This window comes from Pleurodeles waltl, chromosome 2_1 (assembly GCF_031143425.1).
Source record: "Pleurodeles waltl isolate 20211129_DDA chromosome 2_1, aPleWal1.hap1.20221129, whole genome shotgun sequence".
In the NCBI taxonomy this organism is placed as follows: domain Eukaryota; kingdom Metazoa; phylum Chordata; class Amphibia; order Caudata; family Salamandridae; genus Pleurodeles; species Pleurodeles waltl.
In genome coordinates, this window is record NC_090438.1 from 816,048,622 (window position 1) to 816,120,710 (window position 72,089).

The following is a 72,089-nucleotide window of genomic DNA, read 5'->3' on the forward strand; positions in this document are numbered from 1 at the left end:
AGGCCATTTAACATGAACGTCCATTTAGCTTGAAACAAAAACGTATGTTTACATTCACTCGTTCCCACAAAGATTGTGTCATAATATGATTTAGGTCTATATACACACAGCCTCCCTACGTGTATTGCATCTAAAGCTAGTTTCCCTTGTGTCTTTATCGCGGCAAAAGCATAGTTATTTACAGATGTCCTTTTGTGTAATTCCCTTTCTAATTTCTCCTTCCCCACCTTCCTCCTATCGTCAGTGTGATCTAAAAAACTCTTCTCTAGCGGTGAAAGCAAGCATGTAAGGTTTTCTCTGTGAGCGTAAGCTGTGTGAAAAGGTGACAACGGCTCAAAGAAACCCCTAACTAACTTTATATAATAATCTCTTGGTATTTTACTCAGGTACTCAATTATGGGGACATATGCAAATACAACATCATGATTGGAATAAAAGTAGTAAATATACTCCTGGCCATAAAATCTGGACATTAATAAACTACATTAAATTCCATACGTAAAAGGCATGCTATGATATGTCACTCCTTCTTTTGTAGTGTAGCCTGTCATGATCTATATAGAATCAGAAAGTTGAAGACACTTTATCAAATCAGATTTGCAGATATATATAAAGCTGAATGAGTTAATGTTCACACTGTTTTCTTTTAGCAGCTTAGTCTTTTATCGGTTTAGCAGCTTTTGTCTCAAGATCGGTTTCAAAGTCAATCAGGTTGTCAATGTCTTATTCAGTAATGTTCATGGAATTTGTACTTTTCAGGTACCAAAGTGTTGTTCTGCTTCCTCGTTCTCAAGACTGAGGGATAGGAATTTGTCTGACCAATCGTTAGTGGCTATGTATGCCCACTCCGCACCAGAATATCTTCTGCTCGGTATTCTTTTCCTGTTCAATTTTGCATCTCCTTTTGATTCTCTCTCGCTGGTGCCTTGTTCCTTGGCTGGGTCTTTCTCTTCACTTGGTGCTGTTATTGCGACAGACATTTCTTTTCTTTTCTCTTTCAACTTTGGCCCTTCACTTTCGTTTAATATTTCTTTAGTCCTTAATTTCACTGGCGATATGCTTTGTCTCCGTTTCGCACTGTTTTCACCTGATGGACCGGGAACCGGTTCTGGAAGAGTCTGAACAATTTCACTCTGTCCTGTTTTGTCTTCTCCCCCTAGGAGGTCAATCAGGTTTTATTTTTATTTTCCTGTATCGTCTTCTTCTTCTAGGAAAGCCCTCCTCTGATCAGGCTCTCCTGCTCCTTCACCTGTCGCAGGCTCTTTGTCACCTTCGGGATCTTCGTCACTTCCTGAGGCTTCCCCTCGGTCCTCCTCAAATGGATCAGCTGTTTCTTCCTCAAGAAATATTTCCCCTTCCTCTATTTCTGCTTGTTCGCCTCCAGGTTCTCTTTGTCCTGTCTCGGTGCCTGATACTCTCTTGTCAGTCCCAGGTGATTTCAGCGCTTCAACTTCCTCTTCTGTGGGGCACGTCACCCTTTTCGTGTGACTGGCGTGAATCCAGTTGGGAACTCCCGCACATTTCACAGCGGTGGTAGTTGTCAGAATCACTTGGAAAGGTCCTTTCCAACGGGGTTCCAGACACGACTTCCTCATGTGCTTCTTTACCACGACCCAGTCACCTGCTTTCAGGGCGTGTCCTGGACCTTGGATCAGTGGCAAGGTGGTTGCCTCCACCTGGTGAGAAAAAGAGCGGACCACATCAGCTAGACCTTTGCAGTAGTCCAATACCATATCATCGGTAATATTTACAAGTGCATTTGCAGGGACTGCTGGGAGTCTCATGGCTCTGCCCATGAGGATCTCATGCGGTGACAGTCCAGTTTTTCTATCAGGTGTGTTTCTCATTGACATTAACACCAAGGGCAAATGCGTCAGGCCATTTCAAGTTTGTTGATGCACATATTTTCGCCATCCTCGATTTCAATGTGCCATTCATTTGCTCCACTAGTCCTGATGCTTCAGGGCGGTAGCTACAATGCAGTTTTTGTTCAATGTTCAATGCTGCACACAGTAATTTGATTACTTCGTTATTGAAGTGACTTCCCCTATCTGATTCTAAAGAGATCGGGAATCTGAAACGTGGTATTAGTTCTCTCAGGAGTAGTTTTGCAACTGTAAGACTGTCATTTCTGCGTGTAGGGTATGCTTCGATCCAATGACTAAAAATACACACAATCACCAACACATACTTCAAGCCTGCAGGCGTAGGCATCTCAATGAAATCCATTTGCATCCTGCTGAATGGCCCACCTGCTCTTCCAATGTGGCTCAAATTTACTACTGTTCCCTTCCGTGCGTTCATTTGTTGGCAAATGACGCAACGATGGCAAACTGCTTCAGCAACTTGACGGAATTTCAGATTAAACCAATCAATTTTGAATAGTCTAATCATGGCATCCCTTCCAAGGTGGGCTTGTCCATGATATAATGTGGCCAATTGTGTTAAAAGACTGTCTGGTAGAACCAATCTCCCTTCACTTGAAACCCACAAATCATCTGGTTTTTTTATGCATTGTAGTTTGCTCCAGGAGAGTTTCTCATCCTTACTGACATTATTTTGTAGGAATTTCAATTCTTCAATTGTATCTACAACCTTTAGGGCAAAGGCTTCACTTGGTTCAAGTTCTGGCTCATTTATTAAGTTCCATTCCTCTCTGAGCAATATACAGTTCAATGTGCAAAACCTTGCGACCTGATCTGCATATCCATTTCCCAAAGAAACAAAGTCTTGTGATTTCGAGTGTGCACTGCATTTTACCACTGCTACTTCCCCTGGTAACTGGATGGCATGTAACAATTCTCTTATTCTTTCACCATTCTTCACTGGTGATCCTGAAGAGGTCATGAAACCTCTCTGTGACCACAATTGTCCAAAATCATGCACTATTCCAAATCCGTACTGGCTATCAGTGTAAATGGTGACTTTCATTAATGCGGAAAGTTGGCAGGCTCTAGTAAGGGCTACTAGTTCCGCTACCTGTGCAGAGTAAACTCCCTGAAGCCAAGATGGTTCCAGAACACATAGTGCATCTCTTAAACATGAACCATCAACAAAAATAACTTGATCGTTTTCTTCCAATCGGGTGTCTTTGATATCAGGTCTTGGTTTTGCACAAAATTCAGTCACCTGAAGACAGTCGTGCTCGATGTCTTCAGCGTTCTCAATTTCGACATTTTCACTGGGGAACAAGGTTGCTGGATTCAACGTAGTGCACCTTTTCAGCTGCACATTGGGAGATCCCAAAATTATTGTCTCGTACCTTGTAAGCCTAGCACCGGTCATGTGCTGTGTTCGGGAACGTGTCAAAAGTATCTCGACTGAGTGAGGGACCATGACTGTTAAAGGATGTCCCATCACTATTCCTTCACTCTGATTTAGGCTGATACCAACTGCTGCTACGGCACGCAAGCACCCTGGCAGTGCTGCTGCGACCGGATCCAAAGTTGCTGAAAAATATGCTACTGGTCTGTTTACGCCACCATGGGCTTGAGTCAGGACAGACAAGGAACATGCATCACGTTCATGACAAAACAATGTGAAAGACTTTGTGTAATCAGGCATACCTAAAGCTGGAGCTCTGCACATGCATTCTTTTAATTCAATAAAAGCATCCATCTCATCTCTTTTCAGCACTATTTCATCCAGCGCATCTTTCTGGGTCAGTTTCAATAAAGGTTTTGCTCGAGTTGAGAAATTGGGAATCCATTGGCGACAGTAGCTCACCATTCCCAAAAACTTTCTCACCTCTTTTCTCGTTTTGGGTGGACTCATTTGAAGTACACTTGTTATTCTTTCTTTCATGATTCTTCTCGACCCTTTTTCTATTTGGTGACCCAAATATTTCACTTTCTTCTGGCAGAATTGTAATTTCGAAGGGGACACTTTGGGGGTCATTCAGACCCCGGCGGGCGGCGGGAGCCGCCCGCCTGGCGGGAACTGCTGAATGACCGCACTGCGGTCAAAAGACCGCGGCGGCCATTCTGTGTTTCCCGCTGGGCTGGCGGGCGACCGCCAGAAGGCCGCCCCCCAGCCCAGCGGGAAACCCCTTCCCACGAGGAAGCCGGCTCCGAATGGAGCCGGCGGAGTGGGAAGGGTGCGACAGGTGCAGTAGCACCCGTCATGAATTTCAGTGTCTGCTATGCAGACACTGAAATTCAAAATGGGGCCCGCTTACGGGGGCCCCTGCAGTGCCCATGCCATTGGCATGGCCACTGCAGGGGCCCCCAGGGGCCCCACGACACCCCTCACCGCCATCCTGTTCCTGGCGGTCAGAACCGCCAGGAACAGGATGGCGGTGAGGGAGTCGGAATCCCCCATGGCGGCACAGCTTGAGATTCCTCAGGGCAGCGGAAAACCGGCGGGACACCGCCGGTTTTCCTGTTCTGACCGCGGCCAAACCGCCGCGGTCAGAATGCCCTGCGGGGCACCGCCAGCCTGTGGGCGGTGCTCCCGCCGACCCCGGCCCCGGCGGTCAATGACCGCCGGGGTCGGAATGACCCCCTTTGTGTCCATTTCTTCCCAAATGGTTCAACAGAGCAATAGTGTCAACCATACAGTCATTTTCTGTCTTGGATGCTATCAGTAAATCGTCAATATACTGTATCAAGGTTGATTCAAAGGGTAATTCCAACGATTCCAAATCTTTCTTCAGAATCTGATTGAAAATTGATGGTGACTCCGAAAACCCTTGGGGAATTCGACACCAACTGTAGACTCTGTCCAGGAATTTGAAACAAAAGAGAAATTGGCTGTCCTCATGAAGAGGCACAGAAAAGAACGCTTGTGACAAGTCGATGACTGAGAACCACTCTGCATCACATGGAATTTGAAACATTATCACAGCTGGATTTGGCACCACGGGACAGCATTTGACTATTATGTCATTTATTTTTCTCAAATCCTGAACAATTCTGACTTTTCCACTCGGTTTTATTAATCCCATGATTGGTGAATTACATGGACTACTTAGCACTTCTTTCAGTACTCCCTGTTTCACAAACTCATCAATGAGTTGGGCGACTTTCATGAGGGTGTCTTGCGACATGTGGTATTGTGGTGTCTGGGGAAAATTTACATTGGGTTTTACAGTCACTTTCACTGGTTCTACTCCTTTGACCAATCCTACCTCTTTCCCTGTCATATACCACACTTCCTTTTCAACTGTTTCCTGTAACTCAGCAGGAATATCTGCTTCAGTGAGCATAGGATAAAGAGTAATCAGGGGATACTCTTCATCAACAGTTTCCGTTTCGTCCTCTCCTAAACTGTCCTCTTCTTCCTCATCACTGTTTGTCAGAATTTTTATTCCCTCATTTGAGCACATAATCGAGCATCCCAATTTACACAATAAATCTCTCCCTAATAGGGATATCGGACTTGAGTCACACACCACAAATTTATGTGACCCTTGAAAGTTACAAATTCTGACTTGCACTGGATCTGTGATTGGGTTTGTCAGATACTGTCAACACCAGGACAGTGTGCGCTCTACGGGCATCTAGAATGCAAAAACCCAACACTCGCAAGATAAAGTAATTTATGCATTGTGATGATATGTTATTGTTTAACCTTTTGCATTGCAGAATTCCATCCAAAAGATTCATTTTTAAGGTGTTTATAAATACTGTACATTTACAATGTGTTGCTGCAGACATTCAGAGTGTGTTAGGGTGTGGTCCCTTTCCAGGGCCTTCTGGAGACTTTCCCTGCAACATGCCTGGGAGTGGTTCTGGGCTGGGCCAAGACTCTATAAAAGAGCGTCAGCCCAACTTCCAGTGCTCACTATTCAGAGGTCCCGGTGCAGAGCAGCAGCTTCTTCCTGAGCTCCTGTCCCGGCGGCCTATTTGGATTTTCCAGTCTTCTGCACTCATCTCTCATTGGTGATCACTGTTTCCAGGCGGTAAGACGGTGTTTGGACATTTCCCAACACCGTAATTGAGAATCTTCATATTCTTGCTTTTAATTCTTAAATGAATAACAGATTACTTGTGCGCTGCCATTTTTTGACATTTGTATGGTGGTTTGCAAATAGGGAGGACGCGCAATTTATTCCATAAAGATTTGACTTCGTTATTACATTATTGTTCATTGCGCGCTGATATTTCTTGACATTTACATGATGTTTTACGAGTTGGCAAGACGTGCAACTCGTTTCATGAGCATTTAACTTTGTTGTTCATTGCGCGCTACCTTTTCTTGACATTTACATGGTGGCATTCGAATCGGCGAAATGCGCGATTCACTTCTCGTGTGAAATTCATGCTGTTCATTGTGCGCTACCATTTTCTGGCATTTACATGGTGGCATTCGAATCGTTAACACGCGCGATTCTTTCCTTGAGTGTTTTTTCATGTTATTCATTGTGCACTACTATTTTTTGGCTTTTGTATGGTGGCATTTGAATCGGCAAGACGCAAAATTCTTTCCTCATGTATAAATAATGTAAGTTACTGTGTGCTACCATTCTAAGACATTTTTTTGGTAGCATTTCAAGTTGACACGTCGCGTGATTTATTCCTTGAATCTATGTTGTGTGATTTCATGGTGCACAAACCTTTATGGTGTTTAATACTCATATAAAAATCTGGAGTGTGCGCAATTTACTTCCCAATGTTTTTTCTGAGATGAACACAACACAATACCAGAGTTCTAGAGGTAATTCTGTGTGTTCCTGATATGTATTCCTAAAAGGAGATTCATATGGTTGTTAGAAAATGCTCAGAGTGTTTCCTGATTCTCATGCTAAAGAAAGTACTTGGATCTGAAAGTCCTATTTAACTTTTCCTGTTTCCTCCTCAGGTATTCGGTCATCTAAAGCCTAGTCAGTTTTAGGATTATTCTAGGGTTGTTCATGTTTTTCGGAAAAGACGAAGCTTAGAGTTGTAGCATGGTACTGATTTCATGAGATGTAATTTTGATGTTGTGTTTTAACCTTTTGCTTCCTACAGGTCTCCTTCCCAGCTTTTCCCGTCCTAATCCCCTTTTCCCCACTTGGACTCTCTTAGACTCTGTGATAAATCTAATCAGAGTATTGGAGCTGTCTTGTGGTGGAAGTGTTGGGAACGTGCACGGACCCCTAGGATCTGGTGACTCTGACAGATACCTATTTGCTACTCCCACTACTTGAACTGTTCTCCCTGAAAGTGGCAAATTTGGTACTTCAATGCTTCTGACTGTAGAGCATGTAGCTCCGGTGTCAACCAAGAACGAAACGCTGTGACCCATAACTCTTCCTTCCACATACAGACCCTTTTGGTCAACTTCCAAAGATGCTGCAAGCATACAATTTCCCTCCTCATCTGAACTTTCACTCTCCCACACATCGTTTATTCCATTCTCACTGTGTAACGGGAATTGGTGTACTGTGTTGTTTTGATTCATTCCTTGACCCGTGACCTGTTGAGGAAGCATTACTTGTTGCTGATTCATTGGTGCTAAGGGTATTTGCATTTGCTGATTAGGTGCCATAGGAAACTGCTGTTGCATTGGCTGCAACTGTGCCATCTGTACACGGTGCATTAGCACCTGCTGTGGTTGTATGGGTTGTAAACCCTGCATCTGATTCACATTATTTTGAAAATGTGGATTTGGACCTCTTATTTTCGGTCCTCTCATATTCTGAAATGAATTGGCATCATTGTTTTGCTGACCTACACCTTCCTGCACCGTCATTGGGCACTCCCGTTTCCAATGCCCGACGATTCCCCACGTGTGACATGGCATCACCTTCTTCATTGCCTGTATACCATTTGGAATCACAACAGTATTTAAATCAGGACCATTATTCACAAAACCTCCTCGGCCTCTGCCTCTCATCTGTGGCTGAAACATAGCATTTCCCTGCTGTTGCTGCTGCAGCAACTGTTGTTGAAAACCTTGCAAACTTGCAAACCTGTCTGAGCTGCTCTAAGCTGCATCCCCATCACCTTTTCCTTCAACTTTTTCTGCTTCGTCTCAATCTCATCACTGCAGTATTTTGCATAAATCAACACCTCATCGATCGACTTTGACTGCCAACAAATCAAATGCATTTTAATCATCTGGCTAACCTTGGGTCTCAACCCTTCCACAAATCTGAACACAAAATGGAGCATGTCCTTTGGCTCAATCGTTTCCGTGCCACTGTAATTTTTAAATGCTTTCAACAATCTCTCATAGTTAGCATGTATTGACTCTTTAACTTCTTGCGCCGTTCTGTCAATTCTCTGCCAATCCCCATTTTTCGATGCAACCTTTGTTTTCAAATGCTCAATCAACTTATGGTATAAACTCATTACCGTAGGTGATGGTGCACCTGTCTCCCTATCTCTTTCTGGTTCACTTGTTGGCCAACCTACAGCCCTTTTACAATCTTCCCACAGATCTGCCGGAACCACAATCTCGAATAAGGTATTCAGGTCTTCCCAAAGACATTTTGCGAGTTTCACCAATCTATCTGTTTGTTGATACCATTCGATCGGTTTCTCTCTTAATTTAGGGAAGTCACCCGTAAAGGATTGAATATCGCACCTGTGCCACGGTACATGTACAAGTTTTCCCCCTGCCGTTTCTCTCATTGGCAACATGGTTATCAGACCATCATTCTGTTGTGCTTTCTCATTCCGATCTGGGGTACTTTCTTTCTTTTTGTCCTTTTTCTTAACCCACCTGCTCTCCCATTTGTCTAAACATCTCCAGACCTGCGCGCTTTGCAGTATCTCTTTAAGGTGTGTTTTCATCCCTGCAGATCTCATGTGTTCAAAATCTTTTGTCTCAAAGTCTAACCTGTAACTTCTGCTCAAGTGTTTGGTCTTACCTATATCGATCTTGTTTCTGTCTGAAATTTCTTGTAACTTCTTATGTATGCTGCTTACTTCTCTTGTAATTCTAGGGCACATGTATCTCAGCTCTTCTTCTGTGTATGATTCTAACCTGTTAAAACCCATCGTTCCCTCTACTAGTTCGTCTGCTTCCATGCCCAATCTTATCTTATTCAAATATTCTTCTCCTTTCCCGCTGGGTGTACTCTGTGGAGAGTTCAGGCTGTTCAACCATTGTGTTAACTGTTGCGCGTTCAGTCCCATCAATGTAGCACTTACATCGACTGCTACTGATGGTTTCTGTAACATTTCTGTTTTTGAGGTTAGCGGCACTACTAGTGGTGGACCTGACCTTACCACAGTTGACGGAGCACAAGCTGGAATTGGGCTGAATTCCAACAAGGACCCAGATCTATTTAGCAGTGTTCCTACCGGAGTTGTTTCTGGAGTATTTTCTATGCATCTCCTTCCTGTCTCATTTTGTGTCATTACCCCTTGGTCGCATACATTCGGCTTTGCCTGTATATACAATGGCACTGGCGGACCTACAGTGATAGGCAAAGATATTGCATCCGGATTCTGTCTGCTCCCCGAATTCTGTGGCATGTTAATTCCCACATTATGGTTCATCATTGCTGGCATGTCTAACTGGTTTTCTGCTATATGAGTGTACCTTGGCACTTCTTGCATCTGTTTTTGAGGCATCAAAATTTGTGTTGATTCGGCTTGAATCAATGTCGGTGTTTGGTAATTCTGTCCTCCCTGCGCCATTAAATTAGATGTGATTTTCAAATTATGCTCATCATAATAGCGCCTTTGAACCTGTGGCTGGTAATCATTGACAGGTTTCAATTTAGGCACGTCAGGATATATTCTCTGAACTTGTGGTATTTGTGGTGTAAAAGGCATATCGGAACTGCTTTGCCTCTGTGATATTCTCAAATTCGGTGTTACATTACCCTGTATTGGTTCCGGAGGGGCAGTACTGGCAGTACTGGTGCTTGGGCCATTTTCACTTTCCACATATGGTGGCGGGCGGTCATTTAGCAATTGCATAATGAACTCCTCATCGTCTGACTCGTCTGACCTTTTCGAATTTCTGTTGTTTTCTCTATTTCTGGACTGACTCCTGTTTGTTTTATAGGTAGCTTTCCTTCCTTCCGTCTCTGCTTCGTCAGTAATTGCTGGAAACAATTTAATTCCCTGCAATACGTCTGATCTCCAAACCTTTAGAGTACTATCCCATCTAGCATCCGCTAGTGTCTTTTCTACTTTTCTAACTCTTTTTTCAAATTTCTTCTGTTGTTGCCTTCTAGCTATTAGCTCCCAAATTGCTAATGCTTCAAATTGTGCTGGTCTTGGAGGTACTTTCATGTCGTATAGTGCGAATCTTAGATTCTCCAAAACTCTTAGATTAAACGACCCATGGATAGGGAACGCTACACTTCCATGCTTTTCTGTTAATTTACACCATTGCTTTAACCAAAGACATGGTGCGTCACCCTTTTCTTCAATCACGATGTAAGCTGGTGTACCCTCAGGCGGTGTTTCTTCTCCTACATTTGCTTTAATATATACATCTCCCCTCAAGGCACTCTTAAATGCTTTGAAAAATTTCATCTTTCCGTCCTTTATTTTTTTTCTAAAGTATGTAATCAATAAGTGACTTTAATTCCCGGAATACTCTTCGCTTGCCTTTCCCAACCAATTGCGCTTCACGGACTGCGTCCAATCCGTGCGCAACCCTTCTCACCAACCAACCTATCCCAGCGCGGCACACCCACACACTGCGGCTGACAAAGTCCCACGGCTTGTCCTCTTTCATTCAACTTCACTCAAAACGAATTTCCGCAATATATCGCGAGCACTAACCAAAAGAAGAAAACAAATCTGTCGGTTTACTACAGGAAGGGTAATACGATCGCTTCAGAAACCTTAGGGACTTTTCACTAGCCTCGGCAGTTATTCCATCTTTCTCGGTTTCCCACTTTCGCAAGCAAAATTTGACCCGCAAATTTTACTCTCAACTGATCAATGAACTATTCTAGTGCACCTTAGAATTCGTCAGATCTCAAAGTCAAAAATTTTCTTTCATTCCTCAATATTCATACTGACTCGTTGACCACGCCCGATCAACCTATTAAACCGAACAGATTACAACGTCAATCAAGTGTCTCATACACTTTTCAACATACTCCGGAGTCTCTTGACATCGCAGGGCCCGTCTCAACATCAACAACCATGTGGACAATTTTTCCTGCACAAAGCGCTACACACATATGAAGTTCGACGACTTCCCTACTCTCACACTTTGGAGTAAGACTCCTCTAAAATTTTGATTGGGGTTCGTAACCCCCTAAAAACCTCACAAACTTCACAATTCTTCTGCGGCATAAGCTATGCAAGCGCAAAACCCTAACTTCATTCATACCGTCACTAGAAATGCCGAAAACATTCTCACACCTCCATTTCCTCCATTCGCAAGCTCAGAGATTCCGGGAAAGTAATTGGGGATTTAGGGCATCATCATCTCTCCAACTTGTTTTATCCAAGAAAATTCTAACTTGAATCCGCCTATTGTTCGGATGGGGTCCCAAAAGGCGAAACCATCAATCTCTGCTACCATCTACTGATAGCGCATCCAGTCTTTATAAATTACTTGTACTTGGACACGCTGGAGGTCGGTGAACCTTTTAGCAGAGTTGGGCTCTCCTCATCCAAGAATAGTCGGATCACTCAAATCAATAATCAATAACCGTTGTAATCAATACCCAATACTTAATCAATAGATCAAGCGACACATTAGAAATCAATAACAATCAGTATTTTGACACACCATGACCTTTCAGTCATGAATAACCACACCAGTTTATTAACAGTTAATGAGTTTATTTCCCTATATTAACAAAGCTAGCATGATATAAGTGAGTCTCCAAATCAAATGATATATGTATACGAACATTACTAGCTGTCCATATCAGCGGAAGAAACGCAATCTACGCAAAATCTGGATTATAAAGCACTCGGTTATGGCAATGCAAATCACTAATATAAGCAATTGAATTTGACTAATTTCATACATGGGTCAGCATAGCAAGATTTCAATTTAGCATGGTGCATCAAGTGAATATCTCAACTAACCTCTAATTAGCATTGGCATGTGGGGCTTCATGCAGAACGAATTTAGTCAACACAAATTTAGAAAACTTCTAGCTTGGGCCCTATCAAATAGCAGTTGGTACCTAGGATGGAAAACACAATGCATAATACAATTATCCTTTCATATTTACCAAATACAATCAGCATTCAAGAAAAGGCTTCGTCCTTCAGGTACCAGTTCGACCAGCATGGGGCAGATTTCAAGGGGGCGGGGGCAAGGTTAAGGGCAAGTTTCCTTGCAGCAACAAGGAGAATGGGGCAAAAGTTACTGCATGGACAGGACGGGGCAAAATTAAAGTTAAAGTCTCTAGGATGAGAATTCTCAAAGTCTCTTTCTCTGGAATAGAAAAAAGGGCATCAAGATGTCGTCTAAGGTGGCTTCTTGAAACAGGCTTCAAAATGGCATCAAAGAAAAATGGCTGACTTCTCTTTGTCCGGTGGGTTTAAGTAAGAAATATTCCAAATTCTTCAGGGTCTTCCATTGGAGGGTTCATAGGGTGGCTTCAATTTGACCAATGAATAGTGTCTTTGTCCTAGTACTCATTTATGCATAAGGTGTCCTTGGAGCCTTGGAACACAAGTTGCAACAAAGTTTTCCAATTATTTCAGTATCAGTGCTTTTATTGTCCGCACCTGCAGAAACTGACCTTGCTTAAAAGGGATGAAACCAGCCTAGCACGAAACCTTGAGATAAGTGTATTAGTCATCTCTACTGGAAAAATACAGCCTTAAAATGAAATAGTATGTCTTTGTTAATAAAAGTGAAAACCACGCAGTTAAAATTTGAGACCAGGCAACTAGGCCAAAGCCTCTGCTAAATTTAAGCTAAGCATATAACAGTTTAGACAAGAAAATCATAGAATACATTTGTAATTATGACGGACTACTACATTGTCAATTCTTCATGATTAATTAAGCCCGTTTATAATAATGGCGAACTACCCCGTGGGCACAATTTCCCACGTACATTATTTTCCTTTGCTAAAATCACACTACCTTATACGATTTTGGTTACATGATATATAAATATTTGGTAGTCCTTCTTTTTCTGCGTCATCAGACAAACCAAAGTATTGGTAATAACTCAACTTGATATAAATGCATTGCAGATAACCAATTAATGAGCATCAAGTACATGAAATTGTTAATAATTAAAAATTGTGCAGGTGAGAATGCTCCTTTATGATAAACAGGAATGTATCCCTCCCCTGCGCGAGCCGAGTGCATGAGAAACTGATATTCAGATTTTTGCTTGTCCTAATGCTAAGCTTGCATGTGTGCTGCGGTCATTGGTGAATCCCCATTCCAGAACCTGTTCTGTGACCTGCAGGGGTGCACTAGAAGTGTCATCTTTACTTTGGTAAAAGCACTATATGGATTATTGTGGATTAATCCACCTTCATTCTGCCCATGAGGGAGTGTGGTCTAGCAGCCACATTCATGGAAAAGTTCTGCTTTTCCTGCAACAGACCCTTGCACTGGCATACCCTGTGTGTATGGTGTAGATCACAGCAAGACTCTGTGTCATGTGAAAGTCTGATTGTTGGGTCAAACGGAAAGCATTTTGGATTGTCCCTGTTTTAACAAAGCACAAGATGGAGGATGGGAAAATGCTCCCCAAACAGTTGAAGTGTATTTACTGCAATCTTGAAGCTTTGGGCAGTGGGGGGGGAGGGACAACGTTACCCTTTTAAATTGTATCAGCAGCAAATTGGTGACTATTCTCTCCTGATCAGTGCTATTTAGTGGATGCTCAGAAAGAGAGGGGATGAGTCAGCAGATTATATTGTGAAGGGCAAGGAGGTTTTCAGGTACGGCCTGCCTTTCTTTCTTTCCAGGATTACTGCTTCAGGGAGACTGATGAGAATTGGGTACACTGTGTTCACACTGTTTGAAGCCAATATCATCACTTGAGAGAGCAATCACCTTGCAGAAATGCTGTTTGAGGAGTAGCCAGAAAATGCCATTTGAAAAGGAGCCACCTTGCACCAGTTTCAGACCCATTGATAGTGGATCAATATCCTCTGTTTGAAACATGAGTATAAAAGAAGGACCCAAACCACCCCACTTTGTTTCCGGTCCCTAGCTCTTCTTGATGAAGGAAAAGAGAGAGGGCTTCACAGATTACTTGAAGAGCTGTTGTGAAACCAGGACCGGTGTCTGAATGACATGCAATCTCCCAGAGGTGAGCAGACGTCACCTAAAGTCTGTGCAACTTGCTGTAAAACTATTAGCTCTGGCTAGAGCCTAGAAGCATGACTGGCTGCTCAGAAGAGGGAAGAACAGTGTCTAGCCCTCCACGAGGAGGGAATATACAGGAAAATAACCCTAGTCATGTTTCTGGCATGTTGGGAAGCCGGAAGAGGTGACTGACATCAGGGGCACAGCCATCACCAACCTCCATGCTTGGTTCTTGTGATGAAATACTGGAAGTAATTTGAAGTCAGACAACAGTGTACCACCCAGCACCCCTGCAGCATAACCACAGGGACTTGCAATGTTGCTGACTTGACCTGTGCCAGGATCAACCAGCATCACCATCATAGTGAAGGACCTGCCTGTTGGCCAGAAAAAAACTTGTACTGCCATTGCCTGCAATTGAAGAGACCCACTGCCAGGATCAATGTCATTGCCAAAGCAGAGGACCTCCCCCGTAGACTAAGGCTGTTTCCAGAAGTCTGATTGTGGAGACAGGCAACAATCCATGGTCATGCTCCGCTGACAAAGATGAGGATGTTGCAAAATTGACAAGTGCACTGTCCTGTGCCATACCAAGTCACCTCTCCACTGAATGGGAAACACGGGGTCTGAGATTGAAAGATTGAAAGACTTTGGTGGTCATTACAACCCTGGCGGTCGGTGTTAAAGCGGCGGTAAGACTGCCAACAGGCTGGCGGTAAAAAAATTGGAATTACGACCGTGGCGGAAACCGCCAACAAAGACAGCCCCTTTAACACGCCGACCGCCACGGCGGTACAAACAAACGGCGCGGCGGTCACCGCCAACTGACAGGCGGAAGACAAAGTACTGCCCACAGTATCACAATCTACCAATCTGCCACCTTTTCCGGGGCGGACAAAAACACGACGGAAACAGGACTTCGAAGGGAAAACGCTCACCTCTACACACCCCACGAGGAATCCGGACGCCATGGAACCAGAGCTGCAGATCCTGCCAGCCCTTATCTTCTTGCTCCTCTACCAGGAGCACGAACGCCGGCGGCGAAGACAACGGTGAGTGCTGCACCTACAACACAGGGGAGAGGGGAGGGAAAAAACAGGGACACACACACGCAACACGCAACCCTCCCACCCTCACCCACTACAACACACACACCAATACAGCATGTTACATTACAGTTACACCCCCCAACCCCTCCGGAAGAATGCAAAGACAAAAGGAAATGAGTGTAACCACTGTAATATATTAAAATCAAGTAAGCAAAAATATATATATACACTATAAACAAAATATACACCAAGCGTAGTGGTCCAGGTAGTGCTCCAATGAAGTCTGTGGAACACTGGGCCCACACGGTATGGGCGAGGCCCACACAAGATCCCCGACCATGACGGAGAGAACACTGCAGGGGCATCAGAGAGCAATAAAACAGGCACCTCAGGGGGAGGGAAACGGGGGGCACCTCAGCCGGTTGAGTGCACGACGCCAAATCCATGCGAGGGCCACATGCCCACTGTTCCATCCTGGGGAGTGCAAAGCCACAGTCTCTCAAGTCTCTCCAGTGGGTGGGTTGCCCACTGTTCCATCCTGGGGAGTGCAAAGCTACAGTCTCTCAAGTCTATACAGTGGGTGGGTTGCCCACTGTTCCATCCTGGGGAGTGCAAAGCCACAGTCTCTCAAGTGGATAACAGTCTCCACTGGTTCTGGAGGGGGCATGGTGCCCAGAGTGCTTAATCCTGCTAAGGACAGAGGTAGTGGATGACAGTCTCCACTGGTTCTGGAGGGGGCATGGTGCCCAGAGTGCTTCATCCTGCTAAGGACAGAGGTAGTGGATGACAGTCTCCACTGGTTCTGGGGGTGGCATGGTGCCCAGAGTGCTTCATCCTGCTAAGGACAGAGGTTCGTGGATGACAGTCTCCACTGGTTCTGGAGGGGGCCTTGTGCCCAGAGTGCTTCATCCTGCTAAGGACAGAGGTAGTGGATGACAGTCTCCACTGGTTCTGGAGGGGGCATGGTGCCCAGAGTGCTTCATCCTGCTAAGGACAGAGGTAGTGGATGACAGTCTCCACTGGTTCTGGGGGTGGCATGGTGCCCAGAGTGCTTCATCCTGCTAAGGACAGAGGTTCGTGGATGACAGTCTCCACTGGTTCTGGAGGGGGCCTTGTGCCCAGAGTGCTTCATCCTGCTAAGGACAGAGGTAGTGGATGACAGTCTCCACTGGTTCTGGAGGGGGCTCTCTGCCCAGAGTGCTTCATCCTGCTTGTGACGGACTCAGTAGCATCAGTGCCCTTGGTGCTCATGGGCCAGCGGTGCTTGTTTCGGCGGTGCCCTGTTCAGCGGTGCTTGTAGCGGCGGTGCCCTGTTCAGCGGTGCTTGTAGCGGCAGTGCCCTGTTCAGCGGTGCTTGTGGCGGCGGTGCCCTGTTCAGCGGTGCTTGTGGCGGCCGTTCCCTGTTCAGCGGTGCCCTGTTCAGCGGTGCTTGAGGCGGCGGGCTCCTTTGCAGTGACTCCGCTGCGGTGGTCCTCTCTAGCTCAGCGGGGCTTGTGCTGGCGGTCCTCTCTAGCCCAGCGGGGCTTGTGCTGGCGGTCCTCTCTAGCCCAGCGAGGCTTCTGCTGGCGGGCCTCTCTAGCCCAGCGGGGCTTGTGCTGGCGGTACTCTCTAGCCCAGCGGGGCTTGTGCTAGCGGTACTCTCTAGCCCAGCGGGGCTTGTGCTGGCGGTCCTCTCTAGCTCAGCGGGGCTTGTGTTGGCGGTCCTCTCTAGCCCAGCGGGGCTTGTGCTGGCGGTCCTCTCTAGCCCAGCGGGGCTTGTGCTGACGGTGGCCTTATGGGCAGCGGGGATGATGGCGGTGGCCTCTTGGGCAGCAGGGCAGGTGTTGGCGGTGGCCTCCTGGACAGCGGGGATGATGGCGGTGGCCTCCTGGGCAGCGGGGATGATGGCGATGGCCTCCTGGGCAGCAGGTCAGGTGCTGGCGGTGGCCTCTTGGGCAGCAGGGCAGGTGCTGGCGGTGGCCTCCTGGGCAGCGGGGATGAAGGCGGTGGCCTCTTGGGCAGCAGGGCAGGTGTTGGCGGTGGCCTCCTGGGCAGCGGGGATGATGGCGGTGGCCTCCTGGGCAGCGGGGATGATGGCGGTGTCCTCTTGGGCAGCAAGGCAGGTGCTGGCGGTGGCCCTCTGGCCAGCAGGGCAGGTGCTGACGGTGGCCTCCTGGGCAGCGGGGATGATGGCAGTTTTCTCCGCCGTGCTGCTCTTCCCAGACTTGCCGGGTTTCTTGTGGCCCTTCCCCACCCCCAGGGTCCGGACATCCTTGGTGACGGCACACCAAATATCTTTTTTCTGGTGGCCGCTGACCTACATGAATTGTACAGCTTGTGCTAGCGGTACTCTCTAGCCCAGCGGGGCTTGTGCTGGCGGTCCTCTCTAGCTCAGCGGGGCTTGTGTTGGCGGTCCTCTCTAGCCCAGCGGGGCTTGTGCTGGCGGTCCTCTCTAGCCCAGCGGGGCTTGTGCTGACGGTGGCCTTATGGGCAGCGGGGATGATGGCGGTGGCCTCTTGGGCAGCAGGCAGGTGTTGGCGGTGGCCTCCTGGACAGCGGGGATGATGGCGGTGGCCTCCTGGGCAGCGGGGATGATGGCGATGGCCTCCTGGGCAGCAGGTCAGGTGCTGGCGGTGGCCTCTTGGGCAGCAGGGCAGGTGCTGGCGGTGGCCTCCTGGGCAGCGGGGATGAAGGCGGTGGCCTCTTGGGCAGCAGGGCAGGTGTTGGCGGTGGCCTCCTGGGCAGCGGGGATGATGGCGGTGGCCTCCTGGGCAGCGGGGATGATGGCGGTGTCCTCTTGGGCAGCAAGGCAGGTGCTGGCGGTGGCCCTCTGGCCAGCAGGGCAGGTGCTGACGGTGGCCTCCTGGGCAGCGGGGATGATGGCAGTTTTCTCCGCCGTGCTGCTCTTCCCAGACTTGCCGGGTTTCTTGTGGCCCTTCCCCACCCCCAGGGTCCGGACATCCTTGGTGACGGCACACCAAATATCTTTTTTCTGGTGGGCGCTGACCTACATGAATTGTACAGGGGGAAGATACATTTTAGTACCAACTGCACCGTCACAGACATTGGCCCCCAACCCTACCCTTGCCATGTGGCACATGCATTCATTGTCGTTTCATGCACGCCTCAATCTCCCCCCCCCATCTTTCATCCACCCCACTCCACACAGGCATAGCCCATACAGCATGCTCCCAGTGCCCGTAGAGTAGCGTGTACTGGGGGAGGACCCCATCCACGAGTTTCTCCAACTCCTCCGATGTGAAGGCAGGGGCTCTTTCCCCAGACACTCGAGCCATTGTCTCTTCCAGACCGAGGTCACAGCAGCACTTGCAGTGTAGGTCCTCTCCTGTAAAAGATCAGGTATTGAGTGATTGAACAGATAGAAAATGGCGGTCACGTCCACGGCGGTGCGTACCGTCACCGCCGGCGTACATCGTCATTGGCTCCTGGGACCCATAGGATCCAATGTTAACCAATGCAGAATTGCGCTGCGGTCTTCGACTACCTACCGCGACGGTGTACAACGCCAGCGCAGTTACCTCACATCCCATTGTCCCACTTTAGAGGTCAGGCAGCTGCCATTTCAGGGGCCCACATGGATAAATTTTTAACTGCGTCACACATACCTAGGCCTAGACTCAACACACATACAAGCCACTTTTCGGATTAGGATTTGTGTTCTGTGTAAGCTGTGGGTACGTACCTCTGAGTTGATTCAATCTGTGCTCGCTGTTGTCCTTCATCACCTACAGGCTTGACCGTGCCACAATCCATGAACTGTGTACCCAGCTGGAGCCAGACCTGATGTCAGCTATCCGCCATCCCACTGGAACCCCCCCTCAAGTGTAGGTGCTGTCAGTACTCCATTTCCTTGCAAGTGGGTAATTTCAAACAACAGTGGCTATAGCATCAGGGATGTTCCAGCCTATGTTTTCCAACGTGTTGTCCAGAGTGTTGTCTGCCCTGCTGAAACACATGCGGAGCTACATCGTTTTCCCTCAGGTGGAGGATTTGCCGACAGTGAAAGGTGATTTCTATACCCTGGGACATATCCCCAACATCATAGGTGCCATTGATGGGACACATGTGGCTTTGGTACCCCCCCGCAGGAGTGAACAGGTGTACAGAAACCGGAAGAGTTATCATTCTATGAATGTGCAGATGGTGTGTTTGGCAGACCAGTACATCTCCCATGTGAATGCCACGCCTACATCCTGCAGAATAGCAGCATCCCTTATATGATGGGTCAACTCCAGAGGCACCGTGTGTAGCTATTAGGTGAGCATCTGGAAGCAAGACAGTGGGAATGGTTGTCTGGGTCTGGGGATATCCCTACAGGTTAGTGTGTGTCTAACAGTTGTCCATCGTCATTTGCAGGTGACTCTGGTTAACCCAACCTGTCATGGGTACTGACCCCAGTGAGGAATCCCAGGACAAGGGCAGAGGAACGCTACAATGAGGCCCATGGGCGAACTCGGCGGATTATAGAACGAACCTTCGGCCTCCTGAAGGCCAGGTTCGGGTGCCTCCATATGACAGGTGGATCCCAATTCTACTCACCAAAGAAGGTGTGCCAGATCATCATGGCCTGCTGTATGCTTCACAACTTAGTTTTGCGATTACAGGTGCCTTTTCTGCAGGAGGATGGTCCAGATGGTGGTGTTGATGCCGCTGTGGAGCCTGTGGACAGTGAAGACGAGGAAGCAGAAGAAGAGGACATGGACAACAGGAACTTGGTGATCCTGCAATATTTCCAGTGAGACACAGGTAAGAGTACAGACCTGCCTACTACATGTACTTTAACACTACCACCTCTCTACTGTCTGTCGTTTTCACCCAGTGTATGGTCACTGAGTTGTCACTTTCCCTTACGATTTCACAGATGTGGGTCCCACTGTGTGACATCTGCTTTGTTTACTCATGGACTAGAGCTGTGTGACATAGGTATGTTGACATTACAATAGAAAAAGCATTTTGTCACTGTAATTGCTAATACACAATTTCGAAATCACAGACTGACTCCAGATTGTTTTGTGCTTCAAGGGTGTTTATTTAAGTGCTAAATATTGGAGGGTGTTGTAAAATGGTGAGGGGTGATGGTGGAGGAATGTCCATGGCATCTATTAGTCTCACAGGTGCATTGCCCAAATGGGCATAGGAAGTGGAGCTGGGGCAGTTTGAGGATGGACAGGGTGACAAAGTGGGACAGAAAGATGACATTCAGGGTGGTCTCATTTCTTGGCAGGGGTCTTGGCATCGTTCTCTGTCTTTGTCCTGGATCTCAGGGACCGTTTGCGGGGTGGTGGTAGGCTCCCATGATGGAGGAGAGGGTCTAGTGGAGAGTGGGTTTCCTTGGCCTGTCCTCCCCCTGTCGCACAGCAGCCCTCCCAGTTCCCTTGTGTTCCTGGGCCTCCGTCCCCTGGACCGTGTGCCCACTACCACTGCCCCCAGGTCCCTGTTGTTGTTGGGGTGGTGGGTTAGCCTGGGTTCCATGTAGAGGTGGACACACTGCTGATTGACGTGTCCTGGGACAGAGGTATGGGCCCGCTGGGTGGGTGCTGTGCTGGTGTTTCCAGAGGGAGGAAGCTCTGTAGTGGCCTGTGACTGTGTGAGGGGAACCGACTGTCCAGAGGTCCCCGATGGGCCGGGCAGGTTATCTAGATCCAGTTGGACAGAGGTGCTGTCATCACTGTGGGCCTCTTCTGTTGGTGGTGTGGACGTGTGTGGACCCTCCTGTCCGGTGACATTGGGTGGGGGTCCTGCAGGGGTATAAAAGGATGTTTATTACATCTGTGTGTGGCATGGTGTGAAATGGGTGGGTGACCGTGTACCCCAGTGCTTGCATTCCTGTTTGGGACCTTGTGTGATGATGGTTTAGGGGGTGCATGGGTATGTGCAGTGGCCATGCTTTGGTGATGGGTGTCCATGCTTTGGTGTTGCATGCAGGGCTTGGTGTTGGGATGTGTGGTTTATGATATTGGGACATTTGTGAGGAGTTGGAGTGATGGGGGTGAGGGTGAGTGTGGGGGTATGTGAGGGCATGCAGGTAGGGTGGGGGATGAAATAGTGAAATAGTGAAGATTTGACTTACCAGAGTCCATTCCTCCATCTACTCCTGCGAGGCCCTCAGGATGCAGAATCGCCAAGACCTGCTCCTCCCATGTTGTTAGTTGTGGGGGAGGAGGTGGGGGTCCACCGCCAGTCCGCTGAACCGCAAGGTGGTGTCTTGAGACCACAGAACGCACTTTCCCCCGTAGGTCGTTCCACCTCTTCCTGATGTCATCCTGATTTCTTGGGTGCTGTCCCACTGCATTGACCCTGTCCACTATTCTTCGCCATAGCTCCATCTTCCTAGCTATGGAGGTGTGCTGCACCTGTGATCCGAATAGCTATGGCTCTCCCCGGATGATTTCCTCCACCATGACCCTGAGCTCCTTCTCAGAGAACCTGGGGTGTCTTTGCCGTGCCATGGGGTGGTGTGGGTGATATGTGGGGTGGTGTGTGTGGTGATAAGTGTGCTGATATGTAGTGGTGTGTTGTGTGAGGTGCGTGGAAGTCATGTGGGTGATGGTATTGTGTGCCTGTGGATGCTTGGTAGTAGTTTGTAGTGTCTCTTTCTGGCCTTCTTGTGGTATTTTTGTCGTAGGGATTTGTGGGTGATGTGGGGGTGTGTTTTATATTGAGTGTGTGGGAGTGGTGTGTGTATGTGTATCAGGTGTGTATATTTTGAATTGTCCAATGTGGCTGTGTTTTGTATATGTGTGTGTATTTTGAGTGCGGCGGTGTGTACCGCCAATGGAATACCGTGGTTGAAAGAACGCCGCGCGGATTAGTGTGTCGTGATAGTATGGGCCTATTTCTGTTGGCGTGACAGTGGAGGATTTGTTTTCGCCAGTTTATCACTGACCTTTGGTGTGGCGGACTTGTGTGGTTGTCTGAATTTTGGCGGATTACGTGCTGTGGGTCCTAATAGCTGTGGAGGATTTCCGCAGCTGCGGCGGTGTGTTGGCGGTCTTCTGCTCGGCGGTAAGCGATTTTTACCGCCAATGTTGTAAGGACCCCCTTTGTCTTGATTGTACAATAACAAGCCTGCTATTGGGAAGTTAGAGTTTGCCAGTGTGAACTCTTTGGCTAAGGAACTGACTGAAACAGTCTAAAGGTTACCCGATATGGTAATTGCATTAAGTGAACTCGCACCTGTGATTAATAATTTCCTATGACCATTTATCTCTGCTAAGTCAACAAAGAAATCAGGGACACTCTAAGAACTGGGAGCAGTCACAGTCGGTTGTGTGGAGCTCGACTAAATACCATCAGTCGGATCATATAACTGCCACTGAACCACTATCAACATGTGCAGTATCTCATTTTGCTGTGACGTTGAAGTACTTTCATTTTACTTAGACAGGCACTGAGCTGGACAGTGAATTACTGTGCTCGAGGCAAATTCCTCCTTCTATCATGGTTATCGACAGTAGCCCCTTTCTGCCCTGTGGCCCCGTGAATGGAGTCTGACAGTGATTGATGTGATGGTGATACCTCTGGATGTATGAATTAAGAATGATAAAGAATAAATATCAAGAACTGATATCAAGTATTCAGTAATGCCAAGAAAAAAATATGAGGAAACATTCAGAAAGAATTTTCTTAGGGTTTTTACGGTACTGGTGCAGCATTGTGCAATTGTGGTAAGTCAACAAATACAGGGGGTCATTCCAACCCTGGCGGTCATAGGCCGGGGACCAACAGGCTGGCGGTGCATCCAGGCCAATTCTGACCGCGGCGGTAAAAAATGACGTCCAGCCGCTTTTGCGTCATTTTTTAGCGCCTGGTCAGGGCAGGCGTTAAGGGACCTGTGGGCTCGGAAGGAGCCCAGAGGTGCCCTCCCATGCCCCCAGGGACACCCCCTGCCACCCTTGCCCACCCCAGGAGGACACCCAAGGATGGAGGGACCCATCCCAGGGAACTTAAGGTAAGTTCAGGTAAGTAATTTATTTTTAATTTTTTTGTGGCATATGGGGGCCTGATTTGTGCCCCCTACATGCCACTATGCCCAATGACCATACCCAGGGGACAGAAGTCCCCTGGGCATGGCCATTGGGCAAGGGGGCATGACTCCTGTCTTTGCTAAGACAGGAGTCATGTCAATGGAGGGTGGGAGTCAAAAAAAATGGCGTAACTCGGGTTGAGGCAGATTTTTTGCCTCAGACCGACTTGCCCCATTTTTTTACGCCCAGGCTCCATTTTCCCCTACGCCGGCGCTGCCTGATGTGGGTCATTTTTTTTACGCACACCAGTCAGCTCCGCCGGCTAACGTCATTCCGTTAGCCGGCGTTAACATTTTTGACGCACAACTGCGTTGGCGCAGTTGTGCGTCAAAAAGTATAAATATGGCACTAAGTCTTTGCGTTACATGCTGAACTATGCAATTATTTCAACCTTAGAATCTCGGAACTTGTAGTCCTGTTTTATATAGGAATAAACAAGATTATAAAACCCAGGAAAAAAAACTGGAGTGGAGTAACAATTCACACATGGACCTGGGAAGATTGGCAGGGGTGTAGGCGTGGTTCCCAAAATTGCTTACCTCATTTCAGCAACTTTTTTAAGATGCATTTCGTAATATACATGCTATGTTACTGTAATGAGATATCCATACAACTGTGTTGTTTACAATTGCGATGTTATATGATTTTCATGTTCAAGACAATAAATTAAATTAAAGAAAGCATTAGCAAAGCCAAGAACACTCACCTTTTTAATGAGCACATTAACATGCCGCTTATAAAAGCTTCAATTACCACTCCTCTTGTAGTATTTTAACTAGGTAGTGATGTGATGTTAATTATGTCCTAATGGGACACCGGACCCGTTGTCATCTCTGGTATGTCATATGTGGCAGCTGCACATTCTGGAATGTGAAGAGAACGGCACTGGCAGCTGACATCAGAAGATGTAGGTGATAGTAGTACATTGAGCCTTTGTTACAAGTGTGCTGGAGATTTATGGAATAAATACAAGAACATACATCTAGTGTGTGGAGTCCTCATTACAGAACTGGCAACGAGCTTCAACACACTGAACCTGCTAACGCAGATGTCTTAATTAGACATTTTTAATGAATGTTTATGTATTCTGAATAATGACATGTAGAAAAATGAATAACGTAGAAAGTAATGTGCACGTTTGAAATTGTGACCTCGGAGAATGGTCACCAGTTTTCACGAAATGTACTACATTTTGATTAATCCATATGAAATATTGAAAATGTATTAGATGAATGTAGCAATATGTCATTTAAGGGTTATGAATTGTGCTCTTGCTTGCTAATTGTAGGCCTTAACTTAGTGAGTGTCTTGGCCTAGTTTCGCCAGGCCTCATGCAGAAGCTGTATTTCATAGTGTTTAATGCAAAATGCTGACAGAGTGAAATAACTGTGAAATGCTCATTGTTTTAATAAAATGCTTGGCAGAGGCTTTCTATGAGAACCGACAGAGAGGCGATGAGGTCTCTCGTAAAGTAACTAAGGGGCATATTTATACTCCTTTTGCGCCGAATTTGCGTCGTTTTTTTTTACGCAAATTCGACACAAAACTAACTCCATATTTATACTTTGGCGTTAGACGCGTCTAGCGCCAAAGTTCATGGAGTCAGCGTCATTTTTTGGCGTGAACACCTTCCTTGCGTTAATGAGATGCAAGGTAGGCGTTCCCGTCTTAAAAAATGACTCCCAGACATGTGCGTGGTATTTATACTCCCGGGCAAAAATGACGCCCGGGAGGGGCAAAAAACCCCGCATTTGCGCCTCTTTTTAACGCCTGGGTCAGGGCAGGCGTTAAGGGACTTGTGGGCTCAGAATGATCTCAGAGGTGCCCTCCCCTGCCCCCAGGGACACCCCCTGCCACCCTTGCCCACCCCAGGAGGACACCCAAGGATGGAGGGACCCATCCCAGGGAAGAAAAGGTAAGTTGTGGTAAGTATTTTCTTAAATTTTTTTGGGGGCATAGGGGGGCCTGATTTGTGCCCCCCTACATGCCACTATGCCCAATGACCATGCCCAGGGGACAGAAGTCACCTGGGCATGGCCATTGGGCAAGGGGGCATGACTCCTGTCTTTGCTAAGACAAGAGTCATGTTAATGGCGTCTGGGCGCCCAAAAAAAATGGCGCAAATCGGGTTAAGACAATTTTTTTGCCTCAGCCTGACTTGCCCCATTTTGGGACGCCCAAACGCCATTTTTCCCTACGCCGGCGCTGCCTGGTGTACGTCGTTTTTTTTCACGCACACCTGGCAGCGCCGGTCGGCTAACGCCGGCTAACGCCATTCTATAAATACGGCGCCCGCATTGCGCTTCAGACTGGCGTTAGCCGGCGCTAATTTTTTGGGCGCAAAACTGCGTTAGCGCAGTTTTGCGTCAAAAAGTATAAATATGGCCCTAAATGTGTGGAAAGTGTGCAAAGGGTTCTTTCCAAGGACACAAACAATGAAGACACTGACTGGAGACGACGATGAAACAAAATTGATACCTGGCGAGCCGGATGATGGGAACATCGTAAAGCTGACCAATCAACAACATGGGAACTGTCAAATATTAGAATTCATAGATTTGGTAAAGGGAAATTATTGGGTAGGGTAATAACGTACGATTAATTGACCAATTGGAAATTTTAGGATGGTTTGGGGAACTTTGATATAACAACGTGACAGAGAAGATCTGATTCAGATTTTGAGGAGATTCTAGTCAGACTTATTCAGATTTGCTGCGATATTGAGAAGAAGAGATTTGAGATTCTGTCATTGGGCTCATATTCTCTGACTGAAAGCCTGATGAATTGCTGATCGACTGATGACCTGAGGACGAAGACTGATTCTGCTTGCTAACCCATACTGTGGATAGGTAGATATGACAATGACTGAATTGCATTTTTATGCCTTTTCTTTCTAGGTACTAACTGCGCTGACTTAGTACTTTCTTTAGGTAGATGTTTTCCAAATTTGTGTTCTAAATTGTTTTGCATGAAGCTCCACATGCTGATGCTAATTGGAGTTAGTTGAGGATACATACATGACGACTGAAAAAATATAGGGACAAATGGCTTGTTGGACTATCTTGCTGAACTTAATGGATGTCATCATTTTACTGAATTGGTTTTTATTAATGTCTTATGTTGATGCATTAGAATGTCTTATAATTCAAGCTTTGATTAGGTCATGTTTTCTGTGACTTGCTGATTAATAAGTGCTATTAGAATTGTTTTGAATAAGAATTGATGATTAAAAATTCATGACTTAGTATTGTTAACGAATAGGAAATAAACTTACTAAACTTATAATCAAGGTGTGGTTATTCATGACTGAAAGGTCATGGTGAGTGAAAATTACTGACTCCATTGATTATTGAATTGACTAATGGTTATTGACTATTGTGTATTGATTTCTGATTCTGTGTCAAAAGTATGGTAAGAACACCCTATACGAATCAAAAGGTTCATCGACCTACACACGTCCCCTTGTAAGTTTACTTATTAAGGACCGAAGCACCGACAGTTATGGTAGCAGACTGATGGTTAGTTTATACGAATCAAAAGGTTCATCGGCCTATGCGCGTCCCCTTGTAAGTTTACTTATTAACGACCGACACACCAACAGTTATGGTAGCAGACTTATGGTTAGTTTCAATAGGGGTTCAATGTAGAGTGAAAGGTATTGACAGTTGTGTTAGGAGACTGATGGACGGGTGTTCCTAGTTATGGTAATAGTTTGAAGATTGATCCGTTTGAGAATTTAGTATTATTGAATTTGGAATTTTGTTTTTCAAAATGGCATTTGTAGAGAGAATTATGTTCCCTTAAGCCCAGAAATGACTTTCCCAGATCCTGGATCCTGCTAGTAGTATTGGGTATGTTCCTGGCGTTCTAGTGATAGAGTGAGAGAGATAGGTTGCACTTGCACAGCTTATGCAAATCGCAGGTGAATTGTGTGGTATGTGAGGGAATTTAGGGAGCCTGCCTACTCCAGATGAGGTTTTAGTAGGAGTGTGCGTTCTCCGCAGTATGAGAGTAGGGAAGTCATTGAACTTCAAATGAGTGTGGCGATTTGTGCTAAAAAAAAATTGTCCACATGGTTGTTGATATGCGGACACTGCGTCGTCTAAGACTCCGGAGTATATTGAAAAGTGTATGAGACACTTGGTTATATGTTGTAATCTGTCTGGTTTAGTAGGTTGATCGGGCATGATCAACAAGTCGGTGTGTATGTTAAGTGGGCGAGAACCAAATTTAGACTGAGATTTGGCAAGTCCTATGTGCACCAGGACAGACTCATTGATCAGTTGAGAGTAAAATGTGTGGGTCAAATTTTGCTTGCGAATCTGGGAGACAAAGAAAGAGGAATAGCTGCATGAGCATACGGGGCCATCGGTGAAAATTCGTAAGGTTTCTGAAGCGATTGTGTTACCTTCCTGTAGTAAACCAGCAGATTTGTATTTGGTTATTGGATTTTGGTTAGTGCTCGCAATCACTTGCATTAGTTTTATGTGAATTGGAGTTTAGGAGGACGAGCGGCAAGAGTTTGTCAGCTGCATTGTGTGTGAGTGTGACATCACTGGAGCGGCGCTGGGATTGGTCGGTTAGAGAGAAGGGTATCGCACGGATTGGCAGCCATCCGTGAGTGGCAATTGGTTGAGAATGAGGGGAAAAGGCATCTTGGGAGTAAAAGTAATTCCCTGATTTGATTTTGAATCCACAAAAGTAGAAAAGCTGAAATGTTTCAAGGCATTTAAGAGTGCCCTAAAGGGAGATACATACATTAAAGCGAGCATAGGAGAGCCTACACCTCCAGAGAATACTCTGGCTTACATTGTAATGGAGGAGCGAGGTGTCGCGCCATGCCTTTGGTTGAAGCAGTGTTGCAAGTTGACAGAGAAAAATTGAAGCTTAGCATTTCCTGAGAATGGGACGTTTAATTTGAGAATTTTGGAGCAATTGCTGATGGTGCTATGTGAATCAAAGCCCCTTCCGAGACTAGCACAGTTTGAGGCATTAGCAGTTTGGGAAATGGTAGCTAGACAGCAACAGCAAATGAAATTCGAGAGGAGAGTGAGAAATGTAGATAAGTCACTAGCAGAGGCAAGATAGGATTGGGAGCAGAAGAAATGGAGAGCAGTGACATTGCAGGATGTTAAGTTATTTCCAGCGATTTCGCAGTAAGATGAGACAGAAGGAAAGAAATCGACAAGAAAGTCAAATAAGGGTTCGTCTGAAAGTAAGGAAGCAAGAAAGCCTTCCATAGTGGAGGAGGACTCTCATACTGAGGACCTTGTTATACAGATACGGAGAGACAGACCACCACCGTATGCTGTGCATGATGGTGGTCCAAGTACTAGTGCTGATCCAACAGCCCCAGCACAGACAATGGGGCAGTGAGTCCGGTACAGGTTAATGCTAGGCAGACACAGGGTGTGGTGCAAGGACCTAATGTGTTGACTACTCCAGTAGTTCAGGCACAAATGCATCTGCCACCCATATAGAGAATCTTTCCAGATGTGCCTGTCTTGGCGACGACTTCGAACTTAGTGGTATCTACGGAGCAAGTGGTTCCAAGACCACAGTTGGTTCAGACTGAGCCGACTCCGATTTTGTTGCCCCAGGTACAGACACAGGGGATGCCAAAGTTTACGTCAATGACAAGGACACAGTCAGATCTGACACCAATTATGAATTAGAGCATGGGAGTTACTCTCCCACAATGTTTTGGGGCTAGAGCAGCCCCAGATGCAATATCGCTGCCGATTACTGTTGGGCCAGCGGTACCATCATTACCGCAGAAGAAACCAGACGTGAGTGGGCAAGGGGAGATGTCCCAGAGTCTAGTGAGGAGGGGACCAATTGAACAAGTGCAGGTAGTCTCTTCTATGGGTCAAACCTTTGATGGGTCAAGATCATTGTTAGATCTCGGTCCACTTGTCGCAATTCCAGATACTGTAAATGGACCTAGTGCAGGTCAGAGCCTGAAATTATTGACAGGCATCAAGTGCAGTGGTACAGCAGGTGCCACCGATGAACACAAGTAACATTTTGTTACAAGGATTGACAGCTCAGCAGCTGACCGAATGGTTGGACAAACTGAATAATCTGCGGAATGTTTCCAAAGGTGAAGAGCAGTTCAATTGTGTCAGACTAAGCATGGAAGCGAATGAACTAGTTGAGGGGACAGTGGGGGTGAGTAGATTAGAGTCAAACACAGAGGCAGAGTTGAGATACTTATGCCCAAGAATTACAAGAGAAGGGATCAAGGTACATCAGAGATTAGCAGACTTGGCAGAGAACCATGACATAGAAATTGAGAAAACGAAGCATCTGAGGAGAAGCTACAGATTGGATTTTGAGGCAAAGGATTTTGAACACATGAGGTCAGCCGGAATGAAGGGACACCTCAGGGAATAACTGCAGAGTGCTCAGGTTTAGGGAGCATTAGAAAAGTGGGAAGGCAGATGGGCAAAGAAGAAGGATAAAAGGAAACAAGACTCTTTAGAGGTGACTGAGAATGTACAAAAGGGAAGGGATCCATAAAGATTTTACCGATGATAGAGTTTCCCGGGGGACAGCTTGTTCATGTCCCTTGGCATAGGAGTGATATTCTGTCATTCACAAATGATTATCCAAATTTGAGGGAAAATCTGGTAGAGTGGTATCAGCAGACAGACAGATTTGTGAAGCTCTCAAAATGTTTGTGGGAAGATTTGAATACATTACTGGAGATAGTGGTTCCAGCAGACTTGTGGGTCGAGTGTAAAAGAGCCGTAGACTGGCCGACAAGTGAGCCAGAGAGGGGATAAGAATACGGGTGCACCATCACCTGAGATAATGAGACACTACTATAAGATGATTGAGTTCCTGAAGGCGAGGATTTCGCCCAAAAACACTGAATGGCAGAGAACTGACAGGACAGTGCAGGAGGTGAAGGAATCGATACATGCTTACTATGAGAGGTTGTTGAAGGCGTTCAAGGAGTACAGTGGCAAGGAAGTAATTGAGCCTAAAGACATGCTGCATTTCATGTTTAGGTTTGTGGAGAGTCTGAGACCCAAGATAGGTCAGATGATTAAGGGTCATTTGATTTGTTGACAAGCGAAGCCGATTGATGAGGTGTTGCAGTATGCAAAATACTGTAGTGACAAGATTGAGTTGAAGAAGAAAAAGCTGAAAGAGGAGGCGATGGTAATGGAGATTAAGGCAGCTCAAACCAGAGTACAGGGAACTTTTGTACAACAGATGCCACAGCAGCAGGGAAATGTCATGTTCCCGCCTCAAATGAGAGGTAGAGGTCGCGGAGGCAACATGACTTGTTGTCAGGATTTGAACACTGTAGTGGTGCAGGGTGATGTGCAGGGAATGAAGAAGTTATTGCCGTGTCACATCTGCGGGGCTGTGGGACACTGGAAGCAGGAGTGTCCGACAATAGTGCAGGAGGGTGCTGTTCAGCAAAATAATGACATCAATGCAATTCAGACTATGTGGGGACCAAGATTGAGGGGTCCTAATCCAAATTTCCAGAATAATGTCAATCAAATGCAGAATTTTCAGCCTAAGCAACAGGTGCAATTTCCCCGTGCACAAGTGTCACCATGGTACCTAGACAGCAAATGCAGATACCTCAAGCCCCGATGGAGCAGCAACAGATGATGCTTACTCAACAGGTCACAGGTCAAAGACAAGACAGAAGTAGTAATGCAGTACACCAATTCCCATTACACAGTGAGAATTAAATAATTGGTGACTGGGTGAATGATAGTTCGGATGAGGAGCCATGTGTGCTTGCAGCTTCCTTAGAAGTGGACTAGAGAGGACCCTATGTGAGAGGGAAGGTGATGGGTCACAAAGTCTCATTTTTGGTAGACACGGGAGCTACACGCTCTACAGTGAGAAGTGCAGAAGTTCCAAATTTGCCCCTTTCAGGCTGAACAGATCAGGTTGTAAGAGTAGTGAATCAGTATTTGACAGACCCAATTACAAATCCAGTGCAAGTTGAGACTGGCAATTTCCAGGGACTGCATAAGTTTGTCGTTTGTGACTCGAGTCCAGTATCCCTCCTGCAAAGGGACTTGTGTAAAACAAAGTGTCTGGCTACTTGTTCAACCGATGGAATTGAGATCCAGACAAATAGCAATGATGAGGAAGATCCAGCCCCAGAACCCGAGTGTGAGACTACCAATGAAGAGTATCCCTTGATTCAATTTTTCCCAATGTTCACAGTAAAAGAACTGCATTCTGATTTGCAGGTAACAGTTCAAGAAAATGTTTGGGATCTGACGGGGAAAGAAGTGGGTTTAATCAAAGGTGTGAAACCGATTAAGGTCACATTAAACCTGAATGCGGAGTTTCCAGAGCTTTCCCAGTATAATATCACACAAGATGTACCAATGAAGGTGGCTCAGATAATTGCAGATTTTGTGAAGTAGGGAGTTCTGAAGGAGGTGTTAAGCAGCCCATGTAATTCACCGATAATGGGGTTGAAGAAGCCATGTGGGAAAGTCCAAATTGTTCAGGATTTGAGAAAAATAAATGACATAGTGGTCAAGTGTTGTCCTGTAGTGCCCAACCCAGCTGTGATAATGTTCCAGATTCCATGCGACGCAGAATGGTTCACAGTGGTTGATTTGTCACAAGCATTCTTTTCTGTGCCTCTTCATGAGGATAGTCAATTTCTCTTCAGTTTTAAATTCCTAGATCGTGTCTACTACTGGTGTAGACTTCATCAAGGGTACACAGAGTCACCATCTTTGTTTAAGCAGATCTTGAAAAAGAATTTGGAGTCATTAGAATTACCTTTCCAATCAACTCTAGTGCAGTATATTGATGATTTGTTAATTGCATCCAGGACAAGGGACGAGTGTAAGTATGACTTGATTCCCCTATTGAATCATTTGGGAACGTTTGGTCACAAAGTGTCACCATTGAAGTTGCAGTACTGTCAGAAGGTAGTGAAGTACTTGGGTCACCAGATTGAAAAAGGATCGAGGAAAATATCCAGAGAAAAGATCATAATGATACTGCAGATGAATCCCCCAACTTCAAAGAGAAATGTTAGAATGTTTCTGGGAATGGTGGGTTATTGTTGCCAATGGATCCTGAATTTTGCGGGAATCTCAAAACCATTGCAGAAGTTGACTCATAAGGATGTCACAGACCCCATAGTGTTTGATGAAGATCAGATGAAAGCGTTCAATTAATTGAGAGAGAGTTTGTGCAGAGCTTCAGCATTGGGTATGCCTGACTATACAAAGCCATTCACATTGTTTTGTCATGAGCGTGATGCATGTTCATTGTCTGTCTTGACACAGGTCCATAGGGGTGCTCATCGCCCAGTAGCATATTTTTCAGCTACCTTGGACCCAGGTGTAGCAATCTTACCAGGTTGTTTGCGAGCTGTTGCCGCAGTTGGTCAGAGTCTTTCACAGTGTGAAGGAGTAGTGATGGGATATCCCCTGGCTGTAATGGTCCCTCACTCGATTGAGATTTTACTGGCAAGGACGAAAACCCAATACTTGTCTGGTGCTAGACTGACAAGATATGAGACAAGCATTTTGGGTGCTCCAAACATGACACTGGAAAGATGTACAGTGCTGAATCCAGCAACCTTTCTTCCAAGTGATACTACTGAAATTGAGAAAGAGGAAGATGTTGAACATGATTGTCTCGAAGTAACTGAGTTGTGCACGAAACCGAGACCTGATATTAGAGATACCCGATTGCAAGAAAATGACCAAATTGTTTTTGTCGATGATTCTTGTCTTAGAGACAGTACTGGGACACTGAGAGCAGGATATGCTGTGTTCACAATTACAGGTACCTTAGAAGCTTCCTGGCTTCAAGGAGTGTATTCTGCTCAGGTAGCAGAATTGGTCGCTCTTACTAGGGCGTGCCATGCTTCTGCTCGATTGAGAGTTACTATCTATACGGAAAGCCAATACGGCTTCGGAGAAGTTCATGATTTTGGTCAATTGTGGTCACAGAGAGGTTTCTTGACCTCTACTGGGTCACCGGTGAGAAATGGTGAAAGAATAAAAGAGTTATTATATGCAGTTCAACTGCCTGAGGAAATTGCCGTGGTGAAATGCAGTGCACATCTAACGTTACAGGACTATGGCGGTCATTCTGACCGCGGCGGGCAGTGGTCGCCATGCGGTTACCGCCGAATGACCGCCCCGCGGTCAAAAGACCGTGGCGGCCATTCCAACTTTCCCGCTGGCCCGGCGGGAAAGCCCCTGCAACGAGGAAGCCGGCTCTGAATGGAGCCGGCGGAGTTGCAGGGGTGCGACGGGTGCAGTGGCACCCGTCGCGATTTTCACTGTCTGCAAAGCAGACAGTGAAAATCTGTATGGGGCCCTGTTAGGGGGCCCCTGCACTGCCCTTGCCAGTGGCATGGGCAGTGCAGGGGCCCCCAGGGGCCCCACGACACCCGTTCCTGCCATCCTGGTTCTGGCGGTGACAACCGCCAGAAACAGGCTGGCGGGAAGGGGGTCGGAATCCCCATGGCGGCGCTGCAAGCAGCGCCACCATGGAGGATTTCCTGGGCCAAGGGAAAACCGGCGGGAAACCGCTGGTTCCCCTTTTCTGACCGCGGCTTTACCGCCGCGGTCAGAATAGCCCAGGAAGCACCGCCAGCCTGTTGGCGGTGCTTCCGTGGTCCCCGGCCCTGGCGGTCATGGACCGCCAGGGTCGGAATGACCCCCTATGTGTCCTTTGGAAATGGATATGCGGATAAAGTCACAAGGTTTTGCGCATTGAACTTGGTCACTCTTACTAGGGCGTGCCATGTTTCTGCTCGATTGAGAGTTACTATCTATACGGATAGTCAATACAGATTCGGAGAAGTTCATGATTTTGGTCAATTGTGGTTACAGAGACGTTTCTTGACCTCTACTGGGTCACCAGTGAGAAATGGTGAAAGAATAAAATAGTTGTTATATGCAATTCAACTCCCTATGGAAATTGCCGTGGTGAAATGCAGTGCACATCTAAAGTCACAGGACTATGGGCCTCATTATGACCCTGGCGGGCGGCGGAGGCCGCCCGCCAGGATCCCGCCCTCCAAATTACTGCGCCGCGGTCAAAAGACCGCGGCGGGTATTACGAGTTTTCCCCTGGGCTGGCGGGCGGTTCCAGTTAAACCGCCCGCCAGCCCAGGGGAAAACGACCTTCCCACGAGGATGCCGGCTCGTAATCGAGCCGGCGGAGTGGGAAGGTGCGACGGGTGCTACTGCACCCGTCGCGTATTTCACTGTCTGCAAGGCAGACAGTGAAATACATTTTGGGGCCCTCTTACGGGGGCCCCTGCCGTGCCCATGCCATTGGCATGGGCACGGCAGGGGCCCCCAGGGGCCCCGCGACCCCCCCTACCGCCATCCTGTTCATGGCGGCTTTCCCGCCATGAACTGGATGGCGGTAGGGGGGGTCAGAATCCTCATGGCTGCGGAGCGCGCTCCGCAGCCATGGAGGATTCCAATGAGCAGCGGAAAGTCAGCGGGAGACCGCTGACTTTCCGCTTCTGACCGCGGCTGAACCGCCGCGGTCAGAATGCTCATTGGAGCACCGCCAGCCTGTCGGCGGTGCTCCCGTGGTCGGTGGCCGCCAGGGTCAGAATGACCCTCTATGTGTCCTTGGGAAATAGATATGCGGATCAAGTCGCAAGGTTTTGCCCATTGAACTGTATATCATTAAAAAACAAGTGGGAATTGATGTCCAAAGAAGACGCTACATGTACGAGCTTTGCATTAAAAGTGATCGATACATTAGAAGAGTTAAAAACTTTGCAGAGTAATGTCGACAAAGAAGAGAAAAGGTCATGGATCAAAATGAAATGTGTTCAAAGACAAGATGAGCTATGGGTATCTGAAGAGGGTCAGATTGTTTTGCCAAATAGATTGTTGTCCCAGATGGCAAGATACTATCATGGTCAGGCACACATTGGAAGGGACGCAATGGTTTGTCTGTTTAAAATTGACTGGTTTAATCCCAAGTTTAGACAAGCAGCTGAAGCAGTATGGCATCGATGTGTCATTTATCATCAATTAAATGCAGGGGAAGGGACTGTGGTGAATTTGAGTCACACCACATTGGAAGAGCAGGAGGTCCATTCAGCAGAATGCAATTGGATTTCATTGAGATGCCTGCATGTGGAGGTCTGAAATATGTGTTGGTGATTGTGTGCATATTTAGTCACTGGATTGAAGCGTACCCTACAAGGAGAAATGTTAGCCTCACAGTAGCGAAATTGTTGCTCAGGGAACTGATACCCCGTTTCGGATTTCCAATCTCTTTAGAATCAGATAGGGGAACACACTTCAATAACAAAGTAATTAAACTGTTGTGTGCCGCACTAAACATTGAGCAGAAGTTTCATTGTAGTTACCGCCCTGAAGCATCAGGACTAGTGGAACGGATGAATGGTACCTTGAAGTCACGAATTGCATAAATGTGTGCAACCACAAATCTGAAATGGCCAGATGCATTGCCTTTGGTATTAATGTCTGACAAACACACCTGCCAGGAAGACAGGATTGTCACCTCATGAGATTTTCATGGGCAGAGCAATGAGGTTGTCAGCAGTTCCAGCCAATGCGCTTTTCAACATAACAGATGATATGGTGTTGGACTACTACAAGGGTCTGTATAATGTGGTTTGCTCTTTCTCTCAGCAGGTGGAGGCCATCGCCCTGCCACCAATCCACGATTCAGGGCACAACCCGAGGGCCGGTGACTGTGTTGTTGTCCGCAAGCATGTAAGCAAGACGTGTTTGGAGCATCGTTGGCGGGGACCATAACAGGTGATCTTAACGAATATGACAGCTGTGAAGTGTGCAGGGATTCTGAATTGGATTCACGTGAGTCACACAAAGAAAGTGGCATGTCCACTAGATCATGAAGAAGCGCTGTTGAGAGTACCAACAACTGTGAGACAAATTACAGCACCAGAACTGGAAAACAACCAAGAAAGAACTGAAGCTGGACCTGAGCTTGTTGAGGACGGTTCTATCACCCCTGTGAGAGACGGAAGTAAAGACCTCCAGGATGGTGCTGAGGAACCTATCACAACTGAACCAGCAGGAGAGTCAAGTACTGAGAGGGCTCTCCCAGAAGCAGACGGTTCTGAGAGACAAGCAGAGCAAGTGCCAGACCAAGAAGGGGAGGGAGTTGAGCAGGATCAAAGTCAAAGTGATCTGACTCTTCCTGAACCTGTTTCATGTCCATCAAGAGAAAACAACACAGAAAAAGAAAAGACTTTGAGTCCAATCCTGAAGAGAATACAAACAGAAGGTACATGAAAAGTAGATAAGTGGCTGAATTGGTAAGTGGAGAAAAGGAAAGAAGTGATTGTCGATCAAACAATAGAGGAAGAGGTAGACACTACGAGAAAATAAGAACTGAGTGAAGGAGAGCTGAGTGGTAATCGAAAGTTGAAAAGAAAGAGAATAGCAAGTTGAAGATATGCAGGTCCTGAATGGGCATATGCAACTACAAACGAATTGCAGCACGAGTTTATGTCTTTTTGTTTTGCTGAGTCAGTATTTTGAAGAGACCTGAAAAAAATTGATGAACTGAACTGTTGAAACAATCTGAGAAACATTTTTGAAAAAGAGACTGATGAAATACCCGGATAAGACATTAATAACTGATTTGACATTTGAAACTGATTTTGACAAAGCTGCTAATCGATTTTGACAAGGAGAAGGGTTCCTGGAAGTGAAACTGAACTGCTAAAAGAAGAATTGTTTATTTTTTATTTTGCTGCACTTTTCTAAAGTTACTTTTGCTTTCTGATTCTTTACAGATCATGGCTGATGTAGATAAACAAATTAGGGATGTTAGGCGCTGTAAATATATGAGCAATGGTTTGGCAATTATGTGTGGGATATTGTTTATAGTGTTGGTTTGGGGTATGTCTGTTCTTGACGCAAAAGGAGCCAACCATACTTCTGCTTTTGAGACTACTACATTAGCGGCTTTATAAATATTTAAGTTAGATGAGAAGTATTTGCATGACTTTTCTAATGTTCAAGGAGAACATTCTTCTGATGTTTTCTATTGTTTATTGAGTGAGTATGTTGAGACGATGGATGCAAAGGATTGTCTTGTGTGTACGCAGATTCCTTTATCAGTTGAGGAAGGAGTCACTTACCATAGTCTTCCCCTAACATATGGGATAAGTTGTAGTCTGTTACTAGCAAGATTCTATAATCAAGAGTACATCCAATATTTTTACTTCAATCACAATGTTGTGTTTTCGTTCCTATTATTAGGTATTTGAGTAGAGTAGCTTAGAATAATAACATATAATTAGTTAGAGGATTCTTTGAACCTACACTAACGTTTGGGACTGCTTATGCTCATAAGAATAATCTCACATGCTTGCTTCCACCTTTAGAGAAAAGCCTCTTAGATCACACTGATGACAGGGGAAAGGCACTTAAGGAAAGATTAGAAAAAGGATTAGAGAAAAGAACTTATCAACATGAGTATGCTTACACTGCAATTAAAACGCAAAGAAAATTAGCTTTAGATGCATTACACGTAGGGAAGCTTTGTATATATAGGCCTAAATCACACACTGACACTTTATTTGTGGATACGAGTGAATGTAGGCATGTGTTTTAGTTTTAGAGTAAATGGACATTTATGTTGAATGGGCAGGACCCAGCAATTCCAGGGATCTACTATATTTGTGGACTTAATGCTTATTACCGTCTTACAAGAGGATGGTATGGGACATGTTATTTGGGGATAGTGTTCCCAAAGATTTACCTGATGGAGGATTTGAAAAAAGTTTCCAAAATTGACAGAATTACATTGTAAAACACAGAGGAGGAAAATCTCTTCTGTAATAGTTGGAGAAATATATGGTGCAGTGATTCCATCAGTGGGAGTCATCCTAAATTCAATTAAGATTTGAAAGTTGTCTACTATCGTGGATAACATGCTGACAATTTTTTCAGGGGCTATACTCCTGATAGATACTGAATTGGCTGCGTATAGAGCTATGACTCTTCAAAATCACTTTGCTTTAGAAATTCTTTCAATGAAAAATGGCAGAGTCTGTAAAATGATTAACTCTAGACATTGTTGTTCTTATATACCCGATAACAGTAGAGAGATCAGAGACTTACTTACTAATCTGACCAACGCTAGTAGTGATTTGAAGGAGTTGAAAGAACCAGGTGTTTGGAAAAAGGTTGGTAAGGGGTTTGCTTCAGTGGGAAATCGGCTTAGTAGTATTCGGAATGGGGTACTATTGAAAATCATACAGGGAATATTAATTGTCATAGTTTGCTTATTAGGAATATGGGGATTATGTAAAATATGCAAAAGAATTAAATTAAAATGGTCTAAAAATAATCAGAGGAGGGAAGACAAAAATAGGGAAAGAATCTATAGGGAAAATTCAAGGGGAAGATAAAATGTTGAAGAGATAGAATTGTAAAAATTGTGTGTGGTAAATTTGGTGTGATAACATATTTAGTCATCAGAGGAGAGATTGCTAACACAGATGTCTTAATTAGAATTTTTTAATTAATGTTTATGTATTCTGAATAATGACTTATGTAGAAAAATGAATAACGTAGAAAAATAATGTGCACGTTTGAAATTGTGACCTCAGAGATAGGCCACCAGTGTTCACGAAATGTACTAATTTTTGATGAATCCATATGAAATATTGAAAATGAATTAGATTAATATAGTAATATGTCATATTAAGGGGTATGAATTGTGCTCTTGCTTATTAATTGTAGGCCTTAACTTAGCAAGTGTATTGGCCTAGTTTTGCCAGGCATCATGCAGAAGCTGTATTTCTTAGTGTTTAATACAAAATGCTGACAGAGTGAACTAACTGTGACGTGCTCATTGTTTTAGTGCTTAGCAGAGGCTTTTTATGAAAACCGATGGACAGGAGATGAGGTCTCTTGTAAAGTAACCAAGGGCCAGATGTACCATCACGGCCCATTGCGATTCTGTAATAGCGGTTTTTAAGAAATCGCTATTACCGACTCGCAAAGGGCCATGAATCACATTTGCGAATCGGTAATAGGGATTTCTTAAAAATCGCAAAAGCTATTGACAAATCGCAAATTGCGATACCGGCCCCATTCGCAGCTATGGGCCTGTTGGCCCATAGCTGCAAATTTTTTGCATTTCCAAAATTGTGATTTCTGAACCAGAAATCGCAATTTTGGCAATGCAAAAGGCCAGGGTGCTTGGGGCCTAAGGCCCCCTCTCCTGCACCCCAAAAACTTTTTTTTTAACATGTAAGGTACACACATGCCAAAAGGGCATGTGTGCTTTACATGTTAAATTTAAAAATGCAGTTTAACTGCATTTTTAAAGTTTGCACCAGGTAACCACCTGGTTGCAAAGCATGGTATTTTGCAAGTGCAAAATGCCATTTTTGGAAAAATCGCAATTTGCGATTTTTTCCAGCATAGCCTTGCGACCTGGAAATTGCAAGTTGCAATTGCAACTCGCAATTTCCACGTCGCAACGCAAGAAATTGCAATTTTAGCGATTTCTTACTTGTGGTCTGCGAATGCATTTCATGCATCGCAGACCACTGTTTTGCACTCGCAAACGGATGAATTTACTGATTCGCACCGTTTGCGAGTGCAAAACTTTTTAATACATCTGGCCCCAAATGTGTGGAAAGTGTGCAAAGGGTTCTTTCCCAGGACACAAACAATGAAGACACTGACTGGAGACAAAAACTCAACAAAATTGATACCTGACGAGCCGGATGATGAGAACATCGTAAAGCTGACCAGTCAATGACATGTGAACTGTCAAATATTAGAATTCATAGATTTCGTAAGGGGAAATTATTGGGTAGGGTAATAACGTACGATTAATTGACCAATTAGAAATTATAGGATGGTTTGAGGAACTTTGATATAGCAACGTGACAGAGGAGATCAGATTCAGATTTTGAGGAGATTATAGTCAGACTTATTCAGATTTGCTGCGATATTGAGAAGCGATTCGAGATTCTGTCTTTGGGCTTATACTCTCTGATTGAGAGCCTGATGCATTGCTGATCGACTGATGACCTGAGGACGAAGACTGATTCTGCTTGCTAACCCATACCGTGGATAGGTAGATATGACAATGACTGAACTGGATTTTTATGCCTTTTCTTTCTAGGAACCAACTGCACTGACTTAGTACTTTCTTTAGGTAGATGTTTTCCAAATTTGTGTTCTAAATTGTTTTTGCATGAAGCCCTACATGCTGATGCTAATTGGAGTTAGTTGAGGATACATACATGACTACTGACAGAATATAGGGACAAATGGTTTGACAGACTATCTTGCTGAACTTAATGGATGTCATAATTTTACGCAATTGGGTTTTATTAATGTCTTATGTTGATGCATTAGAATGTCTTTTGATTTAAGCTTTGATTAGGTCACGTCTTCTGCGACTTGCTGATTAACAAGTGTTTTAGAATTGTTTTGATTAAGAATTGATGATTAAAAATTCATGACTTAGTATAGAGGAAATAAACTTACTAAACTTATAATCAAGGTGGGGTTATTCATGACTGAAAGGTCATGGCGAGTGAAAATTACTGACTCCATTGATTGTTGAGTTGACTAATGGTTATTGACTATTGTGTATTGATTTCTGATCCCCTTGTAAATTCACCTATTATGGACCGATGTGCCAACAAACCTATCAAGGTGCAAAACCAGAGGGATATTGCTGATATTCATATCACAAACGAGAAAGCTGATGTTACTGACACGGAGTAAAGCTAAAGGTACGTGTTGAATGTACCTTTCCAATGTTGTGTGGATAAAACTTTTGCGGTTTCATGCAGAACAGTTTCAAAGATTCGAAGGACTAACGGACCTCTCACTTGCTTAAACGGTTACTACAATGCCACTGGAGCGCACTGACCTGTAGACACATCGTCTTTGGAACGCCTTACTAGCAGCGTGTGTGACGTAAGCTTTACATCACAGAATGCCTCCATCTTGCCTTCTGTTTTACAAAGGTATAGAATGCTATCAATGACCTCAGTTCAGCTGATACGCCAAAATAATTATAAAAGTTTAACGTGTGTTGTCACTGCTCCATATAACAATTAAATAATAAAGCGAGGAATTAGCATCAATTTCAGGAGCGGCACCAGTGCTAACCTCAGAATCTCTGCAAATCGCACTTCGTTGTTTAGGGCATGAATTATGCACCACTTCTGGTTTCTGGTGCAACAAAAAACATTCTGCAAGTACGATCTCGGTGAGTGTAGTAAATGTTATGCACAATTTAAGGGGTGAATATTTCCTGGAAATATTGCATAGTGATGCTGCTGGGGTATAGAACTGTGCATATTGATTTTCTATGTACAAATTGAATTCCAGTATTGTACATACAATGCCCATACTCCACGTCTGTCTATACCACTACATATAGAAGCATTTATTTTAAAGTATGGCAATAGGAAATGTGTGGAATCTTTCACCCCTCGGCCTTTTCTACGAACTCGGGAGAACCAATCTTCAAATGGGAAGAACGGCGAGAATATTTTACCAACTATATTTCAACGTTTGATGATGATGAGGATTTCACTGCAGAAAATAAATTAAAATTACTATTAAATTGCTTAGGGCCAGGAGGTTTAAAGGTGTTTTATAGAATAAGCAAAAAACCAAGACCGGCCGGTCAAGGAGATTTTATTCTAATGCTCTTGAAGATATAAACAGTTATTATAAACAAACAGTATGTGTTGCAGTTGATAGATATACATTTTTTTCACAGAAAACAGGGGAAGGATGAATCAATAGAGGACTTTATATCAGCTTTAAAAAACGTAGCCCTCATGTGTTCCTTTGAAAATCTTCACAAACTCATCAGAGATCACCCACCTCTGTTGCAGATTCAGTACCTTAGGCCATTCCTAGAGGTCCTGTGAGTCAAACAAACCCCCACCCCACCTCAGCAGCCATCACTGCATGTATTGTGCTGCATGCCCTCTAAGAGCTGACATGATAAAGATTGGAGCTTTGTATATGTAAATTGTGAATGATTTTCCTTTCTCTACAAGAGTGGATACATTTAAGAGGGAGAAATAGAGGGAAACAGAGGAAGGGAATCAGTTGACAAAAGTGGAGAAAGGAAGAAGAAGGAAAACATCATAACTGTTTTAAACAGCCCTATTAACACACTTCACTTTAAACTTTTTTCAGAGCAGGCTGTTACACACAGATCGGTACAACTCATAAAGTGCAGTATGTACGCTTTGTAAGTGTTGTTTACATAGTGCAAGTCTGCTGCTGGACTGGCCTTCCAGCACCAAAACAGCGTTTTTAAGTTTGCAGACCCCACAATGACAATTAATGTGTAACCGACATGGAGCACATATTTTCTGTTCCAGGAGAGATGCCCCACCTGTCGATCTGTGAATGTGCCCAATTTTCAAGCTGCAGCACAGCTACTTGGCCCCAGAATGGAATATTATACACAGACTTGTCAGTGTACCTCATACCTGACCTGTGGGCTGGTCAACAGCTCTGTCAGTGTAGCTGTTAATGATATCACAGTATTAGCACTAGCTTTTGCAATGGTCCTCTTACCTTCAGCAACTTTGGATGCTGCAGTGTTGAGGTGCAATGCTCCACAGCTCTGCAGTTGCAAGTGCACCACCATATTTTCTTCAATTGTACTTAGAGTCATGACCTGGAATGCCTAAGGAGGCTCACAGCCCAGCACAATAATGTGTTAATAACAGAAAATCAGAAGCATTTAAACCCCTTCGCTGCCAGGCCTTTCCACCTCAGGTGCCAAGCTTTATTTTGGCTATTTGGGGCAGTTAGTGTTTAGGCCCTCATAACTTTTTGTCCATATCAGCTACCCAAGCCAGAATTGCGTCCCTTTTTTCCAACATCCCAGGGATGCTAGCGGTACCCAGAGTTTGTGTGTTCCCCTGGAGGAGGCCAAGAAATTAGCCAAAATACAGCAAAAATTGTTTTGTTTTTTTTTAAATGGGAAAAAAGGGCTGCAGAAGAAAGCTTGTGGTTTTTCCCCTGAAAATGGCATCAGCAAAGGGTTTGTGGTGCTAAAATCACAATCTTCTCAGATTTCAGGAACAAGCAAACTTGAATCTGAAAACTACATTTTCAACACAATTTTGGCATTTTACTGGGACACACCCAATTTTTACTATTTGTTGTGCTTTAAGCATTTTACCAGTTAGTGTCAAAAATAGGTATGAAATCAATGCTGGGTCCTGGACAGATAAACATTTCTGAAAAGTAGACAAAACTTTGAATTCAGAAAGGGGTCATCTGTGTAGAAAAACACTTTTTCCTCACATTTCAAGGACAGAAAGTTCTGGAACCTGAGAGAAGCCACAAATTTTCTTCCACCCAACATTTCCCAAAGTCCCCTGATAAAAATAGTGCCTCCCTTGTCTGGGTAGGCCTAGTGCCCACAACAGGAAATGCCCCAAAATACAACAAGGACACATCACATTTTCCCAAAGAGAACTGACCTGTTTTTTGCAAAGTTCCTAGCTGTGGATTTTGGCCTCTAGCTTATCCGACACCTAGGAAACCTAGCAAACGTGGACATTTCTGAAAACTAGACATGTAGGGGAACCCAGGATGGGGTAACTTTATGGCACTCTCCCCAGGTTCTGTTACCCAGAATCCTTATCAAACCTCAAAATTTAGCAAAAAAATCACTTTTCCCTCACATTTCGGTCATAGAAAGTTCTGGAATCTGAGGGGAGCCACAAATTTCTCTCTACACAGCATTCCCCCACATCTTCCGATAAAAATGGCATCTCACTTGTGTGGATAGGTTCAGAGCCCGCGACAGGAAATGCCCCAAAATAGTACGTGGACACATCAAAATTATCAAATACAAAACTATCTGTTTTTGCAGGGGGTGGCACCTGCGTTTTTGGTGCCGGGCTCAGCAGCCATCTAGGGAAACCTACCAAGCACAGACTTTTCTGAAAACTAGACACCCGAGGCAGTCCAGGGAGGCCTGACGTGCGTAGTTCCCCCAGTGTTTTCTTACCCAGAATCCTCAGCAAAACTCAAATTTTGCTAAAAAATCAAATTGTTCCCATATTTCTGTGTGGGATCACCGCACCAGCACAAATTTCCTACCACCCAAAGTTCCCCTCAGTCTTCCGATAAAAATGATACCTCACTTGTGTAGGTGGTCCAAGTGCCTGTGACAGGGAAGTGCCAAAAACATGTCGTAATTGAGGTGGAACCAAAGCGGGTTCAAAAGGGCAGTTTTGAAAAAAATATTTTTAGGTTGACAAGTCGGGTAACATTTTTGTCAGTATAGATGCAACAATGCTGTGTGGTAGGAATTTTGAGGATTCCTGCAGATTCCAGGAGGTTCCATCACAAAAATGTGGACAAAATTTGTGATTTCATGCAAAGTTGGAGGTTTGCAGGGCATTGTGGGCAAGAAAATGGAGTGGGGTGCATGTGAAGCACACCACCTTGGACTCACCCAGATGTTTAATTTTCAGATGTGTCTAGGTCTCGTAGATTTTTCTACATGGCAGCGTCCAAAAGTTAGAAAAGTGCAGCCCTTACCATTCCAAGTGGGTCGATTTTAAGATTTAGATAAGCTCTCATGGCCCAAATGTAAAACCAAAACCCAAAATAATCACATGTCCTCTTGCTTGCCACTAGGATAAGATCTTTTAGTGTTCGGGGGAGAGCTGAAAGAATGTTACACCCTTCAGTTGGGGTTGGGGCATAACCATGCCCATACTAGTTGGTAGCCACTTCCCCACTATTTTTTTTTTTTTTTTTAATTCCCTGGCATATAGTAGGCTTTCTGCGGTGTGGATGGGGGTTATTTCCCCATCTACCTACCGGTTGGCACAACAAAGTTGTCCCCATTTATTTGGGGTGGGGTTATGGCCATACCGCCACCCTTTTAAAAAAAATAATAATTCTTCCCTGGTGTCTGGTGGGCTTTCTGCCCCCCTTGGGGGCAGGTGGGCCTTACAAAAATAGGCCAACCTGCCCTCAATAGCCAACCGCAATGTGCCCCCATGGGGAGCAACCCTTGCCCAAGGGGCTGCCCCCCTTAAACGAAACACACACACCAATCCCTGGTGCTTAAGTGGTTTCTGTCCCCAAAGGGGGCAGAAATGGCCTAAAAAGAGTTTTCCCTCACAGGGGAGCGACCCTGCGACCCTTGCTCAAGGGGTCGCTCCCCTTCATTGTTTACTATAAAAAAAAAACTCCCTGGCATTTAGTGGCTTCTAGGCCTGATCGTCCTTATTAAAATAGGCCGATCTGCCCCCAGGAGGGGCAGAAAAGGCCTTTAAAAAAATGCCCCCCTTGGGGAGTTGCCCTTGCCCAAGGAGCCACTGCTCTCATGCCAATTTCACTAAAAATCAAAGAGGCATATTTATACTCTGTTTGCGACAAATTTGCGTCATTTCTTTTTTCGCAAATCCGTCACAAACTTAACTCCATAATTATACTTTGGCGCTAGACTCGTTTAGCTTAAAATTTATGGAGTTTGAGTCATTTGTTTACCGTGGAAACCTACCTTGCGTTAATGAGATGCTGTTATGCCATTAATTGTGTTTGACCACTGACTTTGTGTTTCACCACTGCGCATATTAGTTGTTCAATGTTCATCATTAGCACATTACATGTTGTATTCTATTGGCTTTAATGTGGCATTAGACATGATTCAGTTTAGCTGCCTATTGGCTTTAACATGGCATTAGACATTACATTCTGTATTCAGTTTAGCTGCCTATTGGCTTTATCGTGGAGTTAGACATTGCAGTTGAGACATTGCAGATGAGCTGTGTTTTTCCACATGGTAGACCAAACTTTGTTTTTTGTATTGTGTTCACGACGAGCCCTAGAGTGATAAGAGAGCGTATATTTTGTGTTTTTCCCTCTGCTCAGCCCTGGGAACAAGCGAGCTTTGGAGACTTGGCCACTCTCCAACGCTTGTTCTGTTCCCATTCTGATGTACAGTAGCCAGCATGTTTTGACTATTAGAGGAAAGGGCCTGTTAGCAGGCTTTTTCATTATAAAGGGGTGTGCCTGGGCAGCAGCGAGGGGGAATTTTCCAAGACTTCAGTCAGGAGCAGACGTCAGCTGCCTGACCTCCCGTTTGGGTGGAAAATCTCTTTCTCGCAGTTGAACAGGAGTCATCAACTTGCAGGCATGAGAAAGATGACGAGCAGTGATAGGCCCTACGGTCATGAATTTTGACTTTTATTCTTTGCTTTGAAGTTATGCTATAATATAATCACCTATATTTTCTGTGTACATTGCAATTGAGAAGTACTTTGATATATTTTCCTTTCATTGCTGTGACTACTTTTAAACATGCGCTTCCAACCTACTAATCTCGTCTCTCAGGAACCTCGTGGTGAAGTAGCAATAATAAACGTCTTCTTTAAACTAAGAAGTGCATTCCAGAGAAGTTTTGTCAGCTCGGTCATAAGATAAAGAAAAGCAAAACAGATGCAAGGTAGGTGTTCCAGGGCAAAAAATTACTCTACAGCCTTTGCACGTTATTTATACTCCCATGCAAAAACGACGCACGGGAGGGGGAGAGCCTTAAAAAATGAAGCTAAACCAGTTTAGAGTAATTTTTTAATGCCTGGGTCAGGGCAGGCGTTAAGGGACCTGTGGGCTCATTTCCACGGTGTCCGACAATGGATGGAGTCCACAGGTGCCCTTCCCTGCCCCCAGGGACACCCCCTGCCACCCTGGCCCACCCCTGGAGGACACCCATGGATGGGGGGACCCATCTAGAGGTAAGTAGAGGTAAGTATAATTTTTTATATTTTGTAAAGTGGCATAGGGGGGCCTGACTTATGCCCAATGGCCATGCCCAGGGGGCAGAAGTACCCTGCACATTGGCGATTGGGCAGGGGGGCATGACTCCTGTCTTTGCTAAGACAGGAGTCATTTCCATGGGGGTTGTGCGTCAAAAAATGACGCTAGTCAGGTTTGAGTCAATACTTTTTACTCTAACCTGACTAGCTCCATTCTTTGACACACAATTCCCATTCTTCCCTACGCCTCCGCTGCCCAGTTAGAGTCATTTATTTTGATGCTAACCAGGCTGCAGCGACGGCTAACGTCATTCCATAAAGAAGGTGCCCGGCTGGCGCGTTGGAATGGTGTTAGCCGGCGGTAAACTGTTTGAGGCAAATCAGCGCTAGTGCTGATTTGCGTCAAAAAGTCTAAACATGGGCCAAAGTCCCTGGTGTCTAGTGGGCATTTAGGCAGCATGATCTCTTCATGATCGAACTGCAGAAATGGTCAAAGAGACATGAAAGGAAAGGAAAGGCCTTTCCTTTCCCTTCATGCCTCTGCATGCTCCACCCCCGATCCTTCCAGCGCGGTGGGGGTGGCCTCTGATGAGGTCAGCGTGCAATCGTGCGCTGAAGTCATCAGACATCACTGGGGGGCCAAGGAGGTAAGAAGTGGAAGGGGAAGCGATTCACTTTCCATCCCTGCCCATGGAAGGGGAGTGGGAGGCTCATGGGGGCAGCGCTAGACTCCTCCCATGAGCCAGGTCCAGGACATAATGGTTACGTCCTTGGCACCTCAGCGCCGCAGCCAAGGACGTAACCGTTACGTCTTTGGTGGTTCAGGGGTTAAAAACAATTGTTAAATATCTAATTAGGTATGCCTCCATAAAAATATGTGCACAATGGTTTGCGGCAAGCACAAACATTGTATTTGCATGCAGCCATTACCATTCTCTAATACTATAAATGGTTACATGTTTATACTTCACCATCAAAACTGATGTTTTTAGATGGTTCATCATGCCATTCATACAATCATGCAAACTCTGGCATAAACACATTACACCTAAAGTAACTTACAATAAAATTCACTTTAGCCATTATCTTCCCAGAGTAATATATTTGCCCTAACTCTGGCATCCTATGTTTATGTTGCTACTACTTATAATAAGCACTTTTTCACATTGCACACGTGAATTATGCAAATTGTGGCACCCAGTGGACATATATAAAATGTTTTGACTTTATAAAGAATAAAATGCTCCATGTCCCAGTGGTGCAACAAAAATCAACACACAACAAAAAATATAGAGCTATTAGACTTTGCAGGCCTGCCTAAATGCACACTAGAAAAATAACAAGGTGATGGATGAAATGTTTGAATTAATCTCAGCCACTGGTTTGTATAATTTAGTTCCAGTGGCACAGTGAGCATGGGTCCCACTTCTGGGCATACCCGCCACAAAAACGATAGATTGGGATGCGCCCCAAGTGATTACCAGTGGCTGAGATTAAGTCAAGCATTCCACCCATCACGTTGTTTTTTTCATTTGCCATTCTAAGAGCACCGGGTATGCCCAGGCATCGGTCCTGGGCTCACGTGCCACTGGATTCAAGCTATATCTGACTGAAGAGCCCTGAGAGACTGAAGTAGGGTGAAACTGGTCCTAGGTTTCTTGTGTCCTGGTTCAAGGAGGAGCTGGCCTAGCAGTTCGGGCTGGACTGTTCCCATGAAGAACAGGGTCAAGACTGATTTGTATATGGCTGGGTCCAAACTAAGGTTGCATTGTGGGCAAAAAAAGGATAGATTGGGATGGGTCCCCAAGCAATTACGAGCGGATGAGGTTAACTCCAGCATTCCATCCATCACTTCGTTGTTTTTGCATTTGCTGCTCTAAGTGCACCACGTATGCCCAGATGCGGGTCCTGGGCTAACTATGCCACTGGAACCAAGCTATACCTGGTTTGAGATACCTAACTAGAGTGAAGCAGGTCCTACTTTGCTTGTGTTCTGGTACAAGAAGGACCTTGTCTGGCAGTTCCGGCAGGAATGTTCGCATGAGGAGCAGGCTCAAGACTGATTTGCATATGGCCGGGTCCAAACTGAGGTGGCATGGTGGGCAAAAAAACAATGACTTGGGATGCAGCCTGAGCTATTTCCAGTGGCTGAGATTAATTCAAGCATTCCACCCATCACCTTGTTGTTTTTGCATTTGCCATCCTAAGTGTACTGGGTATGCCCAGATGTGCGTCCCCAGCTGACTGTGCCTCTGGATTCAAGCTATAATTGGTTTAAGAGCCCTAATTAGGGGGAAACAGGTCCTAGGTTGCTTGTGTTCCCTTCAGGAAGGTCCTGGTCTGACAGTTCAGGCTGGACTGTTCCCTTGAGGAGAACTGAGGTGGCATGGGGGGCAAAGAAATGATGGATTGGGATGCCCCTCAAACGATTGCCAGTGGCTGAGATTAATTCAAGAATTCCATCCATCACTTAGTTTTTTTTAAATACACACTACAGCCTATAAAGGCATAGCGTATGGTTCAAACCAAATAACAAGTCTACCACAAGCTGACACCACTGCTGCAACCCCCTTACTAATTTAGAACAGGAAGTACTAAGAGAGAGCAGCTATTTTTTTTTAGAGGAGATTCATCATGTGGGCACCACACTGTATGTGGTGGACAGTGTGCCTACTGTCTGACTGGCGATTAGACCCTGCTCTGGGGGAAGAACAGGGGCTGTTGGGATATTTAGTAGTAAATGAGTGGGAATGAGACTGCTTCTGATCATTTAGTATTCCATATCCCAGAACCACCTGTTTTTGCATTACATCATAGCAGGCAGAGGGGTCTTGACAAGGGAATAGTTAGAAGGATGGGGATGACACTTGCCCCATCAGTCACTGAAGACAAGAACGCTTTTGTCCAGTTGAAGACCAAGGTGTCTGAAGGCTGCACTACCTCCTCAGAATTGCAGCTAGTTTTATCTGGAGGTGTGCCCTGAGGTCTCAATTGTCTGCTGGAGGTGCATGAGCAAAGTTTAATAATTTTTTCTTACAATGCAGTGCAGCAATCAAATTTGGTTTGCATACCTCAAGGGGGAAAACACAGTTCAGGGTCTCATTCACTAAAAATATAATGTTGCTGTTGCACTTGCAATCCCCTGCACTGGTGCACTTAAAGGCTGCATTGCAAAGTGCACATCCTTGCAGAGTTTAGTAAGTACTGTCTAATCAAAGGATGTGTACTGGAAGCATACTCTTCAAGTATAAATTTCCATGTCTAGACAGATAGCAAAACCCCCAGCACTGGATGTGTGCTATAAACTTCAGCATACAACGCATGGTTTTTTTTTAGAAATGAAATAATTTCTCCTTATTTGCACCTGCCTTTTGATGCAAAGCCTAGTGTGGCTATCTTAATAAATCAGTGTTTGTTCTGATCTGCCCAAGTTACATCCCACGAATGCCTGCTTGACGCAAAGTGATGCAAAGCAGCACTAAGGAGTACTTTGCGTTGAAAAATGGCACCTTTCCATTGCAAAATACATTTTGTACTGGAAAGTATATGCCATTGTGTCACTTTACATCTTTTGCATGACTGGCAATCTCACCTGGATTGTTTAAATGTCTTATGGTGGCATCTCAAGGCAGACGGAATGACAACCTAGCAAGTATTTGAGTCAAATAGAGCTGTCTAAGCAGAAGGATGACAGTCTGTTTGGTGTCTCTGAAGGTCAGTCAGGGTTTCTGAGAATAGTCTAGAGTTGTCTTAATGAGTGAGGGTGTCTAATGGTTGGCTGAAGGTCTTTGAATGTCCGTTTGGAATGTCTGAAAGCAGGCTAAAGGTCTTTGTGGGCCCTTTGGTACAATCTGATGAGCCACAATGGATGTCGGAAGGTGGGCCTAGGGCTGATAGAGGTATTTAATACCTACATAAGGGTGTCTGGATGCTGACTGAGCTTTAGGGTCTCTAGGCATAGGCAGAAGATCACTGATATCTTGTTCAGGGAATTTGTGATGGCGGGTCGGAAGGATCTGGGAGTGGGCTGGGGGTGTCGCCAGATAAAACAAGTCTTTCTAAGCCCTGGTTGAGTGTCTCTGAGGGCCTGACAGTGGTGTCTGAGGGCATGCCAAGGGTTTTTGTTTCTCTCCTCATCGTATTCCTCCAGGAGGTTTGCCTGAGTTAAGATTGGGGAGGGTAGTGCAAAGTCTGATTAGTAGCATGCATATCAGGATATCACCATTGCCATCAGTCTACAATGGTTTGCAGTGTATGCCTATTACGAGTGCTGCATGGCTTTTTCCATACAGCTGGAATTCAGCATGCAATAAGGAACATGGCCTTCTAGTTCTGTCTGTCGCTGTTTGTTTTATATGTTATTCACTGTATTGTTTTAGTTTACTCATTTTTGGACATGCATCCAGCTGGAACATTACAACCCTGGTAGTGAGTGATAAAGTGACAGTAATACCACCAACAGGCTGGCGGTAACTTCTGCCAAATTATGACCATGGTGGTGATAACTCCCATAGACAGCCAATGTACCACACCAACCGCCAAGGCGGAAACAACATTCACCACAGCAGTAGCCAACAACAGCCAGGTGGAAGACAAAGTACCACCCACCATATTAAGACACAGGAAACCGCCAACTTTTCCAGGGCGGGAGCAACAACAACAAAAGTCTGGCAGAAACAGAGCTCAGAAGTGAAAGGAGTTACCATTGGAGACACAGGGAAGAACCACACCGCCATGGACCCCGAACTGCAAGTTTTCCAGATGATCTTATACATCATGCTCCACCTGGACCATCAACGCCGACGAAGACGATGACAGTGAGCCCAGCCGCCTTGCACACAAAGGAGGGTGGGAGGAAAACGAGAGTGACACACCCACACACGACACACACCAGACACACAACCAGCTGCACACATAAACCAATGGCACACGACACACAGCATAATAAAACACGGACCAGATTGCTAGAGTACTGACAATGTATTAGCATAGCAAAACCCACCACACAAACCTAATATATTTACAGATGTACAGAAAGGGCCAATGTCCAGTCCAAAGTCATAAGGCCATACAAGGTCACAGGGCACAGTCTGAGGCCCAACCTGTATCCTGATACATCCGTAGAGGACACTGCAGGGGCATCATTTTGCTAGTGGGAAGACACCTCAGGAGAATGGGGGGACCTCAGCCAAATACAGGAACTACCCCACTGGTTCTGGAGGGGGCAACATGCCCATTTCTCTGTCCTGGGTAGTGAAAGGCCACAGTCTCTCAAGTGGGTGACTTACCCACTGGTTCTGGAGGGGGCAACATGCCCATTTCTCTGTCCTGGGGAGTACAAGGCCACAGTCTCTCGAGTGGGTGACTTGCCCACTGGTTCTGGAGGGGGCAACTCACACAGCAGCCCCTGGAGTGTGGCCTATATGGCTTCCGCTGGCTGTGACAGCTGCTCTGTGGCGGTGGATGGATGTGCCTCCTGGTCAGCATCTGCACTCTTTGATGGCTGCACTGTGGTGGTGGATGGAGGAGCCTCCTGGGCAGTCTCTGCACTCTCTGATGGCTGCACTGTGGTGGTGGATGGAGAAGTCTCATGGGCAGCCTCTGCATTCGCTGATGGCTGCACTGTGGTGGTGGATGGAGGAGCCTCCTGGGCAGCCTCTGCAATCTCTGATGACTGCACTGTGGTGGTGGATGGAGCAGCTTCCTGGACAGCCTCTGCACTCTCTGATGACTGCACTTCCTCAGCTGGTGGTGGGGGCCCGTATCAGGTAGTGGTGGTGGTGGCTTTGTCAGCCTGACAGCCTCCACTGGCATAGATTAGTTCATCTCCTCCTGTACATGGGGCGTGGATCCCTTACCCTTCCTGACAGGGGTGGATGGGCTCTTCCCCTCTCTGCCTGGTGGTGCAGACTCCTTCCCCTTCTTCACAGGTGGTGCAGGCTCCTTCCCCTTCTTTCCAGGTGGTGCAGGCCCCTTCCCCTTCTTTCCAGGTGGTGCAGGCTCCTTCTCCTTCTTTACAGGTGGTGCAGGCCCCTTCCCCTTCTTTACAGGTGGTTCAGGCTCCTTCCCCTTCTTTCTAGGTGGAGCAGAATCCTTCTCCTTCTTTACAGGTGGAGCAGGCCCCTTCCCTGTCTTCCCTGGTGGTGCTGACTTCTTCCCCTTCTGCAATGGAGGTGTGGTATCCTTCCCACCATGAGTGGGTGGTGCTACCACTGTCCCCGTGGACTATTTGGCAGAGGTGCTGGGCTGTGTCCTTGGTACCCTGCTCACACGGGCATGAGGGGGGGAAGGGTAGGGAAGAGGTCAAACTGGGAAAGGAAAAACTTTTTTAGGGATGGTGGGGCGGGAGGAGGGAGGAGGAATGGGAGAGGAGGATGAGGGAGTGGTAGTTGGAGGAATATGTCTGGTGGACCTGGGTGCAGGTGCATGGGCAGTATGCTGATGTGAGATGGATGGCTGTTGGGTGTGTGAATGTTTGCGTTTGTGTCCTTTAGGAGGGGGGACAGACACAGTGGGAGAGGACACAGGGGAGGCATGCATGTCTGTTGTGGAGTTGTCTGCCAGTGAGGTCTGTGCTTTGCTTGGTGTGGTGATGCTGGTAGTATATGTAGATATAGTGCATGCAGGTATGACTGTGGACATGACTGGGAGGGAGGTGGAGGAGGAGGGGGAGACAGTGGAGGCAGTGGATGTTGTCGTGTCTGCATCTGTCTGGTGTTTGTGAGAGTGGCTATGGGATGAAGTGTGGTGCTTGTGTTTGCCTGTGCCACTCTTTTGTGTTGTCTTGTGCGCATGCTCATCTGTATGTGTGCATGGGATGGGTTGGGGTTGAGGGGAATGGGACTGGGACGTGGTAGTTGGAGGGGGGACAGTAGAAACAGGGACAATGGCTGCCATCAGAGAGGAGGCCAGAGCCGGAATCGATCTCTGTTGGGCCGCCAACCCACTCTGAATGCTCTCCAGGAATGCATTGCATTGCTGCATCTGGAATGCCAGCACCTGGATGGCATTCACAATGGTTGATTGCCCTACAGAGATGGATCTCAGGAGGTCAATAGCTTCCTCACTCAGGGCAGCTGGGCTCAGTGTGGCAGGGTCTGAGGTGCCTGGGACGAAGAAGATGCCCACCCTCCTGGGTGAGCGGGCACAGGCAACTCGCTGAGGGGCTACTGGGAGGGTGGTGTGGGTACGAGGTTGGCAGATGTGCCTGTAGCTGTGGTGGTCACAGAGGTGTCTGCCACCACCAGGGAGCTCCCAATGGAGGAGGTACCTGAATCTGTGTTGTCTCCTCCAGTCTCCGCCATGGTGCTCCCCTCACCCTCCATCCCACTGGTTCCCTCAGCGTTGGTGGACTCTACCTCCTGGGTCCTGTGGGATGCAGTCCCTCTGTCACTGGTGACCCTGCTACTCCACCAGATGATGCCAATGCACAAAAGGACTGGATGACAAAACAAGAAAGGGAGGGAGACAAAGGATACACTTGGTCAATGACTGCACCAACACCACTATTGGCATGCACATCACCATCACACACAGAGAACATGCCTAAGCAATATGCATTGCACTACCAGTGAAATGGCTAGTCACCAAGGTAAGATGAGGAGCACCCACTGCCAACTGCAGCACACCTGGGACCCACGATGCCCTGCCTGAAAGTGACTACTAACAAGCTTGGTTACCTGTATTTGCCTTGCAACCATTATACTAGAGATGACCCATGCTGCAATGTCTGGCCTTTTATATACCCCTTTTTTCTTTTTTTTGCTCTTTATGTCAGATCGCATTCGCCATGAACGTTGTTGTAACAACAGTCGGCTAACATGGAATTTCAGAGATTGGTCTAATTATAAGGTATTTGTTGAGTTTCGGCTTTTCTTTTCTTTCTACATTTCAGTAGGAAATTTTGGTTGTATGACAGCACGTAGGGTATTTGATTTCGGGTGGTAGAGAATTTGAGTGATCACGTCTGTTGCCAGTTGTTTGTAAGCCAATACATCACCATTTTGGATTTTGCTAAATGAGCACTTGGACAAATCTGTTGTAGCATGGTGCATGCATTTCACACTTACTGTGGCACTTACCCTTTTTGTGGTTTTGGTTATGGTAGAGACATTGGGTGTTTCTGGGTTCCCCCATCACATTTTAAGTGATCATTTTGGAGCATTTTGGTTCTTATTTGCTGTTTTGTGTTTATGAATTGTAGCCCTGAAGAAGTCGTTTGGGATTTTTAAAAGGAGACTTACCTGACGAAACACGTGTTGGCAGAGAATTTTTCACCAATCTGCAAATAATTGTATTCAAAAATATAATTTCAGGCGGAGAATGCATCATTAACTGTATTGGCAGAGAATTTTTCACCATTCATTAATGTTTTGTATTCAAATATAATTTCAGGCTGAGAATGCATTATCAATCTGCAACAACTGTATCAAAATAGTAAATATAAATTTAACACAGTTTGTTGAACTTTTCGATTGTTATTCAACTTCAAAAGTTTTAATTTGCTGTTCTAAACCCTAGTGTAATCTGAATTTTGTTTGTTCAACATTTGTAAATAACTTTCATTGATGAAGGAGTTGCCAAGCATTGTGGTTTTTTTTGGGTGTACAACACTGTGTTACATTGTGTAGTCTTCTTTAACAGTAATACACTTCAGTTGCAAACAACAGTCCATTCCACCCGATCCTCCCTCCAGTCGACAGAGCCCCCACACCCTTCCCCTGATTCAACTATAATGCCCGGCCCTTCTCTGTTCAGTGATTCACAGACCTAACCACTTCCCTTCCTATTTTCACTCCCAATTTGACAAGTGTTAAGATAGGAATGTGCAGTTCCTCATGTGTCCTCGAGTGCCTGTATGCTAGGAAGGGTATCCTGCTATGTGTCAACTAGACAGTCTACAAGATGTTCCCGGGCTTGGGCCCTTTCCACTGATCCACTGCCTTGTCTTGCTTCTCTAAATAGGGTTGCACTCTGGTATGCCACCCACTTGTTGAATTCCTCCTTCCATTTAGTCAATATAGGTCCCCTGGCAGATTTCCAATTCTTTGTAATCTCTCTCTATGCTAATTTCAGAGCTAAATCTATGAATCTGGTGGTTATCTTACATTTCGAGGGCTTTGGGAACCCTCCAACAAACATGCCACTAGGGTGTGCGAGATCACCTGCAGCATCACTTCTTTGATGCAAGCCACTACTTTAGGGTGACCAGATCTTGAGCACCAAGAAACAGGACATTTTGCAAAAATATATGAAGGACTACATTTTTAAATCAACAGAGTGTTGCAGAATCACAGCTCTAATCAACATCAGGATGTAGAAAAAGCACTTAGAAATTAAATAAAATGTGATTTTTTAAAACCAACATCATACCTGTTAATTCAATTCCTTACTTATAAAAACTGCTAACTCTTCCTGCTTTGGGACACCCAAAAAATGCCTCTCTTTATTTTCAGGCCCACAACATGTGGCACATCTCTGCCCCTATTTGTCTGCAACATGGTCAGGCTGACTCCTTTCCCCAAAGTGCCTCGTAATACAATAAGTAGGCCCTATTTAAGTAGTAAAAATGTATTAATTTGAATCTTGCATTACGGGTCACAGTGTATGTATTCATAAGGATTTTATTCCAGTCAGCAATCGGGTGTGAGAAATCCCTTTTCCATTGCTCCCGTAGTGTTCCTAATTGCTTTGTGAGGTCATGTTGTATGGCTTAGTAGGGGCAGGTTACCGCTTTCTAGCGACCGGATATGGTGCATAGCATTTGACATCCCCTATGAGATAGGGGTTCCATCAGCTCCCGTCCCCAGTGGTTGTCTTCACTGCACAATGCCATAGGAATCAGCCCCTTGGTACTTCAAAGGTGGCAGAAAAGTCTTCAAATGATAATAGTTTTCCATCTCTACATAGGTCAACAATGTTGTGCACATAGCATGTGGACCACTCTGCTATGTTCTGCAAGGTGGGTCTTTGTGCTAGCTTGTTCTTGGCCCTGCAGCATGAGGTCAAGTGAATATGGTACCACTGTCTGGGTGCATTGGATGATCCGTCTCCAGCAGTGACGGATGACTCCCAGTTCAGTGTTACTATCCTCTAGGGGGTGTCTAGGGTACAGGAGGACTCAGTAAAGAGCCCTGAGGCATGGTTTTCTCCTCGTCTCATTTTCCCTGTGGTGCCTCTTGGAATAAAGCCATTAGGTGAACCACTGGTGCTGAACCGCCAGGTAATACGTCTCCATATCCGGTGCTGTCAATCCTCCATTCGCAGTTGAGCACTGTAGTTTAGCTAGTGAAGCTAGTGCCACTCTCCATATACCTGCACCCTACATGAGTTCTGTCAGCAGGGAGTCCAATTCCCTAAAAATCCTACTAGGTATGATGATAGGCAATGTGGAAAAGAAATACAACAATCTAGGCAAGGCAATCATCTTAGCTAATACAATTCAACCTGCTACCGACAGTGGTAAAGTGTTCCAAAAATTCACATTGGTCCTCATATTCCTCACTACAGTTCCCACGTTGCCTTCCAATTGGTCTACAGGATCATGGTACATTCGGACTGCAAGGTATTTTAGGCACGTTCCTTCCCAGGCAAGGCCCCATAGGTGCTGTGGTTGGGGAGCTGTCCTGCACAGGGGAAAAAGGCCAGACTTTTGCCAGTTGATGTGGAGGCCAGATGCGCTACTGAAGAGCTATAGAAGGGCTATCGCTGTCGGCAGTTCTGCATCTGCAACTCTCAGGAATAGCAACATATCATCAGCATATAGAGCAGAATGGTGTGTTACACCCCATATTGCCAGTCCCTGGTATGCCATGCCGGACCATACCATACTAGCCAGTGGTTCTACCGCAATGGCTAACACTAATGGGGAAAGTGGGCAACCTTGCCTGGTGCCTCACATCACTTCATATGGTTCTGATTTCTGTCTCCCCGTTCCGACTCCGGCTGTGGAATTTGAGTACAAGAGTTTGATCCTCTCAGCAAACCCCGCTCCTAGGCCCATCTTTGCCATCACCTGGTATAAGAAGTCCCACCGGAGGCTATCAAGGGCTTTCTCGATGTCTATTGCCACAATCATCACCTCTGTATTATCAGTGGGGTCTGCATCGAGGATCCCAAGCAGTGGACGAATATTCCAGGCTGTGCTGAGCCCAGGTATAGAGCCTTTTCGATCCTAATGGATCAGGGCAGTCATCCGTGGGAGGTGTCGAGTGGCGAGTATCCTACCAAAAATGTTATAATCTATGTTAAGCATAGATAAAGGCATAGTATACTTGTACATCCTGCGGTGGGTGTCCTGGTTTTAGTAAGGGGATTACTATGGCTTCCCTAGTGGTTACGGGTAAATATCCTGCTGCTGAAGCCTCTGCACAGAGCTCCGCCGGTCTGGGAGCTAAGTCATCCATGTATGCTGCATAGAACTCTACTGGGAGGCCGTCTTTCCCAGGGACCTTACCCTGGGCCATGGCTTTAACTATAGCCCTCAACTCCTGTAGAATTATTTCCCCCCTGCCCTTCTGCTCCTTCCTGGGGGATAATAGGGAGTGCCCCGGGGTGAAAGAAATTGTTTATTTGTTGGGGATCCATTTCAGAGGGCGATGCATAGAATGCATCCCCAAGTAGAATGAGTACTCTCTAGCATCAGGGTAGGTGTGTCTCCAGGAGTCTATTAGTCTCTTCTCAATTGCCAGCTTGTGAACCTTGTGAACATCCAGGCCAGTTGATAGACCAGTGAGTCAGGAAGTTGGTAGGGGGATTTATCTAGCTGTGGATCTGCCACACAATTATAGTCCCTTCCAAGCAGTATGTTGTGTGTCATGTACGGTGCTAGGAGTCTAGATAGATCCTCAAAATACCTCTCCTGCTCTATGTTTGGAGCACAGATACCCATCACTGTAAAATTGCTGCCGGCCAATCCTCCAGTCATTGCCACATATCTCCCACCAGTTTCTATGATTTTGGCATTTACTTGGAGCGGAACTCCAGGTCGTACCCATGTCAGTGCCCAGCGGCAAAGGCCAAGTAGGTGGTGGCGTACAGTTGGCCTCCCCATCATTTTCATAGGACCCCCCTTTCATTTGTGGTAAGGTGCGTCTCATGTGATATAGCAAAGTGAGCTTCCCTCCTTTTCAGATATGTGTAGATAGAATATCTCCTGGCCATATTATTGAGGTCCCTCACATTCCAGCTGAAAAAATTATAAGCTAGGGAGGGTGCCATATTTTCAGCACATAGTAGTAAGGTAGAGTGGTAGGCAGAAGTTCCTCCATATATATATATCAGATATGGATCTTACTGGAGTTGATTCTGAGGCCCTAGAATCAGCAGGGGAGCTCCAACTTCTAATTTCTAATAACCAAGAACAAACTCCCCAACAACCAAAAGAAGAGAAAACAGCCTCCCCATCCAAACCAAACAAACAACATGAAACTTTTGTGCAGTCAACATCTGCACAACGGTAGTGGAGGGAGTTCATAAGTCACAGCACTTCCCGGCTTCACGTCACGCCACCCAGCTGTAAGTCAGGATATTAGAAGTCCGCCTGGGTCCTTTTAAAACAATCATCTTTTCGGGCAATTCACGCAGCAAGGTAGGCATCACAATGCGGCATGACCCTGAGTGGACATAGAGGCCAGTTCAGAGTCTAAATCTTCAGAGTTGTTGCCATCTCTCAATGAGGGGGGAAGATCCAGCTGCACTGATTGCTGCCACTTCTCTCACTACTCTCTTTTGTTCCTTCATAACTTGACATCTGGAGGGGGCCACATCCACTAGGTTTGCCATCTTTTTTCCAGGGGACCTCCTGTTTAGTTTGCAGATGACCCTCAAGGCTCCCTTGCTTAGGGAAGGCTGTCAATCCATTCCCAGAGCGCCGTGGGGGTGGTGAAGAACCGCAGATCATTCTCATGCATCACTCAAAGTATGGCATGGAACAACACTGCATATTGTATATTAAGAGAGCGAAGGAGTTTTTTAGTTGCCAAGAAAGAGGCCCGTTTTTGTTGGGCTTCTCTGGTGAAGCCAGGAAAGACCATAACTCTTTGGTTTTCTACAAGGATGTCTCTCTTGATCCGGGCTTGGGTCAGAATGTGGCCTTGTCCTTGATAGTACAATGGCTTGGCTCCTACCAGTCTTGGAGTTGCTCCAGGCAACAGCAGAAGCAACGGTACTCGGTGTGCACGCTCCAGGGTGTAATAAGAGGATAGGCCCTCTGCTGCTACCTCTTCCTGCAGCCTTTTCTCCCGGTAGGTTACCATATCTTCGCCGTCAATTCTTTCTGTTACCCCTATAATTTGTTTATTCATCCTTCTGGCCTATTCTCAGAGTCTTCTGCACTCCTCTCTAGTTCCTTGATCCTGACCTCCAAAGGCCTCTCTGTTGCCATCACCCTCTCAACCAACCACCAGTGGTCATCACTCAGGAGGCCTATGTCTGCTGCAACAGTATCTATTTTCGGTTTGAGTGCCTCACGAGAGGCTATGATAGCATGCAGGACCATGTTCTATGGTGCATCCTGATGGTCAATTTGTGTGGGTCCCATGAGCAAGTCCCGTTGATCATCTGCACTTAGGTGTAATTCTTGGGATGCACTCGGGTTGTTTGTGTCCCTCTTTTTGAGTATTTACCCATTATTCTAATTCAGTACATTAGTCAAAGGAGAGGGTATGAGTAGGAGCGCAGTAAGTGGCTTCCAAGCTCTAGGCGGGCAGTGCAGTTAGTATTCTTCATGGCTGTTCATGACTACTAGGTGTTCCCGTTGAAGTACCAGGCAGTGCAACATCGGGCTGACATGCCAAGCAATTGTGTCTCTCCCGTAGGCTTTGCCAGGCACTCCCATTTCTCAGTGGTCTGCCTTATTCTATACCGTATGGGGATTTGTTGTTTTTCATGTCCCAATCTACTGTCCTCCTTTTTGCCGCCTGTAGGAAGTTGGCCTGGTGTGTGGTGGGTACCTAAGGTACTTACACCTTATACCAGGTCCAGGTGTCCCCTATTCATGTAGTGTAGGCAGTGTCTAGAAGCGAGGCTCTTTAGAGGTAGGTGTGGATGAGCAGCCAGGGCTTATCTAGGAGACATGCAAAGCTTATGCAATACCACTATAGTCACACAGCACTTACACACATGAAACGAAACACTCAGTATTACAAAAATAAAGGTACTTTATTTTAGTGACTCAATTACCATAAAGTACTAGAGAGGAATCCCTTTTATAGGAGGTAATACAGTAGATATGTACACTAGTAATCAGAACTAGGCATAAGAAACCATAGAAAACAGTTCAAATGCAAATAGACAATAGTGACCCTAGGGGAAGCCCAAACCATATACTAAAAAAATGGAATGTGAATGCAGGACCACCACCTAGGTAAGTGGGATGTGTAGAGGAGAGCTGGGGGAACTAGGAAACCCAAAAGGTAAGTACCACAGTGTCCCCCAGCAACCAGGAAGAAAGGAGTAAGTTACTGTTTTTTTCCCCAAACCAGCCAAAAGGAAGAAAAAAAGATATTGCAACACACAGATAAGACTGCAAGAAAACAGCAGTGGATTGCTGAAGAGGAAGACCTGTGGAAGAAGGGGAACAAGTCCAGAAGTCACAGAAGAGTCCAGTGGGGACAGGAGCCACTACCCACCCAACTGTGGTTGCAGGAGTTAGTCAACAGTAGGACGAAGATGGTAAGGAATGCAGCCCTGGAGCCGATTAGGAGCTCCTGGAGGATGCAGTTGATGTCCCATGCCAGATGGAAGATTGCAGTTGGTCAGTGGTGTGGAAGAGCCACCAAAAAGCCTTGGCAAAGGCAGAAGTTGCGGTGGGGCAAAAGTGGGGCTGCCAGGGACCAGCAATGTCCAGGAGGACTCAACTCACAGGGGGAGTTCTTAGGGGGACCCTCAGCAAGGCAGAGAGTACACTGAAGAAAAGGCAGCCTCCAGAGGAGACCCAGTGGAAGAGGAACCAGGAGTCACAGAGGAGACCATGCAGCACAACTGGAGAAGGGTCCCACACCACGGGAGAAGCACGCAAAGGGCTGTGCATCACAGGAAGGAGTGCTGGAGGCTGGGGCTACGCGGAGCCTGAAGATCCTTTAGAGGAGATGCCAACAAGCCTTGGTAGCTGCAAGAGATGCAGTGCATGGGGGTACTTTCCTACATGGGAAGGTAAGGACTTACCTCCACCAAAGTTGGACAGCTGGCAGGGATGAACAAGAGGTCTACTCCGCACCACGACCCATGATGCAGGATCCATGCAGCTCAGGATAAGAGGAGATCCACATATCCTGTTGTTGTTGCAGTTGGTGACTGCGGATGCAGAGGAGTGACTCCTTCACTCCAAGGAAGATTCCTTTTTCCTTCTTGTGCAAACTGAAGACTTGCCACCCTCAGAGAATAAACAGCCAGGGAAATGTTGCAGAAGCTGGAAGGAGCTGTGAAAACAATGTTGCAAGCAGAGTCTTCATTGTGGATGCAGATTGTCTTTTCCTTGGGAGTTCAGTCGTAGTTCCAGTGGCTAAAAGTCGAGGTAGAGGTTGCAGAGGAGTCCTGCTGGAATCTTGCAAGCCAAATCTGAGGACCCACCCAAGAGAGAGACCCTAAATAGCCCTAGCCCTAGCCAGGTGACCACCTATGAGGAGGGGGCTCTCATGTTGCCTGCCTGATGTCTGAAAGCCCCAAGGTGCCTCCTGCATTATCTGTCAGCATCCCCAGGGATTAGGGTTAAATCATATATCTGTTCTTGGTTAAACCTTCATGTTTCTAAGTAAACATAATGTGCTGTGTTGCACAATTAGTTTTATCAATGCTTGTTTTACCAATGCTTGTTTGCTAATGTGAGCAGGTGTAGACATGTGCTTCTAATTGGGTGTGGACTCATCTCAACTGCTTTCCTGATTGGCTATAAATAGCAGAGTGAAGCATGCCTCCCAGCTTGGCTTTGTTTTGCTTCCTGATCTCAGCATTTGACTTGGCAGTCCAGCCCCTGCTGTCATCCTCGTATTCAGGACTTATGAGGCAATTATTTTCTTCGTTCCTGTACCAGCTGACACCAGGCATTCCTCCAGCACACTGAAAAAGTCTGCAGCTAAGTGACTAGTATTCTCCAGGGAGTTTGTTCTTTGAGTGCTGCTCTTTCCTAGAACAGCTGGTGTATTTCAGACTTTGTATTTTGGCAGAGTGCTTATCTTGAAGAGACAAATGCATTTCTGAACATTCTACATTATTATTGTAGTTACTTGCCTAAATGTGCTTAAGGAAATCTGCTTGAGCTCAAGTACTACAAAAAGTGACAGTGCAATTTTAAAAGAACATTTACGTGACTTTTCTTTCTCTAATAGTATAACTCTTGTATTTAAATTGTGTCATTCATGCATGTGTTTCAGGTTTGAGGAATTTGTTTTTTGAAGAGTTTTTCACACAGACAGTGAAACTAAACCAAACTGTGCCACCCTAACTCTTTGAACCCAGGGTGGACATTTGAATTTCTTGGATTGTTTTTGTTCCTTTTAGTTTAACCCTATGAATGCAGGAAAGTTATATGTAATATAATTAATGCCCTTGTTTGTCTTTCTTGTGCATGATAAGTGCAACCACAGTTCTAATTGTGTATGCAACAGTGAATTTCTGTTTAGCCAGCCCTAGTGTCGCAGTACTTACTGTTATGGTACTCAGTTTGGGTTTTTGGTAATGCAGTGTTAGTAATTGTGCCAACAGTTAATATTATCCAAGAAAAGTGCTGGAGCATCCTGGTGTTCTTCTACCGTTCCCGTGCCCATATCAGAAAGAGAGATTCAGTTTCAAGGAAGTTGAGTGCACTGACTCTACTATCACTCTGTCAACAGCGACCTGCCCCCCGAAGCTACAGGGTGCCTTGCTGGACCAGAAAGACGTGGCAGTGTTTTGTCTCTTTCTCTTCCACTCCCCCTTTCCTTTTGGGACAGCTGTCGGGGTTTCTGTGTCCACCAGGAAGTGCCTAGAGGTGTTCCAGGAGGTCGGGGGCATACTATCACCCCTGCAGACATCCTGCTTTTCTGGTGAGTGGCCCCGTCTCGACACCTGACCTGGCCACTCAGATGCTCCCAGAGGCCTTTGCCCACCTTGGATTTAAGATGGCAGAACACAGGGACCCTCTGGAGGAGCTCTGAGCACCACGCCTGGGGTGGTGATGGACAGGGGAGTGGTCACTCCCCTTTCCATTGTCCAGTTTCATGCCAGAGCACGGACTGAAAGTCCCTGAACTGGTGTAGACTGGTCTAATCATGGAGGTCACCAAATGTGCCATTAACAGTATACCAGTGTCTTGGAGAGACTACCCCTCTCAAGCCATGTAACACCTATTTCCAAAAGGAGAGGGTGTTACCCCCCTCTATCAAAGGAAATCATTTGTTCTGCCTTCCTGGGCTTGAGCTGATCAAGCAGCAGGAGGGAAGAAACCCGTCTGAGGTGCAGCAGCAGCTTGGGCTGCCTGGAAAACCACAGAAAGGTGGCAGGACCAATGCTTGGGACCTCTAAGGAGCCCCGAGAGTGCATGGAATCATACTTCTAATACTGGGGTATGATTCTGACATGTTTGATACCAAGCATGCCCAGGTTCAGAGTTACCATTATGTAGCTGGACATAGGTAGGGACCTATGTCCAGTAGAAACATAAAATGGTGTCCCCGCACTCGCAAAGTCCAGGAAAATGGAAGTGGAGTTTGTGGGTGCACCTCTGCTAGTGCAGGGGGCCCTCATACACAGGTACTTGCACACTGTCCTCTGGGCTGGGAGGGCCTACCATAGGGGTGGCTTACAGTAACCTGGTGCAGTGACCTTGTAGTGAAAAGGGTGTATGCACCCTTTCACGCAGACTGCAATGACAGGCCTCAAGATACACTTTGCGTGGGCTCCCCATGGGTGACATAATACATGCTGCAGCCCATAGGAGACCCTGGGTGCCGCAATGCCCTGGGTACGTGGATACCATATACTAGGGACTTATATGAGGGTACCAGTATGCCAAATATGGGGTCTGTGTGGCCCAGGCAACCACATTTAAAGGGCGAGAGCACAGCCACTGCAGTCCTGGTTAGCAGGATCCCAGTGAACACAGTCAGATACACTGACGAACAAAAATTGGGGGTAACCATGCTAAAAAGAGGCTACTTTCCTACACCCTCCTCAGGTAGGGCCCATGTGTGTGACAACTTATGAGGTCTTTTGGGGTATCCAGTGGGGGAGCCGGGGAGAAGGGAGTGAGCCCCAGCTGCTTCGTCCTTGTAGCATTGCTGTACTCTGCACCAATAAAACACTTGCCAAAGCTACTCTCTCTTTCTCCCCCAATTGCCAGCACAGTAACGTTCCTATGCCCCTCCTGGCACCTCACTGGCACTCCCAGATTAATTTACTGAGGCCCTTGCTGCTGTTATTTTCTAAGTGCCAATGAGAAAGGCCCTCTGTGTTAGGACAATGTACAGTGGGGTCTGCACACCTCTCCGCTCCTTAACTGTTAGGTAGCCCTCAGTGGTGCTTACTGGGTCTCCAGTGCTCCTGGTGTGACACTCCTCCCTCTAATGGTACTCCCTCTGTGGGCCTTCTTGGTTCTACCAGGCCTCTCCAGGATGGGCCTCTGATGTATGCAGTTTTTCCATCAAAGCAGCTAGGGAGTTCACTCTGCTCCCATGCAGGGTTTGCCCCTTGGCACTATGTGGGGAAAATCCGGCACGTACCCCAACCCCTTAGTGCTGGGGCCCTCCTTCTCTTAGCTTCGGGGCGCCGTCTATGTTCTTGCTGCGTCTCCGGTGCTGGGACCGCCTCTGCCTTACCTTATTCTCACCCGCCTATGCGTGGGCTGACTCCAATTTACTGTACTCTGTTCTGCCTCTCGGCAGGCCGCACATCCTCCCGCACTCTGTCCCAGATTGGCCAGCTTGCCGCATTGTGTCTTCACTCTGCTACAGGGGCTGCTCACGCTGCCTGTTCCTAGCAGCTCCCCACGCATGGTCTGCGCCAGGAGCCCCTAGGGGCTGCAGTCAGTGGTAAGGCAGTATTCCGGGAGTCACTTTTTGTTTCCTGGTGAGGCACTGTGATGTCCTTTTGCAAGGCTTCCACATGGCCCAGATCTCTGTCTCCACCTTCTGCCTGTTAAATGCCTTCCCCTGCTCCCGGTACTGGAGTGTCTCAGTGCTATAGGGCAATTTACTGCACTCTGTTGGGCCAGTGCAGGTTTTATGGATATGGATGTCATTGGATGGCAGAGTTCTGCCGGGAGTGCCACAACTCACGCCTTACTCCATTGGTGTCTAGCCATGCCCCCTACAGGCTGAAACATTTTGACCTGCCAGATGCAGGAGCATTAATCACTCCTTTTCATCCCTTACGTTTTTGAATCATCTTACTGCCTTCTTAACAAATAATTGTAATTATTTTAGGAGGTAACCATGATTTGTAACCTTTGCCTTCAGGAACCCATTCCCCACCATCCATCCATAAGTACTTCCTGTGAATACAGGAAGCTTGCCCACAATTAGAAGCGTTTTTGATGAGCAAGGATGGCAAAAAATGAAGCATGACACCCATATTGGTGAGTAAGGAGATTCCTTACAATTTTTAGAACATATCTGTAATTCATCATAATTCTCTGGTCCTATCCAAATCTTATGTCATACAGGGACTCAAGGACCCCTATAATTAGGGTGTTCCCCAGGTATGGACCCCATTCCTTGTGTCTCATTTGCATTTTTGTGATTCAGAATGTACTTTGGAAGGATGCAAATGTAGACAGCCCATACATTCCTCTTGTTCCCTTAACCCTCTTGTATAAGGGACACAGAGGCTGTGTGTCTTACTGTTTTCATTCAGCCAAAAACACTTTGCATGCTACACCACCTTTATAATGTTAAAAATGAAATGCAAAGTTCTGGAATGCATAGGCAGTTGTCTTCAAAACTAGCACGGTTGCTTACATGACGTGGTACTTGATGTGTTTTTGCAGGATCAGGATTACTAATTGCGATTACTGTATACCGACTTCCAGTCGTGGCTCACTGCGATCACAGGGGTTAGGGGGGTGCAGCACGCAGGGGTGGGGGGACTGGAGGGGGTAACATTTAATATAAAAATTAAAAAATTAAAATGAAACCTTACCTGCTCTGCAGCCACACCGCTGCTCCTCTATTTCTCATTGCTGCATGCTCCCAACCTGCCCTGAGGCCAATCTTGATGCTGCTCAGAGCAGAATATGGATTGGCTGGGAGTGCCCAGCCAGGTGGCTCCCAGGCAGACTGGGAGTTTGTGCTTGCCCTCTCCAGCCCGGCAACACAGTGACAGTGTTGAGAGAGCACATGCCAGTGTGTGTTTGGCTGGCCTGAGACGGCCGGCCAAACACACATGCGCTCTGAGGGGAGTGCTCAGTGCACTCCCCTCATTCCTGTCATACCACAATGCTTTCTTCACACCTAGAGTGATAAAACAGTTTGGTTTATATGTGGTGTGCTTTGCCATTCTAGTGCAGTCCTATTTGTCAGCTGCCAAGTTTTTAATGTGCCAGAATAGATCTACATGTGCAGCAGGCATGACAGTGTTTGTGGGAATGAAAAAGTCAAATTGAGGCTTGTGGTGTCTGAAATGACTTTTTTCTGCACCTGTTAGTTTGAGCACTATCTTATTATTGCTTCTTATTAAACAAACTGATAGTGATAGATGCCACCTGTGTGCATTTAGTCTTCATAATCAGACTCTGCGCATTATGAAAGCAGAACATGGTACATTAAAAGAAGCTGCTGGCTGGATTAAACTAAGTAATGAAAGGGAATACTGTATGAACTGCTGGTTGCTGATGATACTACATTCAGATCTCATGCATCCATGAGCTTGCATGCAACCATAAAATTTCTGCTAATGACGTCTACCAAGTGGTACCAGATTGCAATTCAACATCTGAGTACTGCTGAGCATTCTTGGGAGGTTCTGTTGAGGCAAACTGATTTGTATATTAGTATCCCTCTTTTTCGTAGCAGACTCGGGTATTTGTGGTCATTTGGAATTGGGGATAGATTATTAAAGACAATAGGTGATCATCCAGTTCCTTGCTAATGAAGGTTGTCATTTTACTGAAATACCCCAGGTGTTTTAGAGCCATTACAGACTCACAATGTGTTTCCACCTACCTCTCAATTTCTCATACTGTATTCTGTTGGTTGCTTTTCCATTTTGCAGTTGGTTGAGGCATTAGCGGAGGGTTCCCAGTCTGGAGCTGTTTTGGTGATATTTTGGAGGTAACACATAATTGGCAGTTGTTAGACCTGTCAGCCTTAGCGTGGTCTTCCCCCAACTTTTTGCCTACCTCCCTCCATTTTCTGATGTCGTTTTTGCTGGCTTTAGGACTCTTTGCACTTTACCACTGCTAACCAGTGCTTGTGCTCTCTCCCCTAAAACATTGTATCATTCGCTCACACCCAAATTGCATATTTAATTTGCTTATAAGTCCCTAGTAACGTGCACTACATGTGCCCAGTGCCTGTAAATTAAATGCTACTAGTGGGCCTGCATCACTTATTGTGCCACCCAGTTAAATAGCCCCTTCACCATGTCTAAGGCCTGCCATTGCAGAGCCTATCTGTGCAGTTTACACTGCCATGTTGACCTGGCAAGTTAAACCTCTCTCCAGGCCTAATCCTTCCCTTTTTATATATATAAGTTACCCAAAAGATAGGCCCTAATGACCCACAGGGCAGGGTGCCATGTATGTAAAGGGCTGGATATGTACTTTTAAGTTTTACATGCCCTGGTAGTGTAAACTCCCACATTTATTTTCACTACTGCAAGGCCTATATCTCCCTCAGGATAACACTGGGATTACCTTATCCAATGTTACGTTTTATTTCTTTGAACTCTCAATTTAAAATCACAACTTATGGTGAAGTCGGATTTAAAATTGCAATTCTTAAAATGCCACATTTAGAAAGTTGGAATTTTCTTAATTTAGGCATTTGGTGCCTACTGCCGGTCTTGAAAAAACGTCTGGGGTGAGGCGACAGCTGGACTTGTATATTCCCTCTAGTTAAACACACACAAAGGGAGCTTAGGTGTGACTGTTAAGCCATCAACATCCTGATGGGCCATTCTGGGCAGGATGGGTGGTAGGGGCTGACACGCCTGAAAAGTCAGTGTCCTGCCACGCACCAATAGTTGCATACCCCCCTGTAATGAGTCTGGAGCCAGGGCTGGAAGGGAGGGCCTCTGTGCACTCCCTACTTCAAAGGCAAAATTCGGTATAAGTACTGCACCTGTGAATACACTATCAGAAAGAAGGACTACTGTGCTGTTACAAGGACTGCCACTCTGCTGAGTTGCTACCTTGCTGGACTCCTGTTTTGCTGAAGTGACCTGCTGCCAGCTGCCCTCTTGCCTGGGAGTGAGAAGGAATGGACGTGCATTTCTACGTCCCAGAACCAAAGTGATTCTTAGGGCTTTTTGGCTTGCCTCCGGTTCTGAAGTCTCAGGGACATCCAATACTTCCCTTCCATCTACAACCAGCACCTGGACTTTGCTTGCTGCAAGTCTCGCCCTGCCAAGTGGTGCCAACCCAGTCCAGGGCCCTTGGAAGTGTGTATAAAGTGCTACATCTGTTACATCTGCGTAACAATGCTGTTATGCCGATCGGATCTGACGCATCGCCTGCGTGAGATCAGGATTGAAGCTTCACTGCTGCTCAGGGACAGTGCATTGCATTTGAAACCGCTGCATCGCCTACAGAAGCACTGCTTCAGAACCAAGGTATCACCGCCACTGCATGGAGAAGATTGACGTATCACCCATCCAGCGTGGATTAACACATTGCATCATATTCTGAATCACCACACTTGGAACTGGCGCATCGCACTCAGAACCGATGCATCACCACAGTTGAGTAGAGAATACCAGCACAACCCCCCAACTGCTTGTGGATCACCGAACCCTCTCATGCTACAGCAAGGGTTAAGGTACTGTTGTTCAGCAGGCCCTGCGTGGGTCCTGTGACTAGCCTGTTCTCCATTGTGGGCGGACTGAACTCTTGACTTTGTTCCTGTCCAGCGCAACCATATATCCCAAAAGGCGGTTATTGCTTCTAAGCACTACTTGAACATTTATCCTTTTAAAAAATCATGTTTAGGCTTCTATTTACTGGATGTGTGTTGTTTTAGTCTTGTTTTACCCATAAAATTAAGCTCTATTTATCCAACCAGCTGTGGTTTCTTTTTATCCAGTTTTTTCTCTGTTTTACTGTTTGAAGTCTTTCACAAATACTTTACACATTACCTCTTATGTTAAGCCTGACTGCTCTGTGCCAAGCTACCAGAGGGTGAGCACAGGTGAACTTTTAGGGTGTATCCACCTTAACCTGACTAGGATTGTGGTTCCTGCTTGGACAGGGTGCGACCTCTGCCAACCAGAAACCCAATTTAATTCCTTTCTTTTTAGGGTACCCTTTTAAGGTAAATTAACATGTAAATGTATATAGGAATTCATCTTACAAGCCTTTTATTTTTATTACTTTGGAATTCTAATAGAATTTTACATATTCTTTGCTGGTCATTACAACAGCTGGAAATGGAAAGAAGCTGCCTTGGTGTAAGAAAAAAGTGTGTGCGCCTATTTTAACAAAACTGACAAGAGGAGTAAATTAAGAAAACACGTGTAGCAAACATACTAAAAGAAAGTTAAAGAGGAGACATGGAAGGCAAACATTCTTTATTTCCACCTAAGGATTAGGAAATATGTCCTGGTAGATTACACAAACCAAGCGCGCACCAGTTGTAGGAGAGCAGACTAATAGACGAGGATACTTTAGAAGCAGCGCCACAAAATAGTGTTGCTTCAAATGAGAGGCTGACTGGAATTTGAAGACATACATTAGCGGTCTGAGACCAATAGCACAACAAAAGTAGAAGCGGCGGTATTAGATAGTCCAAGCAGACTTCAGATTATTCCCTGCAGACCATGTAACGAAATCCCACAAATTGATAAAGGTGAAGCTGAATCAGAATCCCGCTGTGGACTCTGGCATGGTAATTGCCTCTTGTAGACCAGCATTTTTTCAAATGAGTTATCTGAAAACTTTCAAAAGCTATAAATAATTGAATGACAGCCCATTTGAGAGCTCTTCATTTCTATCGAGAGTGTAACAACTTTTCATGTAGTTTGCTCACATTTGTGTTATGTTATCTGGTATATTCTCATAAAAAGCTTTAGGAGAACGGGAGAGAGAGAGAGAGAGAGGAGAGAGAGAGAGAGAGAGAGAGAGATAGAGAGAGAGAGAGAGAGAGAGAGAGAGAGAGAGAGAGAGAGAGAGAGAGAGAGAGAGAGAGAGAGAGAAGGAGAAGAGAGAGAGAGAGAGAGAGAGAGAGAGAGAGAGAGAGAGAGAGAGAGAGAGAGAGAGAGAGAGAGAGAGAGAGAGAGAGAGAGAGAGAGAGAGAGAGAGAGAGAGAGAGAGAGAGAGAGAGAGAGAGAGAGAGAGAGAGATATATATATATTTAGGAGCGTCTACTTGTGCTATTTCGCTGCCCCCAGGCGGGGGCGAAAACCACTAGACACCAGGGATATCTTTGTTTATGTGTGTTTTTGGGGGCGACCCCTTGGGCAAGGGTCGCCCCCCCCGGGGGCAATTTTTATTTGTATTTCGCCCCCCCCTGGGGGCAGATCCGCAGATTTTTCGCCGGATCTGCCCCCAGGGGGGGGCGAAAACCACTAGACACCAGGGATATCTTTGTTTATGTGTGTTTTTGGGGGCGACCCCTTGGGCAAGGGTCGCCCCCCCGGGGGCAATTTTTATTTGTATTTCGCCCCCCCCTGGGGGCAGATCCGCCGATCTTTCGGCGGATCTGCCCCCAGGGGGGGGCGAAAACCACTAGACACCAGGGATATGTTTGTTTATGTGTGTTTTTGGGGGCGACCCCTTGGGCAAGGGTTGCCCCCCCCGGGGGCAATTTTTATTTGTATTTCGCCCCCCCCTGGGGGCAGATCCGCCGATTTTTCGGCGGATCTGCCCCCGGGGGGGGCGAAAACCACTAGACACCAGGGATTTTGTTTTTATTGTTTATTTTGGGGGCAACTCCTTGGGCAAGGGTCGCTCCCCTGG